General features: G+C 46.9%; 4 protein-coding genes and 3 pseudogenes across 4 annotated transcripts; 3 read left to right on the forward strand and 4 right to left on the reverse strand.

Moving 5' to 3' along the window:
* Nucleotides 1-932, reverse strand: part of LOC147981142 (uncharacterized) — a 2,843-nt pseudogene extending 1,911 nt beyond the window's left edge.
* A 3,690-nt stretch (nt 933-4,622) lies between these two features.
* On the reverse strand, nt 4,623-9,272 carry LOC125529333 (putative WD repeat-containing protein C17D11.16). Its single transcript, XM_048693750.2, has 16 exons — nt 9,065-9,272; nt 8,786-8,988; nt 8,582-8,667; nt 8,364-8,471; nt 7,907-8,033; nt 7,753-7,811; nt 7,576-7,647; nt 7,415-7,482; nt 7,230-7,326; nt 7,066-7,134; nt 6,484-6,582; nt 5,996-6,136; nt 5,876-5,905; nt 5,726-5,788; nt 5,561-5,638; nt 4,623-5,446 (listed from the first exon to the last, which is right to left on the reverse strand). Exons 1-16 carry the CDS (start codon nt 9,181-9,183, stop codon nt 5,396-5,398), a joined length of 1,470 nt encoding a protein of 489 aa, XP_048549707.2. The 5' UTR covers nt 9,184-9,272; the 3' UTR covers nt 4,623-5,395.
* A 14,347-nt stretch (nt 9,273-23,619) lies between these two features.
* LOC147981143 (uncharacterized) lies at nt 23,620-24,131 on the forward strand (annotated as a pseudogene).
* A 10,217-nt stretch (nt 24,132-34,348) lies between these two features.
* On the forward strand, nt 34,349-35,448 carry LOC147981144 (uncharacterized). The gene is made up of 3 exons (XM_087517038.1): nt 34,349-34,531; nt 34,850-35,115; nt 35,247-35,448. Exons 1-3 carry the CDS (start codon nt 34,349-34,351, stop codon nt 35,446-35,448), a joined length of 651 nt encoding a protein of 216 aa, XP_087373164.1.
* A 2,410-nt stretch (nt 35,449-37,858) lies between these two features.
* Nucleotides 37,859-40,341, reverse strand: LOC147981145 (protein FAR1-RELATED SEQUENCE 5-like; annotated as a pseudogene).
* Nucleotides 40,342-43,299: 2,958 nt separating this feature from the next.
* On the reverse strand, nt 43,300-44,575 carry LOC147981146 (uncharacterized). Its single transcript, XM_087515881.1, has 2 exons — nt 44,537-44,575; nt 43,300-43,896 (listed from the first exon to the last, which is right to left on the reverse strand). Exons 1-2 carry the CDS (start codon nt 44,573-44,575, stop codon nt 43,300-43,302), a joined length of 636 nt encoding a protein of 211 aa, XP_087372007.1.
* Nucleotides 44,576-48,142: 3,567 nt separating this feature from the next.
* Nucleotides 48,143-50,123, forward strand: LOC147981147 (transcription factor TCP20-like). The gene is made up of 2 exons (XM_087513839.1): nt 48,143-49,726; nt 49,825-50,123. The coding sequence occupies exon 1, from the start codon at nt 48,398-48,400 to the stop codon at nt 49,418-49,420; it is 1,023 nt and encodes a 340-aa protein (XP_087369965.1). The 5' UTR covers nt 48,143-48,397; the 3' UTR covers nt 49,421-49,726; nt 49,825-50,123.
* Nucleotides 50,124-70,910: the final 20,787 nt, after the last annotated feature.

The following is a 70,910-nucleotide window of genomic DNA, read 5'->3' on the forward strand; positions in this document are numbered from 1 at the left end:
AGGGTTTGTATCCATCACTATCTGAGCATAGTCTTTCAATCTAGGGTATTGCTTTTTGTGGTCTCCTAGCACAACATCAATAGCTAGGTTCTTTGCACTACATGCCATTAACTTGGGCACATCCACACCATACTTCTCCATGCAGGCAATAATCAAAGTCTGAATACCAGTTGTTAGATCAGATCTGAACGGTGACTCATACTTGTTGGCAAGCCACTTGGCACTTACCCTTGTTGTCTCTGTGCTAATAGGGCAAGTGTGCTCAATTCTTATCTTCTTAATTACAAAAGTAGTTTCACCTTTTATAACTGATGCCACCATAAAGAAGTTGCAATGTTTTTGGTTGCATTCTACAATTATCCTTTGATCTGAGTTCCTGTGATATTTGAAGTTTCTGCCTTGAGTGATGTGTAAGTTCAACAAAGCCTCTCTGAATTGATGTTGATCCTTGAAACACATCTTTAGACATAATTGCTCATGTGGTGCCTCCATTTTCTCATTGTACCATTTTCTAGGAGGCCTCTGCTTTGCCCTGCTCTTCCTTTTCTTGGCAGCACAAATGACAATGGATCAAAACCATCATCATCAACCTCCTTCAACAATCCTTTCTCTTCTTCATTAGATGAAGGTTTGAAATCGGGCTCCTCCTCTTGTACTACACTGGAATGTGACCTTGTTGTTGGCCCTCTCCTAACTGGAAGCTTCTGTTTCTTCTTCTTCTTCTCTTCATGTACAATTACAGTTTCTTCATCCTGTGAAACAACTTTGTCATCTTCATCCATTTGAAAAAGTTCCTCAACCTCTGTGTCACCCTCATAATGCAACATTTCTTCCTCCTCAGATTCTTCATCATCTGATTCTTCCTCTTCTATTTCATCATACTCTCTTTGTCTTTTTCCCTCATCCATCTCTATGTCATCAGCATCACCCATATAAAAAGGGTTTCCATCACTGTCATCTTCACCTTCACAATCATAACCACCACTGCCCTCATATCCCTCTTCTTCTTCTAGTTCCAAAACAGCTTTCAGCTTTCCTTTTACATTCTTACTCTCTTGTGTGCAAACATCAGTACCATGAGCTGCACTGCAGCTGCTACTCCGACTTTCAAAGACAAATCCTTCTTGATCAACATCATAGATGGGTGGCTCACTGAGATCATATAACACAGGCTCTTCATACACAACTGTGGACAATTCTTGCCTCCCAAACCGGTCGCAAGGAGGTGGACATGCCCTCACTAGCAAATTTATAACCTTACACTCCTGAACCTGCCTCTTTACTCTTTGCAACTCAGCATTACTCTCTACCATCTCCAATCCTTTCTCCCCTAAATCTGGATTCTCAATGTGAAACAGCAGATCATATTCACTAAATCCTTGGGTTTCCATCACTGCAATCATATTCAGATATGTTACATCTGAACTGCAGAGCTTCAGCTCAAACATTTCTGAAGCATCAAAATGGAACCTAACATCCAAAATGTCATCATACAAACTGCAAAAATGAAATAACAGACAAAAAAGGTTAACAATTTAACCATGGCTAATAAAGAATTTTAATTAACACATAGGTTAACAAGGATTTTTCAACTATTCAGTACCCAAGTTTAACATAAGCATAAAACAATTTTTTAGTTAACATTTAAGCTTTGTTTTACTATTCTCAGATATGTTAACATATAAACACTTTTTTAGTTAACATATAAACAAAGCTTTGTTTAAGTTAACATATAAACAAAGCTTTTATTTACCCTTAGCCCTAGTCAACAATTCCAATAAACACAATTACTAAGAATATGAAAGCAGAGCATAATGATAGTATACAATGTAAACAACTATCTCAATGCGACCCTAATTACAGAGTGGGTAGTTAACCATATGACAACAAACTGATGTTTTTTATTTTCAGAGAAGTAGTTAATAGAATAATGTTGCACTGCTCTAGTTAGGTAACACCTAATCATATACAGCAGTAGCAATTAGAGTGCTAAACATGGAGGCAGTAAACCCTAACCCTAATCCCCAATTTCAGTTTGCAAATATGGAAGAGTGGAGCACTTAGAGCACACCACCGATGCCATGAGTCCACTGATGGGCGGTGCTAGGGTTGGCCACCCAAATTCGCGCCATCCACAGCCTCTGCTCCATCGACAATGCCGGCTCCGAAAAATCGTCGCCGTCGCTATTGTACTCCGAGGTGGAGTAGCCGCCACTGCCGTCGACGCCTAAGCGGGGGAGGACGCCGCCACTACCACCGTCATCGCCCCGGCCCTTGCCGCCTGCCGAAGTCGCCGACGCCATCATCTCCTATGGCACAGCAGCCGCGGGGGAGAGGAGGGCGCGAGGGAGGAGTAGCCGCGGGGGAGAAAGAGGACAGCGCCTAAGCAGTTCGAGCCATGGTTGCGGCGGCGTGGTATATGGCCGCCGGCGGGGCGGGCGGGGAGGGAGGCGGCGGTGAAGGAGCGAGGAGGAGGAAGAGGGCAGAGTAGGGGTCGGGGTCTGGCTCGAACGCAATAGCCGCCGCTCAACGGTTCGACCCGGGCTCGTCCAAGTCAGCGCGTGGGCACGCGCTGACTAGCCAGCGTGGCACCTGACGGGCGGGCCCAACCGGTCAGATTCCTTGTCAATACGTATAAAACGCACTTTTAGCCTCTTTTGCAACATCTCGTCCCAAACTTGGTACTGACACGTAAAAATTATTAATCTTGGTACCAATCTGCTTCCAATGCCCCAATTATGATACTTATGTGCAATTTACTCGTAAACTAAAGGTTGACACATGCATGAATGTACTTTTAGATCAGCTGCAGGATCGTCCGGTCGTTGAAAACACCGTACCCTTTCCGAGTAAATAATCTGGAAACAAAATAGTGATGATGGAAATAATAGTTCTATTATGAGCAAGAAGCCAAGAATTAATCCTACCATAAAATATTATATGCGATTTGAGGCCATGAGACGAGGACAGGGCAGCAGCCCAATGGTTGGATACCAGTGCTATAGCCAACGACCAGAGTTCGACTCCTGTGTGGAGCCGGTATTTGGAATTCTCGCTAAGAACGCATAAACAAATGTTGATCACACCGATGTATTTTCTGTGAAAAACTGAATTTTTTTTTCTTGAAAAACCCTCCTCGTTTTCGATTCCGCCCCTGCTCCTACTCTCTCGACAAGAATTGCGAGAGAAAAGCGCTGGACTTGCGCCGGATTTTTTTTTTCTTGAAAAACCCTCCTCGTTTTCGATTCCGCCCCTGCTCCTACTCTCTCGACAAGAATTGCGAGAGAAAAGCGCTGGACTTGCGCCGAGCCTGCGCCAGAGCCGCCCACCCGTCTCGTGTGGCATCGTTACACCGATGTATTTTCTGTGAAAAACTGATTTTTTTTTTCTTGAAAAACCCTCCTCGTTTTCGATTCCGCCCCTGCTCCTACTCTCTCGACAAGAATTGCGAGAGAAAAGCGCTGGACTTGCACCGAGCCTGCGCCAGAGCCGCCCACCCGTCTCGTGTGGCATCGTTACACCGATGTATTTTTTGTGAAAAAATGAATTTTTTTCTTGAAAAACCCTCCTCGTTTCCGACTCCGCCCTGCTCCTACTCTCTCGACAAGAATTGCGAGAGAAAAGCGTTGGGCTTGCGCCGAGCCTGCGCCAGAGCCGACCACCCGTCTCGTGTGGCATCTTTACCGCAAGGGCCCCCTCCTCAACAACTTCAACTTCAGGAAGACAAAGCGAGGCTCGGCGACCCTTCGAACACGTCGGAACAGACCAACTACCAAGACCAATCAGCAAGCCAGCTCTGCCCGAAGCCGCCATCGTTGCCACACAAGAAGCCGCGCAAATCAAACACATTGCCGGATGGGCACCTGCCAAACCGCAATGGTGCGAGCGTCCAGCCTATATAGCGCGCAAAGAGGATCCGAAGTTCTTCCAAGCAACGCCCCAAAGAGGAAAGCAACGATACCGACGTTGTCGCCCGACCCGGCCGGGCCTTAGGCTTTTGACCGAAGAACTGGATCCAAGGGTCCGCAAAAAAGGGTGGACTCCACGGCGGTGCCTCCAAGGAGGCTCAGCGGTGGGGCTAGGTTTTCCCCAGAGCCGCCAGTTTTTTTTTTACTATTATGACGCTCAAAAGTGACGTGACACTCCCAATTCCTACCAGCAAGAATTGGAAGTAGAGTTATGGTCCCATTGATAACAATAGTTATATTATCCTGCCAGCAAGGAGTAAAGGAAAGACATGAACAAATGGCGCAGGTGTTGATCCAGAGGCTTTTCTCTCTTTCCCATTTCAAATGTTATGTTAATGATAAAAATAAGATCACACGCAATGCTGAATGTGCAGGCATCATAATAGCGGCAAAAGACGAGCGCCTACCTGCACATCAGCATATGCACACGCAGCTTTCCTTGGGAATTATCAATGGCACATTGGCGCACAGGCAAACACGCAAAAGGCACACAAGCCACAATGGGTCAAGTTAAACACTAGTACTCTCTCCGATTTAAAATAAGTGCCGCGGTCTTGGTTTAAATCACACATATTATTGAGATGGAGGTACGTGATACTCCCACTGTAAACTAATATAAAATCTTTTAGATACATGGATTATCACAAGTGATGGGAACCAAGCCACTTGGAGATGCTGCCGGGGCCGCTTTTCCGCTGCTGATTCGGACAGGCGTCAGCGTGCGTGCGTGCGTGCACCCGTGCAGCCATCCATCGCCCGTTGCCCGCGAAGAGAGACCACACAGTCTGTACTGCACACTATACCCTTTCCTTCTTCATTCAAAACCCCCTTTCTTTTCCGAGCTGAAACTCACAGGATATTATTGTTTTCTGGAACACCCACAAACCGCACGACGCCGACGTGACACGGAAAAGGAGAACTCCACGTACGCAGCCGTGCAGTGCAGTAGAGAAAGGGAGCACCCCGAAAAGAGACTGGATCATTTCCCAAAGTGAAGAGATCGGATTAGTTTACAGAGCAAAAGGGCATCGCGTGCATGCATGGCCACGTTGCCGCACGCAACTGTACGAACCACAGGAGGATGATATATTACAAGTGGAGTCCAGTTTTCTAACCAACAGAATGTTTTCCAGTGCTGATAATGCATGTCTGCTTTCTTTCTCCTCCTTGCATTTTCATGTTTTTTTTTCTCTCCAGCAGATAAACGTGTGGATTGGCAACGCTATGTGTTGTACTCTGTATGTCGAGGTCCAACCAGCCAACACGGGGTCTAAAATACTACTTGAGTGTGAGTTCCAGACCTGCACTACAGATCACTACAGATCCATTTTGTCACTACCCATACTACAACCGTGGTGGGCATTAGTCTCTGTGCCTCTCTGGAAGGAGTCTCTGGAGAAAACTGTAATCCATTTCGCAGCATATGTCTACTTGCCGAATCTATTAGCCACCGCTGGTTCCAACAGTGTGTTCCAGACCTGCCAAATATGGAAAGAGAGTACAGTGATTGTGTGAATGGGAAGAGTCATACATGGACATGAGCGACAAACCTTCGACAGACAGACAGAGGATATGGGCAGCATTGTGCTTACCTTCAGTTTGCCTTTCGATCCTCCGCATGCTAGCAGGAAGGGGCTGTCGTTCGAAAACGATACCGAAAATATAGCCCCCTGGAGATTAGAAAGTTGGGTGAGCAACATAGTAATCAGAGTAATCCCTTCTAAATATAAAGAAGGGTTTCACTTGAGTGTGCATACAAGGTTTGGATTCAGCGAAGCGACGCATGACGGCTGGTTGTTCGACAGATCCCAGAGCTCCACCTGCGTTCAGAGATATGTATGTGTTAGCAACCGGTTGGATTCAGTGTCGGAAGTGTTATTGGCTTCTTCGTAATGCAAAGTTCGCACCGTGTTATCAGTTGAACCTGTCGCAAGGAGCTGCAAGAGGAAACAGCACATCATCAGTAATTCGGTTTATGTGGCTGCGTCTTTTTTTTTACCACACCTGGTATAAAAGTTGTAACATACATTGGGGGTAGATGGGGTAAAGGATATTGAAGAAACAGCCTTGTCGTGTGCGTGCAGAGTAAACATGGGCTGGCCGCAATTTGAATGCGATGAAGCTGTCCGCGTATCAAATGCTTGAACCGTCCCATTTTCAAGACTAACCTGCAAGACCCAGTTGCCACATTACTATTATATTGAGTGAATCAGAATCACAAATTCATTCTGCGATTACGACTTGGCGAATAGCTGCATGGAACCGGAAATTTTGTGACATACAGTTAAGAGATGGAAATGGTTTGAACTCGCTTATAGAATCGTCGAGTCTATAGTCCATTAGTCCTGCATCCTACTCAAAACATGTTGCTTCTCATAACAAAAAGCATGGACTCTATTAATCTGGATTTCAATCATACTGTTTCCTAATGGAAACTTCACTTCAAGTTTAGCAGAAGTCAGAAATTTCCAATAAGCGGGTTTCAGCATGTGTAAAGAACAATGAAATCACTTACCACAAACGTGTGTTCATTGTGTGGATCACAAGCTAAGCTTTCGACATCTGCTTCTACGGACCATTTATGACAACTTCGTCCATCACCTCTCATGTCAGTCTGTAAAATGTTAAGAGTGTAAGTTCAGTAGATGGAAGTACAAAATATACAAAAATAATAATTGATAAGTAACAGACTCTTCAACAAGAATGTAAAGTTAACACTGAACTGCATTTCAAAATATCTGCAGTAACACAGCAGAAAACAAGAATGCCAATTTTTTTGACGCGTACAAGAATGCAAATTAACATGTCATCTTCACCGTGCAAGAGAAGAGACTAACGAGGCTGTCAAGACAAATCCCAGGAACCAAAATCAGAAGGTAATAAGAAATATGTTATATAATCAGTATGTTCATATTTGGTTATTGGTTACTCATACATTACTGTGTGGTGTCCATGGCTCAATTACACAACACAGATGAGATTAGTAATTGCTGACATGCTAGAAATCAACATGATGCTTAGAATCTGGCCAATACATCATGAGCAGCAGCAGAAATTCAAGGAATAAAAATTCACATAATGGCTTACAATCCATTACCATGGCAACTGATCTATCAAAAGATCCACTGAGAAGAACTTCAGGTGACCTCCAGGCAACTGATTGAACCTAAATGTTGGGGGAAGGGAAAATTAACTTAATATGCCACCATAACCTTTCGGACTGATATATACAGAAGTCAATAAGAAGAATGCAATCATTGCCTTGTCATCATGATGTTGCAGTGTGCGATCACATTTACTGGTATATAAATCCCAAACTTTAATAGTTTTGTCTGCACTTGCACTAGCTAGAGCGTTCCTGAAGTTCATAAGGAGTCATCAGCAGGGGTCCAATAAGTGAACAGACAACAAGGGAGGCAACCACTCAAGTTGTAACGTAAACGCACCTCACCACTGCATTCCATGCAAGTCCGAGCACAGAACTTTTGTGGCTACCCTCCTTGTATATTTTTCCCTGCACGTGACATGCCAAATGAATAATGTAGCTAGGATTTCAAGGAAAAAAATGAACGCTCACCCGCGCAACAATGAAATATTAGTAGCATACCTTCTCCCCCTTAACCTTTTCTCTGTTTTTTGAAAGTCCTCCTAGCACAATATGTGGTTTGACCTCATCAACCTGTGTAATAACATCAAAGCCCAACAACAAAACATAAATTTCTTTGAAGAAAAACAACTCATGGTCGTATGAAGTAATAGTGTCGTATGTCTCTGAGAACATTACAATATCCAAGTTCCATATTTCAATTGCAGGATCCATGGTTCCAACAGCAATGAAATTCCCTGTAGTGAGGAATAGAATAAGCCTTCATTTATTTGTTTAACAGAAACAAAGCAGCACTCTTTGCTTCTTAAAACTCAAGTGACACCAATTTTACCTTCTTTCTTGGCATCCTTAAAGTTAAAATCCATCCAAGCCGTGCAGAGTGGAAAATCTGAGAGAGGGACCTCATGATGAACATACATATTAAGATCCCCGTCCTCCAATTCTTCCACTATACTAACCTGTCATAGATAATAAAGTTTTACATGTCACATCTTACATGCATATAACCGGGCATACATACTATATGAGCTAGTAATGTCCAGCACAGAGAGGGAAATGCAGGGTTAAAATGTGAAATAAGCACATTCTGTATGCACAGTAAACAATACTCTGCTGACATCAACTAAATTTGAGAATACAAATCTATTCAGTCCAACAAGAATAATGCTCCACATAAATGTTTCCGCTTTGCCTTCTTGTTACTAGAAGACTTCCAGAATCAGAGAAAAAGAACGACAGCTACATTTTTAGCAAATGCAGAGAAAAAGAGTTGATAACTTGACACTTGCCTGAAGAGAGTTAAACTCATCCTCGTTGTGTGCACAAACAATCAGCATATCAGTAGGTTTGATAGCCATGTCTTCAATCTCCTCGTCGTCTTCATCACCATCATCATCCTAATAAAGCAGAGAAGGTGGCTCATTCACCTACAATGTAATGCTGATGCCACCACCAAGAACAAAAAAGAGCAATACATCTCCGGAACGGCAAGAGAAATCATACTCACATCGCTGTTCCTGATGAGATGAGGGTCCTCTTCGTTGTTCTCATAGTACAAATCCCCCCTCCCGCCGGCACTGAGAAGCTCAGGCTCTGACGCAAAATACGTACAGGTTGCAGTTCAAGCATCAGCCACAGTGCCACACACAAGACAAGACATGATCGAATTGGCAGCCAAGGGGGCAGGGCAACCGGCAACGGGAGCACCTACCGTCATCCTCGTCGTCGTAGTCCTCCATGTGGAGCTCCTCAAGCCCATGGGAGACACCGCCGACGGCGCCTCCCGAGCCGGTCTTCCCGAGCGCCTCGGCGGCGACCTTGGCCTGGGCGACATCCTCATTCTCCTCCTCATCAGCGCCGTCGACCTCCATCTCGCCATCGTCAGCGTCGGCTTCGGCGTCACTGCCGTCGTCCCTGTGAGCAGAATGCACGGTCATGAGGTCGCCGCGACAGGGGCGAAACAGAGCAGGGGAGGCGAGGCGAGGCTGACTCTGTGGCGAGGGCGATGCTCCTCATGGCCTCGTCGATCTCCTCCTGCGTGGGCGGGTCCGCATGGATTGGGGCGCTCCTGGCGGCGCCCCTGGGCACCCAGGACATGGACGAGATCATCTCCGGCGCGCCGGGCTTGGTGGCGCGAGCAAGCGGCGGTGGAGTGGGATGGGGACAGAGGTGAGGGACACGGGTTTGTTTCTTTTTTTTCGTCTGGGAAAAAACAAGGGTTTTGTTTCTAGTCGGCTCGGAGGCGGCAGCTGGGCTTTTATTGGACTGGGCCGAGCGGGGCGGCGTGCTATGCCGTGTGACCCAGCCCACCTGGATGGGCCTCGTTTTGTTCTTGTCTCTCTTTTGTCGAAATCACTAATTAACGAGTACTTCTTTCAAAGATCGCTCCCATCTTTTCAGGTTGCCACACGTGACACACTACATGCGCATCACTTGTCGCGACATGGGAGTTTTTCTTTTTTTCGTAACCATTTATTCAAAACATTTTATCTCTTAAATCGTGTGGCCAAATCTTGAACCGTTTTCATTATTGGATTTTTCACATCGAGATCTTTAAAACTAGATCACATGTTGACAGGTTTTGAAGATTTTCTTTTCATGAAAAAAATAGACGGAAAAACTGAACAGGGAGCACGTTTTTTTTTTCTCTTTCCGAAAGAGGCATGGTCGTACCTCTCGTGAAAGCACAACCGTGCCTCTTGCGGAAGCAAAATTATGCCTCTTGCGGAAGGAAAAAAAACATAAAATGCATTTTTTTTGTTTCCGAGAGGCACACAACCATGCCTTCCGTGAAAGCAAAATCATGCTTCTTGTGAGGACGGGGCGTCGACCCGTTGGCTGGGCAGCTGAGGTTGCTGCCAGTCCACCCGAGTTCGAGTCCCGGCACGGACGCGCGGTGCTCATGGAATTTCTCCTATAAAGAAATGCCAACGAGGGTTAGCCCTTGGGATAGTCTCATTTTTTTCTTTTGTAAAAAAACAGAAAACATGTTTTTTTCTGAGAGGCACGACCTCTCGTGAAAGCATGACCGTGCCTCTCATGAAAGCAAAACTGTAACTCTCATGAAAGAAAAAAAAACATATTTTTTCGTTTTCAAGAGGCACGGCTCTCAGCAAAATCATGTCTATGGCGGAAAAAACGAAAACACATTTTTTTTGGTTTTGGGGAGGCATGGCCGTGCCTCTCACGAAAGTAGAAAAAGACATGGTGCAAAAAAATCAAAAAGAAAAATTATTCAAAAGCTAAGGAAGACCAGTGAAAAACCAGAAAGTCAATTTTTTGAAAAAAACATTTAAAAAGCTGAAAATGTTTGCAAAAAATAAAATAAAATCGAAAGGAGCATGCACGCGTGACGGCTGCTGCTCTCAGCCCACCCTAAGTAATCGTTGACAGGCTTCAGAAGGAGCTCCCGCCAGGACGCGGAGTTTCTGCACCCGAGCTCAAATGAGCTTGGGTGAACAGTAAAATCAAAACTAAATCAAAAAAATTTAAAAAATCTAAATTTTTTTTGGGAGAAACATTGACAAAAGTTCTAAGTGCTTGCAAAAATTCGCCATGAAATCACATTTCTAGAAGGCGTGGCAAAAAAACAAAATCAGTATTCTGAAAAAGCTACTTTCAAAAGCATTTTGGAGCACTGAATTTGTTTTTTTTTTTTGCCACGCTTTACAGGAATGTGATTTCATGATGAATTTTTGCAAGCACTTAGAACTTTTGTCAATGTTTCTCCCCAAAAAAATTTGGAATTTTTTTATTTTATTTTTATTTTTTTTCGATTTTACTGTTCACCGAGCTCAAATGAGCTCGGGAGCAGAAAGGCACTTTCGCTCCCGCCAACCTGTTGCTCCCCTCTTTTGTTGGTCCTTTTCCTAGAGTTGTTCTTCTCGGCCTGAAGTGTGGTTTGGTGAGTGCACTGCCATGCCATGCCATGCCAAGATAGGATCGAGTGTTTCTAAAAAAACAGAAAAAGGAAAAGAAAGAAAGATAGGATCGAATACGTAGGACACGCCGGAACCGAACAGGAACAGCCGTGCCAATCGCGTGCTCCGAAAGATCCTCAGCGGCGCAGTGTGGCCTGTGGCTGGCGCGCGCAGGCGGCCCCGCCTCCAGGCTCCATGCATGCATGTATGCGCGGGCAACGTGGCGGCGCACCACGGGCGAGTGGAAAGAAGGATGCTGCTTCCGGGGACGGCACCCGACGCCGACGGAGAGCGATTGCCCACCGGACGGACTACTATTTCTCAACAATTTCTTCCTCGTGCAGTGCATGGTTGCCGTCGAGATCATGGGGAAACTGCCGCCGGGGATCCAACTCCAGCACCAAGTGGTGACTGCTGCCTCCACTGGCTCATGTCCCCGTAGTGGCAGCATGCGTATTATTCCTACAGTTAGAGCAACTCCAACGCTGAGACCCAAACGAATACGGATTTTGTCCGTTTTTCTTTCATATAGGTCATCTGTCCGCCTAGCGGACTTGGGACGGACACGCCATGCATCCAACGCAGAAAAGACCCAAAGCGGGCAGCCAAGCGCACAGCAGCAGCACCACCAAGCGAGCCGGACGACGGGCAGTGCCCCGGCCCAGCGCCGCCGCCGGCCCCAGGGCGCGGGCTCGCCTCCCTCCTCCTCCCTTCTTCTTCCTCACCGGATCTGGCGCAGAGGAATTGCTCCGCCATGGCCGACGTCCGTGCTCGACCGCCGCAGCAGCCCCAGCCCCGGCCTTCAAGCGCGACAGCGAGCACCGCGGCAGCCTGCGCCGGTGGCCTCAACGGCGAGCTGGGCGAGCAGGCGCGCAGCGGGCGCGGACGAGGTGGCGCGGCGAGCGGCGACGCGCGCGGGGAGCTGCGAGGCTAGCATGGCGAGCGGGGCGAGCAGCCGCGGCGAGCTGCGGGGCGAGTGGCCGCGGCGAGCTGCAGGGCGCGCGGCGGGCGGAGGCGGCCAGACGGGCCGCTCGATGCAGTGCAGGAGCTCCACGGCGACCGGAGCTCGTGACGGGGACGACGGAGACCTCGCCGGCGAGGATGACGAATCTCGCTGCAGTTTCTGGTCAAGCGGCCCGTGCTGTGTCACTGATACGTTGATCAAGGGGCGGACACGAGAGGGCAGCAGCGGACGAGAGCGGACGACGAGAGCGCTCGTTTTGTCCGCCGCGGACCCATTCGTGGCCCATTTTTGCGTTCAATTTAGGTCGGGGTGGAGGACAAACGGACAGCAGGTGGATATGGACGTCCGTTTGGGTCGCCCGTTGGGCCAGCTTTTATGTCCGGAATCCAAACGGACAAAATGGGTCGCCTCATTAGAGTTGCTCTTAACACTTTATTCATTGTTTCGTTCCTGTATGTATGTACAGTAGTGCTGTACCAACCTCAGATACAATTACGCATTCACGCGTGTACAGGGCAATTGACTCGATCGGCCTGAGACTAGTCACAGCCTACATATCTCCGGCCACCCACATGATTTGGACAGATGGAAGTGGAATCCACCCCCGGGATTTACTCCAGTTACCACGCATCTGATGGATCGATACAGAGAGAAAAATCAACCAGCGGCCAAAAGAGACTGGCAATCAGGCGTCGAGTTTTCACTTCTCCTTGTGTCACTTCGTGGGCTTGGCCGGACGCTGAAATGTGCCTATGACATGACACTAGAACCAGAAAGTCAAGAAGAAAGAAATGGGTCATCGCGGTTGAACGGTTGTGGGTTGGATGGATATGCGAGTCGTATGCTTGGACCGACCGACGAACGTTCATTGGCAGAGGCTACACGCTACTGCTTCTAAATTATTCCATTTTCCTTTTTCGGTAAATTGTTCCATTTTCTTTCTTTGCTCTTCCTGCTCTATGATAACAATTGTAGTGGTGGCTACGTTGATATACGTTGTCCATTTGGCACTCGTCGATAGATATTCTTGTTTATGCGTTTACTATCGTGCATTCATATATAAATTTCGGCTTTGCTAAAACTCATTCGAATGAGAAACTAATTGATCTCATTCACTTTTTCACCCGTCCGATCGAGCTGCGCAGTGATTTGTGCTTTGTCCTTTTTTTAGAAGAATTCGTGCTTTGTCCAGGTGGAGAGCTCCGTAGCCACGGGAGGCACGGCCCGTCCCGCTCGCGGCCTGTTTTTTTTTTTTTTGTCGCACGTTGTTTTCTCTTGTTTGTTTGATGAAGGCCACTTGCATTCCGGCCCAGCACATTTTCCATGCACAAGCCCAAGTACGACGGATATACGAAGTCCTGTCTCATCGCCCCTCTTTTTTCAGTCTGTTTGTTAGCCTCTTTAATGGTGGCGGCTGAGACACGGGAGAGCCCGCTGCGGGAGATCGGCGACGGCGTCTACTGCTGCTTGACATCGGCGGCGGCGGCATTTTGGAAGTAAGATCTGCCTGTCTTGTTCGTCCTTTTTTCTTTTTCTTTTTTGTTGTTTTGTATAGATTCATGTTCTAGGGTTAGAGCTCTTTTTTCGGTCAGATCCCACAGAAACGCTATATGATTCTGGCAGCTTCGAATCAGAGATGTGGATGGCTGTATTATGTATGTGGAATTTTTGCGTAGCAAGCATTTTTGGGAGGTTCACCCAAATAGGAGAAATGGGCGTGGAGTAGAGTAGGATTGAGTTTAGTTCAGTTTACTTCAGAGACGTAGCTTGTTTTTTGTTTTTCCTTGGATGATGATGTATGTGTAGTGTATGATTTCCAACACAGATTTTTTTTTTGTTTTGAATGTATGTACTCAGGCATTCCCAAAGGGTATAAAGTAGTTTTTTTAGTGTCATGTCACCTATGCGCCTACATTATTTTTGTCCGTGTGGTAAGCCTGAATCTAGGATTTTTTGATTATTTGATTGGGAATGCAGGGGGCGCGTACTGATATTTGATCACGTCTGTTTTTTATGTAATGTTTTCGTTAGAGATGTGATTTTTTTAGGTTGATGGGGATGCAGGGGGAATGTAGTTCTCAAAGTACCCTTTTTCAGTACACATGGTTTGTAGTTGTCGTTTTTGTGGTTTAGATGATAAATTTGGTATGCCCTATTTTTTATGTGGTTGCTTTTCTAGTGTAATTTTTCTTTGATGTAGATGCATGATTTTGCTGGTTTTTTCTCCTGTTTTTTGTTTGATTATGGTCTGAATTTCCTTAGTTAAGTATTTAGTTTGTTTTGGTCTACACTACTGTAGTGTTTTTTTAGTTGATTTTTCATTGTAATCAAGTAGAAGTTTGTCTCGGCTACTATAGATTGCAGTAGTGAATGGCCAGTGTAAATGTAATTTCTTAGGTTATTGTTTTTACAGCGATATTTCTAGAGTAGTTTCATTCGGTAGTAGTCTATCTTACACTGGTTTTTCACTGCAAATGGCCAGTGTAAACACAATTTTTTTAGGTTTTGGTTCTGCATTTTCCTTTCTCTTCAGTTGCTGCAGCTGCTGGGAGTGGGAGTGGGAGTGGTGCGTGGTGACGAGATGCATTTTCGACAGGCTTTTCTTGAATGGTTGCGGCCTGTGGTTTGTTTGGTTTACTTGGCTTGGGTGTTTTGTAAACTGAATCAACCAAGACACTAGGTTTTTCTTGTTCTCCAAAACATATATCCCCTGTTTGCTTTTTTTTAATAGATCAAAATGAGGAGCCATCTTGATTTTTTGATTGCGGTAGTTTAAACAATGAAAAAGAGAACAATGTGGTGTTACTTTTTTGATTTGTGTAGTTTTGTCAGTCTATGCTTCATTTTTTACAGTATTGTTTATCATTCCTAAATAATCCGTCATATTTTTCTTTTCTTTTTGTCGTTTTTGTTAGTGCAAACTGATTGTGGAATATTTTTTTATATGTGAGTTTATACTCTGCAGGATGTTGTGTCCAGATTGCCATTCATTCTGTCAGAATGATGATGAGCAGAGCTTTGGCATTTTCATTCGCGACGGGTCTGGAGATTATGCGGTAATCTATTCTCCTTTTGTTGGATGTTTTTTTCAATGCCTTTTCCTTTTTGATAGGATTCTTCTTTTTGCTAATTGTGTTGATTTTTTCTCCTTTTTTATGAGCAGAACATCCCATGCACCGCAAGGAACCGGTTCAACCAGATGAGTGGCCTGAAGTTTAAAGCACATGGCCGTAAGAACCATTGAAGATGGATACATTGGGCCACATTTTGTGCACTGCCTCACGCCCACGAACATCACAAGCAAGTTTCTGGTACATCTTCTCAATCTTTCTGTACCTTTTTTTGTTATTTTTCCTTTTTTGCAAATATGTTTTGCTTTTTCCCTCTTCTTTCCTAACACATTTTCACCTTTTTTTCTTTTTTGTTTGTATTTGCTGATATCACATAGAAAATCCCAAAGAAAATAGTACAACCATCGAACATGGCTTCAGAAGGGGTTGTTGAGCTTTGCTTGGGTGTAGGAGATGTCATGCAGCTTGGATATCACACAGATCGCGATGGACGGATGGTCTTCGACAAAGATTGGGGTGTTTTGTAGCCCACCTCCAGGTGAATGATGATGTCGTTTTCATCTTCAGGCATAGCAATGCATAGGGCATCAACATTAAATGCGTCGTGGTCTATTTTTTTGTTGTGTTATTTTTTGTAATTGTGTCCCAATTGCAAGTCCACCCATGACTCATAATTGTGGGGCCCACGTGCCTCTTTTTGCATCTCAACCATCGACTTGCAATTGGGAGTGTTTTTACTCGATGCTACTTGCAACTCCACCATCAACTTGCAACTGTGGGTGCCCGTATGCCACTTGCAACTCGACCATCGACTCGCAACTCGGGTTTTTTTGTAGTTTGCAATCCCCTTAGTTGCAAGTCCACCATCGAATCGCAAATGTGGGTGCCCGCATGCCACTTGCAAGTAGACCATTGACTCGCAACTCGGGTTTTTTCTGTAGTTTGCAATTGCCCTAGTTTCAAGTCCACCCATCTAATCGCAACTGTGGGTGCCCGCATGCGACTTGCAAGTAGACCATCGACTCGCAACTAGGGTTGTTTACTCGATGCCACTTCCACTCGACCATCGACTTGTGACTCGGTTTTTTTGTAGTTTTTGTAATTGCCCTAGTTGCAAGTCCACCATCAACTCGCAACTGTGGGGTGCCCGCATGCCACTTGCAACTTGGATTTTTGTAGTTTGCAATTGTCCTAGTTGCAAGTCCACCATTGACTCGAAACTGTGGTGGCCCGCATGCCACTTGCAAGTCGAACATCGACTTGCAACTAGGGTTTTTTACTCGATGTTACTTGCAACTCGACGATCGACTTGCAACTCAGTTTTTTTGTAGTTTGCAATTAATTGCCCTAGTTGCAAGTCCATCATTGGCTCGCAACTGCGGGGTGCCCGCATGACACTTGCAACTCAACCATCGACTTGCAACTCGGGTTTTTTCTCTAGTTTTTGTAATTGCCCTAGTTGCAAGTCCACCATCAACTCACAACTGTAGGGGCATGCATGCCACTTGCAAGTAGAACATCGACTCGCAACTAGGGTTGTTTACTCGATGCCACTTGCAACTCGACCATTGACTTGCAACTCGGATTTTTTTTGTAGTTTGTAATTGCCCTAGTTGCAAGTCCATCATTGGCTCGCAACTGTGGGGTGCCCGCATGCCACTTGCAACTCGGCTTTTTTTTGTAGTTTGCAATTACCCTAGTTGTAAGTCCACCATCGACTCGCAACTAGCTGGTGTTTACTCGATGCCACTTGCAAGTCGACCCTGGACTTGGAACTGGTCTGTTTTTTGTCTTCTTTTTTCACCATAATTGCTTCGGTTGCAAGTCCACCATAGACTCGCAACTGTGAGGGCCCGAATGCCCCAGTTGTAACTCGACCATCGACTAGCAACTCGGGGGAGGGGTGTTTACTTGATGCCACTTGCAACTCGACCCTTGACCTCCACCTGATCTTTTTTTGTGTTGTTTGTTGTTGTTGTTGTTTGTTTGTTGTTTTGTTGTTTGTTGTTCTTTGTTGTTCACAATTACTTCCTTTTGTAAACACAAGCAACTTTGGTTTCATCGATGAAAATACTTGCAATTGTGGGCCCGCATGCCCCAGTTGCAACTGGGGCACCAACACGCAACTGGCTGGTGTTTTACTCGAAGCCACTTGCAACTCGACCCTGGACTTGCAACTGGTATGTTGTATTTTTTGTCTCATAATTTCCCCAGTTGCAAGTCCACTATCGACTCGCAACTGCGAGGGCCCGTGTGCCCAAGTTGCAACTCCACCATCGACTCGCAACTGGCTGGTGTTTACTCGATGCCACTTGCAACTCGACCCTGGACTCGCAACTGGCTAGTGTTTGCTTGATGCCACTTGCAACTCGACCCTGGAATCACAACTGGTCTATTTTTTGTCTTTTTTTCTTTGCCATAATTGCCCCAGTTGCGAGTCCACCATCGACTCGCAATTGTGAGGGTCCGAATGCCCCAGTTGCAACTCGACCATCGACTCGCAACTTGGGGGGGAGGGGGGTTTACTCAATGCCACTTGCAACTCGACCATAGACTTTGCAACTGGTCCGTTTTTGTTGTCTTCTTTTGCCATAATTGTCCCAGTTGCAAGTCCACCATCGACTTGCAAGTGTGGGCCCGCATGCCCCAGTTGCAACTCGACCATCAGCTTGCAACTGGCTAGTGTTTTACTCGAAGCCAGTTGCAACTCGACCCTGGCCTCGCAACTGTGAGGGCCTGTATGCCCCAGTTGCAACTCAACCACCCGACTCGCAACTCGGGGGTGTTTACTTGATGCAACTTGCAACTCGACCATGGACTTGCAACTCGACCCTGGACTTGGAACTGTTCTGGTTTTTGTCTTCTTTTTCGCCATAATTGCCCCAGTTGCAAGTCCAAGGTCGAGCCGCAACTGTGGGACCGTGATGCCACTTTTGGTCTGTTTTTTGTTGTGTTATTTTTTCGTAATTGTCCCAGTTGCAAGTGCACCCATGAATCGCAATTGTGGGTCTCACATGCCTCTTTTGCATCTCAACCATCCACTTTACAACTGGGAGTGTTTTACTTGATGCCACTTGCAAGTCAAACCCTCGACTTTGCTACTGGTGTGTTTTTTGTGTCATGTTTTCTATAATTGCCCCAGTTGCAAGTCCAAAGTCGAATCGCAACTACAAGGGGCCCGCATGTCACTTGCAAGCAGACCCTCGACTCGCAACTAGGGGGTGTTTTTACAAAGAAGTTACCCTAGTTGCAAGTCTAAGGTCGAATCGCAACTGCAGGGGGGCCCGCATGTCACTTGCAAGTAGACCCTCGACTTGCAACTAGGGGGTGCTCACAATTACTTCCTTGTAAATACAAGTAACTTTGGTTTCACCGATGAAAATACTTGCAACTGGATCGTCGACTTGCAAGTCATTTTTTTAGTTTATAATTGCCCTAGTTGCAAGTCCACCATTGACTTACAACTGTGGGTGTCCGCATGCCACCTGCAACTCGACCAACGACTCGCGACTTGTCTGTTTTTGTAGTTTTGTAATTGCCCTAGTAGCAAGTCCACCATCGAGTCACAACCGTGGGCGCCCGCATGCCACTTGCAAGTAGACCATCGACCCACAACTCGACCATCGACTCACAACTCGACCATCGACTTGCAACTCGGCCTTTTTTTGCAGTCTGTAATTGCTCTAGTTACAAGCCCACCATCGACTCACAATTGGTCTGTTTTTTATATGTAGTTTTTTGTAATTGCCCTAGTTGCAAGTCCACCATCCACTCACAACTGTGGGGGCCGCATGCCACTTGCAACCCTTGACTCGCAATTGGTCTTTTTTTTTAATTTTTTTAGTTGCCCTAGTTGAGAGTCCACCATCCACTAACAACTGTTGGTGCCCGCAATGCCACTTGCAAGTAGACCCTCGACTTGTAATTATCGTTCATGCCACTTTTTTTTATTTGCCCTAAGTGCAAGTCCATCATCGACTTCACAAGTAGTGGTAGTTGTTCTTGTTTATGCCACTTGCAAATAGACCCTCGGACTTGTAACAATATGTTTTTATGTGTAGTTTGTAACTACGACTAGTTGCAAGTACACCATTTGTCTCGCAAGTTAGGGCCTGTAATTTGTAATCGCTCCATTTTTGCAAGTCGCCCATTTGACTTTGGACCATTGACTTTTTTGTAATGGGGTAATTGTCCCATTTGTAAGTCAAACATTGACTCGTAATAAAGTTGTAGTTCTTTTGTTTCATACCTCAACTTCTTTTTTCAACTCAACGGTTTTTTTAGGTTGTATAGTTTCAACCGCCACAACCCGGGCACAACTGCAACTCATCATACTCGGGCGCAACTGCAAGAGGTATGAAGGGGCCGCAACCAAGTTGGGGGAGGGTTGTCGGGGGTTCTCGACGGTTTTCATCTTAGCATCACATAGGCGGGTTTTCTATCATTTCCCTTGACGGTGGGTGCATGCAAGCACTTATCTTTTGGCCCTTTTGTGTTTTATTTCTTAGAACGCACAAATCATCTCCGATATTTCTCGCATGAAAACACATAATGTTTTTGAATATAGAGTTGATCCTAGTTTCACACTGTTGAACGCTTATAGTTGTATCTTCGTTGATCATACACAATAATTTGTTTTGATATAGTCGCCCAACAAACATTGCCCATGCAACTAACTTTTCTCTCTTATATCATTTTTGTGTACATTTGTTTCTTTTAAATTTCTTTACTATATAATTTTTTTAATTTTTTTTGCCTTGAATGTAAAATCAACTATAAATGCCTCGGCTTAATGAACACAATATATTAGGCAAAACTATTTTTAATTTGCGATTCAGGAGGAAGCTGTAATTTTTCAAAGTTTCCTCTTTTGTTAGTGACACACACATGCAATAATTTTTCAAAGTTTCCTCCTTTGTTAGTGACACACACATGTAAATCTTCATGTGATTGTTGACCGAGCATGAAAATCGTCAGCTTGTGGCTAGCCCTTTTGTCGCGACGTTGTGCAGCCCGAGTAATTGACAGAAAGGGAAGATTTAGCATGACGTCACATCCACAACATCCCACACACAAGTAGACTTGCAAGCAATTTCTTTTCCATCGCCAGGTTAGTATCCACTGCATGTAGAGAAAACACTCACGCCGGAATTACAACAAGCGTTCAGTACAAAAGAAATGTATTTTTTACCTTTTAAATATATTTTTAAGAAAAACTGGATGCAGTGGGCGCATAATATACTGGCTAATACATAGTTACAAGAAAAATAGGAAAATCGTGTGTCAATGGAATACTAATATGCTCATCCAATTCATAGATGGTTGTAGGCCTATTCTTTCTTCCAAATGGATTGATACAGATACACATACAGAAAAAAAAAAGAGAGAGACACGGACAAGGCTGGACACATAGCTCAGCCCACTAATGGCCCATATTAACGACCCAAACAACGCACCTAGAAAGAAAACCAGCGTATCGAGATAGCGGCACACGCTATCGATCACGGAGGTACAATACCAGTATTAATACATGATGATGTCATCGTGATATCATCTGAATGAGACCAAACTATATCTCATTCAGCTGAGTTCTAGGCGCCCCCTATAAATTTCCATTGAGTTTTAGCAAAGCGCGGCACCAGGGCCGAGAAGGGGTCACAGCGTCTCCGAAGAGGCCTTACCAGGAACGAAACGGAGCTGACAACAACGCGACGGGTTGTTGTGTCGGAGGCGGAGACCAGGGGAAGGCCTGAGTGGTTTAGGTGGCGTGCGAGGATGATTCCCAGCATGAAAAGCGATGGGGTTTAGAGGAAAACCCTGGTAAATGCCAAACGTCAGGTATGAGCACATAGCAACTCAGAACGTTTTTTATGACAAGTTTAGTTACGCGAGGACGACAACTTTGGCAAGCATGGCAACTTTCGCGCTTCGGTTTATTTTTTACGTAAGCTTATTGTGTGTCACTGGAATTTGTCATCCGATTACCATCGAAAAAGTTAGGGCCAGAGTGCCCCGCACCTGACATGTGTCACTTACCATTTAGGTTAGAGGAAAGGCCGGGGGCAACGGCGGCACCATGGCGACTCGGATAGAGCGGGGCGGACTAACGATCACAAGTAGTGGGAGCCGGCTATTTGGTGAACCTCTGACTGCGAATCAACTGGCAACAATGGATGAGAAATAAAAAGACTCCGGTATGTTGGATATGGATCGAACAAAATAAAACTCAGGCGATTGTTCGGTGGTCGGCACCCTTTTATTTGTCATTACAGTACAGTTTTGTTACATCTCAGTTGACTAACACTTTGTTATGTCTCGGTCAATGTTATATACAAGAGATTTTACATTGAGATTAGTGCAAAATATTCTTTTCAGTTTTTTTCCTCTTACATGTTATATTATTAACTGAGACTTGGTTAAGTGACTAAGACCTAGCCACACCACCCATATAATTACGCTCAGCCAGTTCGTTTTCCATCAAAGTTTCTCCGGTAAATGGATAGTGCAAACTCGATATTGCCGCCGCTCCACCAGCCACATGTCTGGATTGATCGAGTCGGTATCGCTGCATCTGTTCCACGCGCGGTCTGCAAGAATTGATCCATCAGTTGGACTACCACTGTACTTCCACGCGGTGCTAGATGCCATGGTCGTGTCAGGGACAGTTGGTGATGAACAGTGAGTGTTTGAGCGGCCAGGGCATGACATGTCATGCCGTCGCGAAAGGTGAAAGTCGAAGTGCTATATCTGTCGTTGAAGGAGGAGTATCTGCTGACGGCCGACCGGCTAGTCAGCGTATGGTTCGTGACCTGCCAGCTGGGGCGCGCGGCGCGGCAACCCCCGTCGTTTGCCCCCGTCGATCGCCGGCAGACTGGTCGTCCTGCGCGCGCGTCTGCATGAGGTCGATCGTGGAACAATTTGCGCGTGTCTGCCGCATCCGAGGCAGGCAGGCACCGAGCAGTTGGAGTCGGTGGAATGGAGTATCTTCACAAGTTGACAACCACCTGCTCCAGGTTCAGAGTGGAATACATGGGTGCGCACGCATCTCAAAACGGAATCATACTAACCCTATACTCTCTCTCTCTCTCTCTCTCTCTCAAGTCTTTTTATTACTATGGAAAGGTCTCAACGGATGTGCTTGGATATCTCTCCTTCCTTCCAGCATACAAGTGCTCTCTGCACATCAAAAGCCAGGAAACGATAAGACCAATCACTCTTTCTACCGTACTATACTAGCACTGGGTCTGGAAGCAGAAGCGGATAGATGCACTTGGTTTTTTAGTAGCGAAAGATCGATGCAACTTATTAGGCTGTCGGGCGAGGAATAGACAGTTCCAGGTTAGTTTTTAAGGCCCGGGTGAATGGAAGAGCGTTTATTCATAACCGAGCAGTTTGTGTTAAGCCAGCCGGACCATCGATCGTGTTTGACTGGATGCTAACCACAAGCAGAGAGCGATTCCTTCCCATGATTGCAATGCATGGCATGTGGAGACTGCAGTGATCAACTCTGGGTGGTGACTGCGTCCGCGGTGGGTGGTGCCGCCACATGTTCTTGTCTACGCAGTGGCAACCGACCTGAACTCATTCTTCTTCTTAGAGCATCTCCCCTCTCCCAACAGGCCTCCCAATGCTTTTTTTTATCGCCGGCCGATGCTAAAAAACGGTGTCACATCCTTAGAAGCACATTTTTCGCCGGTTAAGTCGGAATTTGACGCCTGCGGACCTAGGTTGAACCCGGCACGCTGGAGGGACCCCCGGGCGCCGGAGAAAACGTTTTTGGCGTGAAAGCCCGGTGGACCCGCCGAGTCTGCGACCAGCCGCGTTTCGCCTACCTCATCGCTTCGTTTTTCCACGGGGAATCAATACCAAGGTTGCCGCCGGTCAGCCTTCCATTGATTCCTCCCGAGCGGCGCAGTGGAGCGGCGACGCGCGCCACACGTACACACGTATAACCCCCCTGCCGCCGCTATAAAAGCCGCCCCTCCCTCGTCGGTGGACGCATTGTCCTTCGCCTGCAGTCCCTCTCTCGTCGTGGACACCCCCATCTCGTCTCTCTCTCCCTATCTATAGCCACCGCGTCCACAACCGCCCGATAGGACAGCGATTTCCCGACGATGGAGCGGCGGCCAACGGCTTCGGCCGCCGCCGCCTACACGAGTGGGAGGCCTACCTCCTCCACGAAGCGAACTAACCGGCGCTGCCTGACATGTGCGTGCTGGGGCGGTGCAGACTCAGCGCCGGAGGCGTCCCCATCCCACCCGACGTCGACCGCTTCCACGCCGAGATCGCACACGTTCGGGCCTCCCTGCCGGAGGAGGTGTGGGGTCGTCCGGAGTATGCCGCCAACAACCACGCGCACTGGGCAGCGTACTTCCAACGCCGCCATGAGGAGCAGCTCACCTCCACCAACAATACGCCGGTGAGGGGGTGCCACAACACTGACGGCCGGTGTCTGTGGTGGGGCGTCCCCGAGCGCACGCTCCACTTCGTCCTCGAGCACCTCGAGGACGGCAACAAGCCGCCGCTCGAGTACCCGACGGCCCCGGCCACGGTCCCCCGCCGGAGTGGCGACCCTTGGCTGCCGAGGCACATGGCGGGCGGGTCCTCTTCCTCCTGCTCCTCCTCCTCCAGTTCGTCGGCGCTCGCCAATGTCAAGGCCGAGCCCGTGGAGATGCCGCCCGGGCGTCGCACCCGCGGCGGCACCCTTGTCGTCAACGATGGTGGCCGTGGCTCCTCTGCTTCCTCCTCCCGCCTCATCAAGCCGAAGACGGAGCCGGGGCTCGTCGCTGTGAAGAACGAGTACGAGGACATGGCCGCCGCCGACGAGGCCGCCATCAAGTGGGCGTGCGAGGACTACGTCGGCTGGAGATGGAGCGTCAGCACCGCGCCCTCAAGGAGATCGCTGCTCGGCGCTGCGGCTGCGATGAGGGCGGCGTCATTGTCCTCGAGGATAACGATGATGAGGCACTGTCGCCGACCAAACCGGTCCTTCAAGGCGACCCAGGGCAGGGGTGTAGCAAGGACGGGGGCGGCGTGAAGAAGGAGGAGGACGAGGACGGTGGCGGCGACTACAGTGCCTTCGGCAAGCTCTTCGGCCTGTAGGCGTGGCCGACGGACGACGCCACAGGCGGCGGCGCAGTAGTAGTAGTCGTTGTTTTTATTTTGTTTTTAAATTATGTTTTCAATAATATGTAAAAACCAATGAAACAACTAAATTTCGACGAATATGTGTCGTGTTTGGTCGAATTTTGGCCGAGTATGGTTTTAAAAAAATGGCGTCTGGGATGATCATGGGGCGGTGGCTAGAAAATCTACGGCCCCCACGCCGAATTTATTACCGGTTCGTTCCCAAACGACGCTATTTCAAGCCCTTATGGGGCGAATGGCCGGAGATGCTCTTACACTTGTTTCTCACGGCACTCACCCGAGGATCATCTTGGAAACCGGAGGGAAAAGATAGATGAACAGGGCCGCTGGCTACGGTCTACCTCTGTGCATATATCCTACCTGACTTTGATCGATCCGCTCCCGATACTGTTAACCTGTCCTCATGCATCACAACACATCACAGCCATATGGAACAGCGTAAACGAAAGCATCACCTTCCAATGCGGTGAACGCAGGAAACAAAAAGCTTACGGAGAGGCATGCCGCATGCATGCGTTAATTTGGACACACATGAAATCCCGACGTAGCACGCATGGCATGAGTCTATTTCTTCTTCGTTTAGCACCGCCGGCCGGTCTCATGCAGCAAATTAATTAGAGGTCAAGACAGAGCGGCGATAAATTAAACGTCCAGTTCTCCTTTTTACCCTATTACGTCTTGAGTAACTAGACATGCGTTTTTTTTAACGATGAAGAATTGGACATGCGTGAGCACGCATGTCATCAGAAAGTCAAAGAAAGGAGAAAGAGAGCGAACACAAAAAATATCTGCGGAAATTGATCGGTGCAGCGGGTTGTTGCGGGTCGGATGCCAAGTTTGACGTGTCATGCTTGGAGGAGCGACGTTGATTGGGCAGTAGACTCCACGCTACATTTCTAGTATTTCTTTTTTGCAGTAGAGAACAGCTACACATTTATGCCGATGGCTACGCGGCTACACCGACGTACGTTATCCGTTTGGGAACTACGATCGACGGGCATTTCTTTCCAGATATTCTTTCTCATCAGGTTCATCCAGATCTTTTGGCGGCCCCTCGGCTACTCACAGGCCGGGAGAACTGCCCGTGTCATGCTTGCGTGCTGCCGTATATCTGTGTCCGTCGGGGCTGTGGATGAGCTCGGATTTCGCGTGTCCCTGTCACGACGCTGCTGTTCTGTTCGTCGGTGCTTGTGTTTCTCCTCCCTCCCTCCCTCTCGAAACGAAATGAACATAGAAGGTTTGCATGCCGGTTGGTACTGGCGCTAGCTGCGTCTGCGTGTTCCTGCCGTGCTGCTCCGGCTAGCTGCCCACCAACCCACCCAGTAGTCACCGCCGATCGAGATCGCTTACGGCATGCATGCATGCATGCAGTGCTTTTCTTCGTTTCCCTCTTTCTTCCCGTGGTGCTGATCGCCGTCCAACACACATTCCAAACACTGCAAACGGCCAGCGCGTCTCGTCGACAGGTTCCTCAGAGTATCTTCAACAGCTGCGGAAGGCGCGGCGCGCTAAAAAGTAGTTTGCGGCGCATCCATCGTCAAGTTTGGCGCGGCGCACAGCGCTAACTCCAGCAGCCGCACTAAAATACAGCGCGCGCGGCTCCAGCAGCGCGCTAAAAATACAGCTCCTGCAGTTCTGCGCATGTCCATATTTGTTGCATTTTGGACACAAAATAAATTCATAGCATAAATATAAAAAACGATATAAAAATATTTTACATAATTCATAGCGTAATAGATAAACAAGTTCATAGCAGGGCCGTGCCAGCAAAATATGGGGCCCTGTGCGAAACTAAAAAATGAGCCCTTATTACACTAGAAAAAAATGAACTAACGAGCAATTATAACGTATATTATATAATGTCTAACTTACCTAGTCTCGTGCCCTGTCAAGTTGAACTGCTATATTATGATCTTCAACCAAGGAGGCAAGAATCAATCTATAACAATGTAACGATCCTTGTCAAAAGTTAATTAGAATTTAGAAATTAGGAGTAGGACCGTAGGACTGTAGGAGCCGAAGTTAATCAAGAGGGCAAGCCAGTGGCAGCAGGCTACCTGTTTTGGCGAGAGGAACATGTTGATCATACGAAGTTAATTGGAAGCGGCAGGTTCGTTGCCCCGCCTATCGCCGTGTCGCCCATAGCCAATTTTGGATGCGATCAATTTTGATCTGGTCTGGATGTGCCATCTCACGTGCCTCTGAATGTGATCGATCTGCTACCATCTCAATGCGCCTACACGGTTTCCGATCAGAGGCGCCCACACGGTTGCCATATCTATGAATCAATAGCATAGTAGATCACACAATCAAAATAATTAAAAATTGGATGTACAATTTGCTGTATATAAGATGAGGGTTGAGAGATTATATTAATGGACGGGTCTACCTGGCGGCCGGGCACTAGCTAGCGTTCGCTAGCGGCCGGCCAAATAAAGTAAGTGCCCGCATACTAAAAAGACAAAATTAGTGTAATCTAAAAGTGTTAAAAATGACACTGTTAATTAACGGAAATATTAACGCCCACACGTGTGGGCGTTCACCATCCCGACCACGCGCAAGCATCTCCGTTGGCAACTATGTGTACGAATCTTGGAATAAACCGGCCGGTTTTCTGCGCCACGTAGGACGAGGCGCGTGTGCGGTGTGCGAGTCAGTTCGCCCGCACGTTGGTTGCCATCCCGCGGTCAGCGGTTGCCACTCGGAGGCGTGCGGTGGAACTGCTATGCGCCCGCATGCCACGCTCCGATCGCGGTTGACGTCAAACACGTCGCACACCTCTGCCCCCTCTCCCTCACGGTTCCATTTACTCACCCGCACCGCAGTTACTGGCACAACCCACTCGCATTTCAAACCATTGGAGGAGAAGGCGAGGGAGAAGGCGACGGCGGAGGCGGAAGAATCGACGGTGTTCGCGGCCGTCGATGGGGCTCGCCGGAACGGAGCGGCTTCGCCGGAGCACCTGCGGGTTGAAGGTAATGCTCGCTACAACTCTCGCAATCCCTTCCTGCATTTTCCCCCCTTCCCTCCCTGTTCGATTCCTCGATCGAGATTCATAGAGATTCAGGCGATTCGGCGATGCGTCGGCGTCCCGCCGGCGCCGAAGTCGTCTGCTAGCCATTTTTGGTGGCACTGGGTAGTTTCGTCGCGGCCGCGGCCGCGGCATCGTCGGTGTGGTTATGCCTGTTCGGAGGCACGCACTAGTCTTGCCTATGGATTGGGCAGGTGTCTCCCGGTTTGTTTGATGCGCATTGGTTCGAATTTGTGTTTGCAGTCAGTTCGTGGGAGAATTTTGAGGGTGAATTTGAAGTCGCGGTAGTTGCCATTGAACCCTAGATCTAGTTAGTTGGGTTTTGAAACTGTAGTATGAGGCGAACTTGATAGTTTCATTAACTATCATGATTGTGTGGCAACTAACTCCCTGAACAAATGTGATAGTTGCCACAAACGTGTTTCCCCTTGCGGCAACAAATTACTGAAATGACTGTGTTAGTTGCCACATATAAGCTTTCGCATGGGGCAACTATTTTTATTGAATGACTGTGATAGTTGCCACACACACACTCTTCCATGTGGCAACTAAATTTGCTGAATTACTGTGATAGTAGCCACAAACATGCTTTTTCATTGTGGCATCTAATTTTTCTGAATGATTTGTGATATTTACCACACTGTGATAGTTGCCAAAATCGGTAGTCAATGCAGTTTCAGGAGCCAACTGCACTGGACGGCAACTAATGTGCACATCAAGTGTGCATGTTGCCACTTGGATAGTATATTCATGTGGCGAATAGAATGTGAACACACTGTCTGTTGCCATTCTGCAGATAAGCCAGTGTGGCAAATTGGCTGCATAATGTGGCAACCAAATTTGCATATCAATTGTGTCAGATGCCATACATATGCTTTGCATGTGGCAAGTTTTTGGCTGACCACATCATGTCTGTTGCCATGCCGCAGTCAGTACAATATGGCAAATTCATTGTACTGTAGGCGCATTTTTTTTGTTTTGCCACAACGACTTTGTGATATCTGATCACACTGTGGCAATTTTTCAGGTTCTTGAATTAGATGTGGTTTCATCAATTTGTTGTAGTATGTGTTGCATTTCAGCACGGCAATTTCACCCTAGCACATTTCTGCCGCTGAACAAGTGGCATTTGATTGGTGTATTTTTAGGACAGTGTGTGAGCTGCCACATCTTAGTTTTTCTGATGTGGAGGATTCTGTGACTTTCTATCGTACTATCTTGGGCTAACATGGCAACTTCAACATTTTTTGTTTTCAAGTGCATTTACCATATGTACACTTTTTTTACTTGATAATGCAATCAACGTGCTTACTTGCCACGTTTATGTTTCCGACAATCATAGGAGGGGTGCGTGTGTGTTCATATTATTTTTTCTGCATTCACTAGTTGACATTTTCTGTTAGGTGGCAACTGCTTACCTCTTGCATTTACATTTCCACCATGACAATTTGGTCTGTTCCTATCTCAGCAGAATGGCTCGTGGCGATCATCAAAACGATGATGATGATTTCATGGATCCACCACAGCGTAATCGGGCAACTGGACGGAGAAAAGAGGGTGATGAGGTAAATGTTCACACATCCCCCCTTCCTCCTGATTTATGTTACTGGTTGACACCTCGAGCTTGCAGTCGTCTGACACGAACTAAAATTTCATGACATTGCCAAACATGGCAACAACTGATCACTTTTTGCAAAAACATGGCAACAACTGATCACTTTTTGTCTGTTTTTTGCAGAAGAAGAAACGTATTCGCAACAGAGCCTCCCAAGAACGACTGACTGCGTTGACTGACAAATTCACCGACGATCAGAAGGGGGCTGCTGCTGAGATGGGTATGCAGTCTATGATGGATGTCCGGTGCACGAACCTTGTCAACCCTGTATGCGACTTGGTTGGTGAGATCTACGACCCCGCCTCCAGGGAATTCGTGATTCCGGGACGTGGAAGACTACCGTTGAACGAGGAATCCGTGTTCTGCACTTTGGGTGTGCCTCATGGACATATGAAAGTCCCGTACGAGGTCAACAATGAGATCGAGGAAGCGCTGTTCCCCCGTTTGTTTCCTGGGTCTGAATCCATGCCGAACACGTCTGCAGTGGCAGATTCGCTGCAGGCCATGACGACGCATGGAGATTTTTTCAAGATGAAGCTACTCATGTACCTCATCTCAGCTGTTTTCGCGCCGACCACCTCTCTTCGCCCAAGCAACAAATGCTTCCCCATCTTGGTGAATGATCCATCTTTACTACTTTATTTTCCTTTGATCTTTTTGGCTCCGATGTCATGTGTAAAGCTAGTGACTGCCAGCGTTTTCCGATGTTTTTTTCCATTTGATTTCTGATGCGGCAACCTTTTTTTTGTCCTGAAATTTTGTGTGGTGTAGGCGGATCTGGGAAATGTGAAGAACATGAATTGATGTAAGTTTATTGCCGACTTCCTGCATGATGCATTCTCAAACAAGATGTACCAAAAGGGTTGTCGACTGCATTTAATGGTATTTTTTTACCAGTTCTTTCTGTGAACACTGTTTTTTAACACACTTTTATTCATGCATGGCAACCTGGTCATAACAAGATGGCAACCTGATCATATCAAGATGCAACTGCCATAATGACAATATGGCAACTGGCATAATGACAATATGGCAACTCCCATCATATTAGTATGGCAACTGTCATCATACTATGATGGCAACTGCCATCATAACAACATGGCAACTGCTATCACACTATGATGGCAATTAGCACATGTAGATGGCATATTCTTCTTTTTCTTCTATTCTTTCATGCACCTCAACTTGATTATCATGGGAACATATATTATCCTGCTTTCCTCCACACAATACCCATGATGGCAACTGATATTTATTTCTTTTTAAAATTGTTTTGCATCAGCTCATGTACGTCGACTGTCTTGACCTGTCCACCGTGGATTTCACTGGGACAGGAGGCCCGCCGCCTGCGCACAAGTTTGCTGTTTCTGCGTGGACTATCAATGCTGTCAAGGCTGTGCTTGCCGCAGACAAGGCTACTGACACCACATATGGAAAACTGCAGGTTAGTTCTGGTTTCTTTGCCCACATGGCATGCCTACAAATTGGCATGAGGCAACCGTTTGTGGGTCATAAGAGATGACTACCTTTGTTATCCATGGTTGTCTGAGTACTGTATCCATGTCTCATTCCACATGGCAACTCTTTTCATTCGTGCTTAAACTTACATTCTCTCTCTTATGTCTTAGCTTTTTTTTTCTTTTTTTGTTCTTTCCAGCTGATGGCCAAGCATGCTATAGACTACAGCATGTTTGGGGGGCCTCAAAACTTTGGAAAGTGGATGGACGTGCACTCAGCTCCGTCTTGCCCTGCCGAGGTAATCAAAAGATCTACATCTATGGTTTGCCGTGGAGTATTTTTTGATGTCGTGCAAGTGATTGCAATACGGTGGTCATTGATGCTTCTTTGTTTCGTGCACAGGCGAGGGCACCTGTTGAGCATCTAATAGGGCAGTTTGCATCTGGAATGACCGGCTTGCTCAGGAAGTTGGTTGAGGGGTGGACGTCCCTCAGTGGCTCTGACAGCGACGCGGTTGCGAGGCAGTTCACTTCATTTGTCCCAGAACGTACACACCGGCCAACCGGTGGCCGTGGCCGGTATGACTACAACAATTCCCAAGAGCCTGCTGACACACAAGATGAACTAGGTGGAGATGCTGGTCTCAGCAAGGATGACGACGATGTCATGGAGAATGTGCAAGAGGACACCGATGATGATGATCATGCTAAAGTTCATGCAGGTGGTAACAAGGGCAAGGATGCAACAGATGTCCCCCAACCAGAGAAAGTGAAGCAACACACGGCTGCGAGAGGCGAGGGGGTTTTGCCATCAAAGAGGGGGAGGGCTCCAGAGGGTGTTGGGCAGGGTTCTGCTGGCAAGAGGTCTAGGACCGACCCCGTAGCTGCCAGGAAGAGGTTCGACTTTTATTTTAGCTTTTTTCTTTGTCTATTTTCTTCGAACAGACTCATCCTTTTTTTGCACTTGTTTTTGTCAAGCGCGGCAACGAGTTTGCTGTCTGACAATTCTCACCTTTTTTTTCCTCCATCTCATACGTGCAGCGAGCCGACAGCTGGTGGACGAGCAGTTACGAAGAAACAGGCGCCAACGCCAACCCGTGTTTCTGCTCGGTTGAACAAAGGCGCCCCCATTGCCGGTGACACCCCTTCCACCAGGTCATCTCCTCGCACGACGACGACCAACACCGGGGATCCTGTCGTGTTGCCACACATGAGGAAGGCAGTCAAGAAGTAGGTTTTTTCATCCGCTTTCATTGACATAGCGCTATATTTTCTTGATTTTCCAATGCATCCGTTTAGCTTGTCACATTGTCTTCTGTCATCGCCCCCCATGTGGCAACTGCTGTTCTCCAAATGATTTTTTCCTTCCTTTTTAAGTGTATGGAAACTCCTATTGTTTTTTACATGGCAACTGGGATCTAGGCCAAATGGTAACTTTAATGTACCTAATGGCAACTGCCATCTTTACCGTTGGCTTGTGAGCTCATCCCATACCTAGGTTTGAAATTGCATTCATGGCAGATCAGACATTTTTATCATTCTTCAATTTGGCTAGCATGGCAAGTGCTGCTGGATGGCAACTGCTAATTATGACACATGGCAACTCATGTTCCCCTTACATGGCAACTACCAGCTTTTCCACTTGTTTTTCATTTTTTTAAGATTTCTACCAAGGCAAACATATTTTTGTTCGTTTTTTGATACCTTTTTCATGTGCTTTAATTTTTTTTGCAGGTGAAGAAGACTACTATGCGCGGGGCCAAGCATATCAGTAAGGACCCGCTCGAACGCCTGCATTCAAAGTTGTCAACAGGGGGCAACTCAGATGTACATGAGGCACTCAGCGACAATACTGCTGCTGCACCGTTGACCGCTCCCACCAACTCTGATGCAAGTGGCCGACCATCTCCACCGGCTGCAGATGTGCAGGCTAGAACAACAGGCATCCGTACATCGGGGAGTGACGAGCCGGTATCTGCCAGGACAACTGAAATATTGCCAACTCTTCTGGCAATGAAGGATGCTGCTGTGAGCCATGCCACCCCATCAGCAAGCGTTGAAGTGGACGCTCCCGAGACGAACCTAAGCAAGGAAGATTCCCGCTCATCTGACACTGATTCCAAGCGCGTGCGTGGTGGCACTCCTGTGTCCACGACAGAAGCGGCTGAGGCGGCAGTTCACAAGGATATGCCATCTACAGGTGAGAGTCCTGGCACAACAGCTCCAGCTCCTGTCGGTGCAGATACCGCTAAGGCGACTATTTCGCGTGTTGGTCTTCCACCTAGGCGTCGTAGCCCCTGCAAGCAACCAACAGACATACCCAACACACCGGCTGTAGCTAGGATCAGGAGAGACGAGTCTGGTTATGTTCCTGCGTCCACACTGTTCCCGCCACCTGCCAAAAGCAATGTGATGGAGAAACCGGAAGACCGGAGCACAACTGATGCAGGTGTCAAGCCGGGCACGAGTAACGCAGGTGAAAAACCGGAGCAGACTGCGCCTTTACCCGCAGTGGAAATCCCCAGCATAAATCTGCGCACTTCCAGGCTCCCAGTCAATGTCGGTGTCCACTACAGCCCAAACAAGAAGATTGTCATGAAAGCTACGGCTGATACCGTTGACAACACGCCCCGCCCTGCAAATAAGGCCGATCATTCTGTAGCAGCCGATTCAGATATGTTTGTCGATCTTTCACCCTTGGATTCTGCCCCGCAAGTCGTTCGTGGTCCGGCCAGTAGGAATGAGAGGCACCCAATGGCCTTTACCCCACCGAGCTTCAGCCTTGGCATCAGTCAAGATCAACCGGTGGTGCAAGATCCTATGCCAGTTGCCTTTGCTTTCCCAGGAGGCATGCCCGCAATGATGGCGCAACCAATGGTCGAGGGCAGGAAGGCTGTCAAGTTCGCAGAGCCGATTGTGCAAGGTACACTTGTTATGTCCTTATGATTTTTCTTGTATACATCTTTGTAGTTTGACTTTTGTCCCAATCATATATTTTGGGGGTTCTCACTTGTGATGGCAACTGACATGTGATGACATGGCAACTGGATTTGATGCACCATGTCACCTACATTTTTTTGCTGCCATGCTGCATTTGACATTTGGGCAACCACGTGGCAACTGAAGTTGATTCAACATGGCAACTGTAGTTGCTGTCACATGGCAAATATAGTGCATTACACATGGCAACTGGATTTGCCACACCATGTCGCCTGCATTTTTTGTTTCCATGCTGCATTTTTCATACGGCAATCACATGGCAAATGGAGTTGACACAACATGGCAAATGTAGTTGTTGTGACATGGCAACTACAGTCCAACTAGATGGCAACTACAGTGCAACTACATGGCAATTGTAGTTGCTACGACATGGCCACTGTAGTTGGACAACACATGGCAACTGCCCCACTTTTTCTATCTACATCTCACATCATGCACCCTATCTTCTCACAATCCATCTGTTTTTGATTTTCTAGGTATCCTAACCCACCTTTTTTTATCATTGCAGCCACCCCTGAGGAGATTTCACCGTCACTTGATGAAGCTTACCGCATGATTGAGGAGGCAGCATTGCAGAGTAGGTCCTCACGAGGGCAAGGGCAATCAAGTTCCAACGTGTCTGCAGATACGATATCTGAGGATACCATTAGGAGTGCCACTCCTGGTTCTGTGAGGCAGCAGAGGGTAGTTCACTCACCTCCCGCGGAAGACTACGAGCCCGAATTAAGGGCCACTAAGGAACAGACCCAGCTGTACGATGTCGTCAAGCGGTTTGGAAATGCGAGGGCCAGCAGCAAGCACATGAAGGAGTTGAAAGTGTAAATGACCACACCCCATAATCTCTCATTTTGCTTTGCTCCTTTTTTACCATTCATCTTCTTCGTACTTTCTATACACGATCCACTTACGTTTTAGTTGTTTCATATATTTTTTTACTTAGTAGGCATGATTATTCCATGTCATATCGTTTTCATACAGCTTATGTTTGGACAGAACCAAAGTCATTCAATGTGGAGCGACGTACGTCGAGCTGGGTGATCTTGCCGAGTCCGTGAGGCCAAACGGTAAAATGTCGACGAATGTAGTTGCATGCGGGATCGACTACATCAACAATCACACCGATGTGTGTGCCGACAAGATAATCATGCATTACAGTGTGACCTACAAAATATGGGATGGTGACTTCCACCACAAAATCATGAGGAAGAATTTTGCTCAACACGGTGAATTCAAGCTCACACTGAAGAAATATGTGAGTACTCCTTCCCTGTCTGCAATGTTTTTTCACATGGTGTGGTTTTTTGCCATCATCTGCACTTGTGTTTATGTGGCAGATGTTTTCATGTGGCAACAGCTGTCGTGCACACTGAATTCTTGATTTTTGCATCCTGTGCAAACTATGTGGCAACTTGATAGTAAAATACACGGCACATTTTGTTCATACATGGACGGCAACTTTCTTTCAACTACCCCCACCCATAACCAAACATTCTACGTGATTCTAATTTTTTTGTCCCTCTGTTGTTCTTTATGTGAACTCTGCTTCTCATTTCTTCACTTTTAAATGCAGGTCATGTTCCCCATGTTCCAGGAGCTTGCACCACATGACCCACACGACAAGTGTGGTCACCACTATGCGATCTGTCTTGACCTGAAGAACCAACGTTTTGAGGTGCTTGATTCAATCCGTTCGGAAGCTGATGCAGACCTTACTACGCATGCCGAATTCTTCATTAACAACCTCAAAGAGACATGGAACCGTCACTACGAACATTCAAAGGTCCAGATCAGGCATTTCCCGACTGAGTATGTGGCGACTGCAAAGCAAGGGAACACGTAATTTCTTCCTTCCTTCATGTGCCATTTACATCAATCCAACCCCTCTTTTGTTGTCACATCTGAATTGAAGTCTATCTTTGTTACGACTGTCCTTTTTGCGTGTTCACCTAACTCTTTTCCTCGTGCAGGACGGACTATGGCTTTCACGCGCTGGAATACTTTGCAAAGTGGGAAGGCAGAATTGTCCCCCCTATCACAGCTGCAACGGTCGTTGAGCTCCGGAAAATCTACACATGGAACTGGTTGACGAATGAAGATTTCAACAAGCGGTCCGGAGCACGCGAGTTCGTGGAGGAAGCTATCAAGAAAGTCATCAAGAAGTACAAGTGATCACGTGGCGTTACACACCGAACGCATACCTTACATTCTGTTGCCGAGGAATGTAAGGTACTATCTCTTTGTTTCTCGTTGAAAACTATGTTTGTGTGCTATGTTATGACTGCAACCCCGCGTAGCCTAACTATGTATTGGTGGTGTGTGAGCGACATTTGAATAGTTTATGTAATATATGTGTGGACGTGAACCTATTTTAGCGTTACAGCAGATATGTTTTTATGTTTATCATTATTACAATGGTTTCATCGTTTCTAGCACCGATTTGCTATTTCGAATGTGTCTGCGATGTTTTAAAAAAGATGGCAAATGTAGTTCATCAGACATGGGTAGTGAAAGTCATCGTCGTTTTTTCATTTTGGCTGTTTTGCTTCTTCTTTTTCATCGCTAACTGCACCGGCTAGCATGGGTAGGTTGATCATGTAGCCACAACCTTTGCTGCGGTTTATGCACGTTACGATTTTTCCAACTTGTTTCCCATACATTTGCACACAACACACTATGTGTCTCTAAACCGCGTCGTACTATCATGGAAATATATGCCATGCAGAGCCATTACAAATACCATGGCATATTTTCAGTACAGCTAACATGGCAGATACAGTACAAACAACATGGCAGATCCAGCATCATTAACATGGCAGATACAGTACAACTAACATGGCAGATCCAGTAGAACTAAAATGGCAGATCCAGTACAACTAGCATGGCATATTTAGTATAAAATAGTATGTCATATTTAGTATAAAATAGCATGGCATATTTAGTATAAAATAGCATGGCAGACCAACTACATATAACATGGCAGATTAACAACACATAACATGGCACATTAAGTACTCATAACATGGCAACTGCATTTATCCATTCAATGAATTTTCCTTCTACTTCTGATGCCCCTCAAGAGTCATTCTCCCAATTTTAAAAAAATTCTCATCATCTAGGGTACAAACACAAAATGTCCACAAGGACCATGTCACATCGCCCCAATTTTTGCTCATGGATTGCCCGCCCCTTTCTTCGTTTTCTTGTGTTTTGCTTGGATCTCCAATCCCGACTTGTACCTTATCTCTCTTGGATGACCCTTTGTGATAGAACGGGGTGGGTTCCTGACCTGGGTCTGTGTGCTTGCTGTTCCAGATCCTATCTCCGAGTTTTCAGATGATGGCCTCGTGGATGAAGGCACACTTGATGTGCGGGGGAACCGGTGTAAGGCTTCCTCAGCTTTCCTCTTCTTGATCTCATCAAGCTCTCTTTTCAGTGCCTTCCTATGTTTTTCTGCGACTCTCGCTGTCTCATCACTCTTGCACGCTTCATCAATTAGCCCAACATAGTTCTTTGTCAGCACAACGTGCCTCACGGCTTCCATGGTTGACTCAAGTCCCTCGTCATGCACAGCCAGAACTGCGTGTGTTGTCTGCGGCGCCAACGCGTCGTCAGCGTCCCAAGTCCATCGCCGCCTTATGAAATGGCGAGGCATCCGTGTCATAGCGTTCATGTCCATTACTTTTAGTATGTGACAACACACAATGCCATTCCGTTCGAACTTGCAGCATTGGCAGTAGTACTCGCCTTCGCCTATCGAGGCTTTGACGAAGTAGTTCCTTCCTTTGTCCGGGTCTTCAAGTTCTGAATCTGACATGCCCAAAATAGAACACACCTTGAACGTATGTTCGTCCACCTGGAAAGCCGTGAACATGCTGGCACGCTTTATTTCTTCCTGGAATCTGCAAGTTTTGTGTGTTTTCTGTTAAACTATCGTGCGCTCTTTTCTTGTACCACCTTATGTTTTCATGGAAATAGAAATACATTTTGTTTGAAGATGGCAAACATAGTTCATTGAACATGGCAAATATAGTACGTTGAACATGGCAAATGCAGTACACTAGACATGGCAAATGCAGTACACTAGACATGGCAACTGTAGTACACTAGACATGGCAACTGTAGTATATTTTCAACTGGACATCGTCATTTTTCCACACCAACATTCCCCAATGGAAGCACATTGCATAAAACATGGCATCTACAGTTGAGTAAACATGTCAATTGCATTTCAACAAACATGGCAGATGCATTTTATTAAACATGGCAACTGCATTTCGGCATATGTGTCGCCAATACAACATTTTTTCCAGTTGACATTGGCATTTGCATGCCAACATGCCCCAATGGAAGCACAGTGCATTAAACATGGCAACTGAACTTCATTCAACAAGGAAAATGCACCCGAGCAAGCATGGCAAAACAGAATTTTCATTGAACATGGCATCATGCAGCTGAGTAAGCATGACAAACAGTATTTCATTAAACATGGCAACTGCACATCATGGCAACTGCATTGCACTCTATAAGGCACCTACTGACTTGGTGCTTTTTCTGCAAATAAGACTGTAACGCAATTGACTTACTTGTTAAAGATCTTGTTGGTGTATATCGTGCTCATTTGCCTCTCTATCGGTAAATACGTTAGCAATTTTGGCTGCTTTAGTGCCGTGGTCGCTTCTTGCTGTAGCTCAGATCCCGGAATTTTTTGTTGCAAAGCTGTGTACTGCTTGTCAAACTGTAGCAATGAGTTGCCAGGGCTGACGTACCGCTTCAAAACAGCATTGAACCCCTCACTGCGCTGCGTAGTCTGCAGAAAGGGGAAGAAGCACTGCATAAAGTAGGCCGGCACCCAGTACATTCGCTTCTCCCACAGGCTAACAAGAGTCTCGTTGTCTTGGACTTGATGTGTTTCAGTCATGGCCATCCAGCTCCTTTCAAACTCCTCCACTATCAAGCTGTGGTCCACGCACAGCTCGAATGCCTTGTGCAGCTCTGGACGGTCAGCAAAGAACGGTCCTAGCGTCTCCTCAGCCTTCTTTATAATGTGCCACCTGCAGTGCCTGTGCACTGCCAACGGAAAGACCTCCTCTATGCCTGCACGCATGCTGAAATCTTGGTCTGTTATTATGTTCATCGGAGCAAGTCCATCCATGCACTCCAAGAAGGTCTTGAACAGCCAAACGTACCCATCCGTTCTTTGTTCCGGACGAGCCCGCAGCCGAACTGCAACGATTGATTGTGGTTATTTATTCCTATGAACGGAGTGCATGGCATCTTGTACATATTGGTGAGGTACGTCGCGTTGAATGAAATGCAATCTCGGAAATGTTTGTAGGCTCTCCTTGCAGCACCATCCACCCAATACATGTTCCTGACACGGTCCTCATCGTCCAACCTTATCCTGTGTAAGAAATCTGGATCTTCCTTCGCTTTTTCATCGAAGTAGGCCATTGTGGCCTCTATGTCTGCCAACTTGCTCTCTCTATGGTACTTGGCCTGTAGGTTTGTGACGTCAGCTGGTATGTACGGCATGCTACTCAGAGTCCCCTTTTTGCTGTGGATGAGAGATAGTATCTGTACCATTCTTGATGGACCGACGTTACAATCATGTAGCAGCTTTACGAATTGCCTTTCGACGGGGGTGAACCCTCTGTGGGTGGTCAGAAATTTTACCAGGTCGAACTTCTTTATGAGTTGGTGGTTGTGCTCATCAAAATATTCATTGACCATCCACCGTGCTCCATCTACGTTTAGCTTACACCGGACAGGGCACTCAGTCTTGAGAATGATACCTCTCTTTTGTTCCGGAACGACAGGCGCAACACCTTTCCCCTTCTTGTTCCTTCGTGCCTTGTGGCACCTCATCTCACCTCTGCTGTACTCGTTAGTTTTCTTAATTTTCCTATGGTACTCGGTGTTGACCGCAAATCCATGGAACTTTGCATATGTCTGGTAGTATTCCTTTGCTTGTTCGAACGATTCAAATCTCTGCCCAATGTATGGTGGTTGAGGTACCACGATCTCTGATTGCCCACCATCTTCATCCCCTTATGTGTCATCGTGAGTTTCATCATTCACTTCAGTATCGGCGGCAGTTCCATCTACTTGAGTGTTGCCAGTGCTTGTGTTCAAAGGGGTGCTTGTCGGCATTGCTGGAATGATTGCCATTCCCGATTCTGACTCGAAATTGTTTGCGGCATGATTGTCTGCTGGCTGGTGGAACGCGTCTTCCGTGCGCTCAGAGCTCCCCGCCGTAGATGTCCCCGCGGCGCTGTTTAGTGTAGTTGTAGGCCCTGTAATAGAAAAAACAGGTACGAGAGTAAGATTTTTGTTTGGATAACATGTGTATCGCAACGGATCACACCATCTTTGAGTGATTTGGCATGACATCATTTCAAACAGCAAGCCGTGAGTCTGCGCGTGGACATGTATGGCAGCTGTAGCTGTCCAGTCATGGCGGCTACTGTTCAACAAACATGGCAACTATTTGTTTTGCCTACAAATAACTACAAATAACAAATGTAGCGCTGTTTTTTGTGGTTCAGTTTTTTTCCTTACCTTGTTGTGCTGCATTTGACCATCTTGTGTGGTCTATGACACCATAATGATGTGCTCCACCTGCAATTTGTGAAGCTTGCCACGAGACGTTTGCCGGGTTACCACCAGCGTAATAACATGTAAGCATAGTAGTGGTTGGTCAATTCATGGCAAATGCAGTTTTGTGCTAGCACGGCAACTGCAGTTTTACTGGCATGGCAACTGTAGTTGCATCGGTATGGCAACCGCAGTTGTTCCTTCATGGCAACTGCAGTTGCCATGGCATGGCAAATGTAGTTGCACTGGTATGGCAACTGCAGTTGTTCCTCCATGGCAACTACAGGTGTCCAGGGATGGCAACAACAGTTGTCCAGGGATGAGAAGTGTAGTTTTTAATTCATGGCAACTGTAGATGTCCAGTCATGGCAATTGTAGTTGTCAACTATGCTCCTTCTGCTAATTGAGCATTCGCAACTTCACTTTTTTTATGGACTCACCTGTGTATGACGTCGATGGCAGGCACATGGGTGCTGTCTGATGCCACGTGCTGCATGAAGGCTCTGCATTTTCACCCGTGATAACTCGCGAGTCCTTTTGCCAGTTTTTTTGCATGTTCATTTTTCATGTGCACAACAGTATGTGCTCTTTTTTCGCTTTGCATTACCTTGATTAGCCATTCTAGCTAGTTGAAGTTGGTTGCCCGTACATTTGTCAGTGTTAGCGCCTTGTGACTGAACTTGCCACGGGGGCCCCCTATGAGTGTTTTGGTCATAAGAACCTGTGAGAAAATGACAGTGTATGACATAAGTAGAATGTCATTTTCATCGTTGCGAAGATGGCAACTGTTCTCTTCTTTTGTTATCACGCATCATACCTACGCCTGCATACTGTTCTAGTAGTGGCAGCAACGGCCCTGCAGAGATGAGTTGACTGTACTCTGATGCATTCCAAGGGGGCGTTTCTGGCCTTTGAGAACCCCAAGCATCAGTGCCATCTTCGTGATTCATTCTTTCCGTGTCTCGCTTCTTTCCGATGTGTTCTCAATCACTGGATGAACAAGAAGGCATCAACAATCCACAAGAATTGTATTCTTCTGCTGCTTGCACATAGAAGATAGGGATGGCAAGCAACAGGTCAAAATAGGTGGCAGCTACTGACAACGAAAGGTGGCAACTGTCGTTATACACAAGTGGCAATTAATTTTTCCCACCCCCTTCATTCCAAAAATTTTCCTTCCTGCCCTTTTTTAGGGATTCCTACTCATCCATTTCATACCCAACTACTTGCGTCAATTAAACTATGAACTTAAGTTAGTGTCAAACATAGTACATGGTAGATCTGGTGTATTCTGCCTGGCAATTGCGAATATACACTGAACATTGCAGTGTTCTACCCCTATAGCATGGACCCAGTACAAGATCGGGAGATTTTCAGCCTTAAGGATGAGAAGGATGAGATCGGGAGATTTCACCTGGTTTTAGATGATCGTCTCTGGAGGGCTGGGTTGGAGTGGGGGGCTGGGGGTGGGGAGGGTTGGGGTGTGGTTTGCGGTGGGAGCGCCCTACGGATCTGCCCTGGTTGCCATGGCAACCAGAGATGGCCGGCGACGAAGGTCGGGGTTCGAGAGGTGGGGGACGATGGCGGCAGACGAGAGAGGGGATGGATCGAAGGCCGGGAACGGCTGGGTCGTGCGGGCAGCGGGTCGTCTGGCCCGGACGGGGCAGTGCGGGCGGGGTTGCCACACACCGGACGTGCGGGCCGTGCTTTTGTGCGCGCGGACGTGGTCGTGCGGGCCGGTTCCCGTCCATGCCACACGAGGCGTGCGGGCGGGTTCCCGTCCATGCCACACGTGTGGCAGTTATTCGAACCCTTAATTAATTATCCTGTGTGGTCTCTTCTCACGTGATGGATGCCTGCATGCCACTGCATTGATTTTCCTCATGTTCACCCCTTCTGCATCAATTTTTGGTTTTCAAAATTATAAAAGACATATCCTCTAAACCGCGCGTCGAAATCCAGATCCGTTTTCACTGTTGAAACCCTCGCGACGTGCTCTTCAAAAGTAGATCCCCCATGGGCATGTTTCGGCGAACTAGTCTTCCTGCCAACTAAACATCAATGTATGTGCAACTAGACTACATTGTCGCGCCAACTGAGCATATGTGTGTGCCAAAATAGTCCTCCCAACTAAATATCAATGTGTGTGCAACTAGACTACATTACCGCGCCAACTGAGTATATGTGTGTGTGCCAAATAGTCATGCCAACTAAACATCAATGTCTGTGCAACTAGACTACATTGCCGTGTCAACTGAGCATATGTGTGTGTCAATAGTCCTGCCAATTAAACATCAATATGTGTGCAACTAAACTATATTGCCGCGCCAACTAAGCATATGTGTGTGTAAATAGTCCTGTCAACTAAATATCAATGTGTGAACTAGACTACATTATCGCACCAACTGAGCATATGTGTGTGCCAATAGTCCTGCCAACTAAACATCAAAATTGTCATGGTTGCTAGAATGCAATCTCATAGAAAGTTGAATTATGCAATCCAAAAATTGGTTTTGCAAAAAGTTGCACGATGTAGTACTAAAGTTGCACAATACAGTACTAAAGTTGCACCATATAGCACCAAAGTTGGCATCAAAAAAATTTCGTCGAAACATACTCATGCGGGATCTAGTTTCAAAGATCTCATCGCAAGAGTTCCAGCAATGAAAACGGATTTGAATTCCGACGCGCGGTTTGAAAGATATGACTTTTTAAAATTTAAAACTCTGAAATGAATATGCGTGGATCTGTTCTGTTCGGAATGGAGTAATTAGTATGAACGCATTTAATACTAACAACCACATGCACTAGAAGATAAAAAATTAACAACCACATATATGCAAGACGCGGCCGATCAATTCAACCAAATAGTGCGTATGCACTTTTTAGATTTTAGGTATATTAATAAACAATACTCACTAGTGCTAAACCTTGACTAGTTGGCTTGACCATCGAAGAATTGGAGTGCAGTATGAAGAATTTCCGAACACAGAGCTGGTGTCGCGTAGTTTAATAGGACTAAATCTAATCAGGACTAGTGAGGCAAGAAGTAGCACCGGCGGCAGCCTCCAATAACGCGTTAATCACGCTGGGGGCTAATCATGCTGGGGGCTAACCTATTCTTCTTTTAGGGTAACGTCCTGGCTAGTATAGTTAACGCATCGAGCGGCCTGTGAGGCTGGGATGTTCTCGACTGAGCGGCCAGAGGACCAGCGGCCCAGCGCCATGCACGGCCCAGCGCACAGGAATATACACATATGCTTATAAATTTTTTTGGAGCCTCTAAAGTTGATGGGCCCTGTGCGGGCTGCACACTCTGCACCACTATGGGCCCGGCCCTGCTTCATAGCATAGATAGATAAAACTGAACTACGGTGCAACTAGATAAAACTACGGTACAACTAGATAAAAAACTACGGTGCATAACTACTCCGAGTCCTCATCATCATCCTCATCCTCGGAGGTGTTGTCCGAAGTATCGATCCATATATCCTCCCAATGTTCGTCGTCTGACGTGAAGATCGACCTCCCACCTATTTCAACGATATCGCACTGCGATATCGCCAAAGTCTTCAGCCGACGCCGGTCCGCTCGCTTCGCGCGGCACCTTGCCGTCCTCTTTGCCCAGTAGGCGCGCTCGTTGGCGACGTCCTCCGGGTGGCGCCGGCGCCACTCCGCCATGGCTTGCTCGTCCTCCTCGGCGACGAGGAGGCGGCGCTGCAGCCGAATGTGGTCCGCACGGTCCTGCTCCATGATCAGACGAGGCGGAGGGGCGACGGCCTGCGCCTCTTCGCGCGTGTGGACGTCCCGGAAGTTCATCTGCGACGGAGGCCTTTCTAGGCGCCATGCCGACGCGTCGTACGCGCGGGCAGTCTCGTGCGCAGTCCGGAACGTGCTGAGGCCGAGCCGGACGTCGCCGGACCGAATCTCGGCGGAGTACCAGCCGTTGGGGCGCGCGGACGCCGCGGTAGCCTGAATATCCCCGGCGGCACGGCGACATGGTGGCGCGGGGGTGGCAGGGCGCTGGAAACGGCGAGACAGAGGTGGAAGCGGCGAAGTGGCGAGGGGATGGGCGCGTGACAGTGTGGTGGAGCGTGTGGCAAGCGCCGCATTTTATAGGCGCGCGCCAAATCTACCGCGCGAGCTGCCGCTATTTTCCGCGCGCGCGGTAGCTTCCCGCCTCCGCTGAAACGCGTGAAAACTTGCCGCGCGTGCTAAAAAACTAATTACCACGTGCGCGTCTTTTGGCGTGACTGTTGGAAATGCTCTAAAGAAGCAACTGCACCCGTGGAGCATCAGCAGGAGTATTCATTTCAATCGAGTGACGTGCCGTGCGCCGACTGGCTTCCACGTGCTCCAATTTGTCCCCATCGGTCGGGTCATTTTGATCGACTGCCGTGCCGTCTCGCCGAGTGAATATCTTGTCTGTAAGGGGCTGTTTGGTTCTAGGACTAGCATTGCCACACTTGCCTAAGATTAGTTAATCAAAATGAGAGCCACAAGTTGGCAAACCTAAGGGAATCTTGTCATACTTTTTGTGTGTATGTTATGTGGGGCTCAAATGTGACTTGCCTAAGGTGTGGCTTGAACCAAACACTTATCTAAGTTGGTCAAACTTGCCTGACCTTAAATGTAACAATCTTTAGCAAAGTTAGTCACAAACCAAACAGCTCCTTACAGACAAGATATTCAGTCTCCCCATCCTGCAGGTTCATTTTTCTTCCTCTCTTCTCTGACTTTTACTAGAAAAAGAAAAAGATGCGTCCCTGTACTGGTGTCTGGTCAAGTCTCATTCAAACGTCGTCGTCCTTCAATCAACGAGGAGACTCGCCCTGTGTTCAGCGTCAACGAAACCATGTCCAGCATTTTATTGTCCATTTAATCAACCAAACCAGTATGCATTGCTGGCTAGTGTGCAGAGTACGTGCTGCATGCCCTACAAAAGCGAAGAACTGGTCTAAAGAAAGCTCAGAACTGAAAATTTCGGTACGCTGGTTATATCAAGTTCAAGTGGAGTTCATCGCAAAAAAAAAAGTTCAAGTGGAGTATCTTTTTTTTGATAAAAAGTCCAAGTGGAGTTAATAGATGCCAATTAGGCTGTCGGGCGAGGAATGACCACGGGGTTCGTTGGTTGGTTGGTTAAGGCCCGGTTCGCTGGGCCATCAAGTTTGACCGGAGCCTGGCCCACTCGCACTGCCGCATTCACGAGCTTATCCATTCCCGTCCTCCATCCCATCATCACGAAAATAAAGAAAGAAAAATCTGGAGAGGCCACACTGCCGGCGCCCATTGGTGGAGACCCGGCAGCGAAAGGAACGGACAGGGACGCCCAGGAATCTCTAGATGCACCACCACTGCTACACCCACATAGCACCTAGTAGTACTCGTGCACAAGTTGCATCAAACATTCCCCAAAAAAGGAAAACAGTTGCATGGCAATTTTACATTTTAAATATAGAAACTTTACATGGAGTTACATTCGGATTCGTTTGGAATTTGCAGTATGAATCTCTACTATTACATGAGAGTTGATGGTCGTACGCCCGATGTAGAGACCCCTGCCCCGGGGGGGGGGGGGGGGGGGGGGGGGGCGGGCTGCAATGACTGAATCCAATGAAATCAAATCTTTTGCAACTCCTGCAACGATAGATATGCAATAACACGGTCAAATGAAATCAAATCAAACCATTATAGCTGTATGTCAGACATGAGCAATCAGATCTTTTACATTAACTCAATCAAATCAAATCATTTTGTATATTAGAATATGGTGGGTCACGATTATGTTGAACCTATAGAATATGTATGCCTCCATCACAACGCACAGACAATTAGCCAGCGCCACCTGTGTCTCAAAATGTGTATCAAAAAACGTGCTGTACTTTGAGGCAGGGGGGTACAAAATAAATAGTCATGTTGTATTTCTCTCGAAGCAATCCATAACTTTTTTTTCCCTGTGAGCAATCCAAAACTTTTTTTTCCCTGTGAGCAATCCAAAATAAATAGGCTGCAATGCAGATATAACCAGCTACTACGTGTCAGGGTCGTGATAGGCTGCAGTATTCCAGATATAGCATAGTAGCTGCTCCAAGTGTACAGGTCCAAGTGGATGTAACAAAATGCGTGGATGCAGTTGTTGTCTGACAGCTTTCCTCCCCCTTTCCACCATTCCTCCATTTTACCCCGCCTGCCTCAGTCAGTCTCAGTCGCCTCACTCAGTTGAGTTGTAGTACCTCCACCAACCACTGCTTGAACTCCAAAAGAGGGCAGTAAAAACTAGAGTTAATATCATCAGGAGTCACAAAACTTGCGCTCAATGTTCAGTTTGGTATTAAAACTTTAAAAATATGAATTTGTGGTCATCTAACTTGCGTTCTCGTGCAAATACGGTCACTTCGCTCGTATTTAGAAATATCCCGCGCTGACTGGAACCGCTCGGTGCTATGTGCTCGTTTATTCTTTTGCAGAAGCATCCCTCATTTTATATTTAATTAAACAGAAGCCCTTTAATAATATGTGTGGATCCCACTTGTCAGGACTAATAGTGGGACAATAAAAAAAGGGGCTGGGGTGATTCAAACCCTCAACCTCGTATACAATAAGCGTGCTAGCCAGTGACCACCAATTATATGTTTTTTTATCGTATCCACCAACTATATGTTCGTGCACATATATATTGGCTACAGTTTTGTTACACTATTTTTTTCCCGGGTTCTGAAAAATCTGAGCTTTTTACGCCAAAGAAATTCTAATGAAAAAAACCGCATCAAAATATATAATGCTTAACCCACAACGTACAAAACTTAGCGGCCGGAAAAAAATTCCAAGTTTCATAATACCTCGGAAATTCCACTTTTTTGGCCTAAAATGTCAAAACAAATTTTGAATTCAAATATTTTTAATGTCTAATTATTTAGTTTATCAAGAAAATTAAATAAGTTATCAAATATTTGGCCTAGGAAAAAAACAAAAATACAAGTAATTGTCGTGGCTAAAATACAAAGTTTAGGGTAGCGTTCATGTTAGAGTCTCTACATCCAACGAGGCGCTAGATGGAGTTGAAGAAAAAGAAAATATTAGGTAGCCTGTGAGAGAAAGTCGGGGCGCCCGGGGACTATTTTTGCATCGACGCCAGCCAGAATCCTGGATCCGAACTACTGGACGCCCGATACTATATGGCCGATGTTCAAACGATGATCAATCTAATGAGTGTGCTCCACTTTGCTATACAGATGGATGATTGGATTTGCACATCGTGCAAAGATCGGGTGTATAGGAGCACTTATCCTGGATTCAGATGGGAATAGCACCTAACTACCTGGAATTTAACCTTGGCGCTCATCCTTAGCGCCCCCGTTGTAGATGCCCTAACAGGTACTTGGTGTCGTGGTTAACTCCTGCGCTTTCGCATTTGAGGTATATAGATCAATTTTGTAGCTCCCCTTTTTCTGCAAAATTATCCATGCGCTCAGGTTACGAACTCCTGGTTGACACACTGATAGATGGGCCCTATGTGGATTAGCCTAACATGTTGTTCATATCCTACTGATTAGTGGCCTCACCCTTAAATTACCCACTAGACATATGAGCCTTTCTACGTAATTGACCAACACAAACTTGACAGCCTATTCTGTGTAATTAAATAATGTTTAGTTGTGCATGTTCATCGTCAACCGGGGCTGGTGAGATGGATGCATGTCTTAGTGTTTTACTAATAGGTCCTGGCGAACCTCATCTGGCACATCTTTTTTTCATTATACTTGAGGCCTTCTGCGTGTAATTAAATAAATTGCAAAGGGTTTCTAAAAAAACCAGCATGCTAGGGTCAGCCAATGCCTTGTGCACTCCGGGACATTGACAGGTGGGCCTTCGCCGGGCTGGCTCGCAAAAAGAAAAAGCAGGCTATATGGCTGGATATGAGAGGAATCGCCGTATTTGCACAAGAACGCAAGTTGAATGATCATAAATTTATATTTTTAAAATTTTAGCATCAAACTGAACATCAAGCACAATTTTGTGACTACCGATAATATTACCTCTAAAAACTACTCCACCAAAGCACTTCATCACTCAAGTTACCAGCCTAGATCCTAACCCTAACCCTAACCCCGGACAAGATTAGCAGCTCCAAACACACCAAAGCTGAAAAAGGCCCAAAAAGCCAGGAAATGACAGCGGGGGAGGGGCAGGAAAAGACATTGCAGGGGAGGAAGAAAGTCCGGTAAATCCAGAAAGTGGGCGTGGTATCTATCTATCTATCTTTCCCTAGATTTTCTTATTATTCCCCCCCTATCTCCCTCTCTCCTCGGCGTCTTCTTCTCTTCCCTCCCCGTCGCCGTCTGCGGTCCATTATTGGTCTCCTCCTCCTCGTTCTTGCCTGGTTTTTGGGGAAGGGGAGGGAGGCGGGGGGCGCGATTTGGCTGGAGGAAGACGAAGGAGGAGAGGAGGAAAGCTGTTGATTTTGGGGGACGGACGGGCGGACGGACGGCAGGTTGGTGTGGTTGTTTTGCGTGTGGGCGTGGAGATGGACCCCAAGTTCCCCCCTCCCCCACCGCTAAACAAAGCGGAGCCCACCTCCGCGGCGACGGCCACCACCACCTCCTCCACCTCCACCCCGCCCGCCCAGCAGCAGCACCAGCAGCTGGATCGCGAGCAGTACCGCCACCCGCCGCAGCAGCAGGAGCAGCAGCCGCCGCAGCACCAGCAGCACCTGCAAATCCAGGTGCATCAGCAGCAGGAGGATGGGGGCGGCGGAGGAGGCGGGGGGAAGGAGCAGCAGCAGCAGCAGGTGGTGGTGGCGGCGGCGGCGGCGGGGGACAGGAGGGTGCAGGCGCTGGGGCCGAAGCGGAGCTCCAACAAGGACCGCCACACCAAGGTGGACGGCCGGGGGCGCCGGATCCGGATGCCGGCGCTCTGCGCGGCGCGGATCTTCCAGCTCACGCGCGAGCTCGGCCACAAGTCGGACGGCGAGACCGTGCAGTGGCTGCTGCAGCAGGCCGAGCCGGCCATCGTCGCCGCCACCGGCACGGGCACCATCCCGGCGTCCGCGCTCTCCTCCGTCGCGCCCTCGCTCCCCTCGCCCACCTCCGCGCTCGCCGGCCGCCCGCACCACCACCACCACATGTGGGGCCCGCCGCCGGCCTCCGCGGGCTTCTCGCAGGCCGGCTTCATGAACTCCTCCGGCGCCGACGGCGGGGGCATCGGCGGCCTCATGCAGCGGATTGGCCTCCCCGCCGGGATCGAGCTGCCGGGCGGCGGCGCGGGGGGCATGGGCGGCCACATCGGGTTCGCGCCCATGTTCGCCGGCCACGCCGCCGCCGCCATACCGGGGCTGGAGCTCGGCCTGTCGCAGGAGGGCCACATCGGGGTGCTCAGCCAGTTCTACCATCAGGTCGGCGGCGCCGCCGGGGCCAGCGGGCAGCTGCAGCATCCGCACCCCCACCAGCATCACCACCACGAACAGCACCACCACCACCAGCAGCAGCAGCAGGAGGACGGGGAGGACGAGCGCGAGGACGGCGACTCCGAGGAGGAGTCGGGGCAGTAGCAGGCTGCTGTCCACTTGTTATCACCACATCTGTTTCTGTTAATTTCTGCAGAAGGAGAAACCAAGGAAGGAGAGAAAACTGTATGCACGCAGCTATGGCGACGCTTTGATTACCTTTAGGTTGTTGTTGTTCGTTCTTGGGGTTGTGATGAGTTTTTATGTCGATTTTTTTCACTTGTGGTGTCCAAAACTCAAAAGAGGCTTCTTGCTCTGGGCTTTTAGTGGAATGGATCAGGGATTCAGGGTCATCCTCAGCTCCTACTCCTGCTGCTCTTTTGATCATCGCCAGAATTCCCTCCGGTTCAGGTAAAAAACTCGATCATTTTCTGCATTCCGTTTGTCGGATTATTTGAGCAGGGAGCTTGATTGACTGATGAGCCTTTTGTTTTGTGTCCTTATTGCAGGTGTACAATAGTTGAGAGCTGGATGATTTCGATCGTCCTTCCTTGAGTGAGTGCCTTATTTGTTGTTATTGCAAGGTGTGTAGATATTCAGGTAATTTTGCAGCTAGGGAGGTGTTCTTTTATAGGAGCAGTGATCTGCTCTTGAGCGATCAAGATGATGGCTGGCAATTTTATCCTCCCTTCACGGGCAATTTCTGCAACGAAAATATGATACAATAATAAACATTTCTAGATCCCTGATTCTGTATGCTTATCTTCTTAGACAATCATTTTATATAGCATTATCCTTGTTTGCTTCATTTGTGTTGGACCAATGATTCTTTTAATTATTTTTCTCGTCAGCATAACAGTTGCACTACTTTCTCTTGCTTCTAATGTACTCCCTCCAATCCATAATAAGTGCCGTGGTTTTAGTTCAAATTGAACTAAAACCACGACACTTATTATGGATCGGAGGGAGTAGTAATCTAGTATATTTGCTAGCTAGGTGGAACTGTCTATAAATAGGGTAAGGCAGTAGAATGTTCAGCAGATGTAGTCGGGATGGTGAAATGTTTTTAGCATTTAGATGTGCATGAATACTAAATTTATTGCACAGAATTGTACAAAATGCCATGTCTTCGTTTGATTCAGAGGCAAAGCTGAAAATCTTTCAACTTGGTCCATCATAGAATCTGGTACGGTGGTAGCTGTGAAAAGTGTCTAGAAATATTTCTGTTTAAATGTCAAAAATACCATTGGTTCACCATAGGGCAGGCAAGCATGTCAGACATTTGGGCTGTTCCACAATGATAAGGTGGATACACACACAATAGCATGGATTAACATTAACTCTGATTTGATAAACCTTTCACAAGGTGTTTTGCAAGCAAATGGCTAAAACTATAGCTAGGTTGATTATACCTTCTTTGCTCTCCTTTAATCCGGAGTCTGGAAAAGTTTCAAACACCCGGTGCCCACCGTCTGTGATTAGCTTATATACCCTTGTCGTCTATTTTTCTTGTCATGGTGAAGATCACTAGCCACTATTATCAGCAGAAGTTGTGGTGAACTGGTTTTGTAGATGGGTAATATGGGGAAGCTGCATTCCATTTCTATGAGCTTTAGGAACTTTATTTGCCAGCTCATCCAACACTAACAACATTTGTGCCCTTTTTCCTGGTGGGGCAGTAGAATGCACTCATCTAGCCGAACAATAAAAACACGCCACCGTGTCAAGAGAGAATTATAATAAGAACCACTTTACCAGTTGGAGAGCAGCATGTTCATTGTGGTCATCAAGAGATAACAAAAGAAAAAGAAAAGAGAAAAAAGGGTGTCTCTTTCTGTGTGGGCAGCATGATCATGCTGGCAAGTGCCTATTTCTTAACAGTTCAGTGCTTGTTTATCATGGCCTGGACCGCTGCCTGCCTGCTCCCCAATGGAAGCCAGTCATGGCTCTGGTTGGGGTTGAAACTAGTTCAGTTTTGATGCTGCCTTGGTTTCTTTTGTGTTTGTTTCATTGTTTGCATGGATCCATCCATCAATTCATGTTTTACCTCTTCAGTCTGCATGGAGTGACTTGAGTCCATTCATGTTTTTGCTTATTATAAGTGCATCCATGAGATCTTCCATAAATGTGAGACAGAGCATCTGATGATCTGAGCGTGCGTTCATGTTTGGCATGGCATCTGTTGGATCTTGCCTAGTTGCCATGAACCAGACTGCGTGAGGTGCTCTGATGTCGTCAGGTCACATGGTGTGGGCTGCCAATGGTGGTAGGGTGGCAGCAAACATCAGCAGCGTCGCATCGCCCTACTCTGAACTGAAATGTGCCTTCGCATCCTCCAAGAAACAGATTTCTGTTGCTCGTCTGATAAGGTGGGGGGTTATTTCTGGTGACCTCATGCATGCTTCCCATCTGCTACTACTACCCTATCCCAGTCACATTTATTCTGTGTGTCTCGAGAGAGGAATAGACGTCTGCCGTTCCGTTGCGGTTTATGCCAGATTTGGATTCTGAACAGGTTTTGGAGGGGTATGATGTGTTCTTCCGTTATGCAATGCACGTGTGCTTGCGCCTCCATTTTCCCACTTTCTGTTTGATTTGTACTGCCTCTGTCTGGAATTACCTGTCGCTCAAACAGATGTCTCGTCCGTGACGAGTAATTCCGGACGGAGGGAGTATTTGTTTACAGGCACGCGAGTCACGCCGCTCTTAAACAACGCCAGCAACAAGCGCCATGATTGCTCGCACCACTCACCTTTGCTGCTGAGATTATGGGATGATTATCAGTTAGTGTGGACAGTGTCATGCAAAAGCTCCTCTAGCTTTGTTTAGCAAGCAGTCTCTTTTGACGCTTTTGCTGTGATCCAAGTCAGCACTGTGATAGTACTTCTCTGAAGAAGACAAGTGTGATTCATGCTCGCCGGAATTTGGTTCTTTACCCGAATTTGAGCCTGGTAGTACATTTGAAAAAGCATGTTCACTTGGGTGTACAAGTGGTCGCCATCAGTCCATGATGGGGCAGCATGCTGGATTCATATATATTCTCCTACGATTCAAAGGCGTGGAAAAGTTACGTCGAACCGAATATCCCACCGAACTGATAGGATTTGGCGCAGCCTTGTGATGCTCAGAGAACTCCAGAGGAACAACTATAGTTTCGTTTTAACGCTTGTGCTAAATCTCAGTCGCATTTGATAAGTCTGTGTGTTGTCGTTAATTGTCTGCCCGTGTGTAGCCTGGCTAGGGCTGTTTCTCCTGTTATTAGATATTTGGAATAAAGTTAATGAATTGAGAACAGGGCAGTAGCCCAACGGTTCGGGTCGCAGTGTTGCACCCGGCAACCAGAGATCGACTCGTGGTATTCTCGCTAAGGAACCATCTGAACTAATAAAGTCGTAAGCCCAGACAAGGATTCCTTTTTTCTTTCCAGAAACATCGCAATTTCTCCTCGCGGCCCTCGGACAAGGCCCGGCCAAATTCTCGGAGCAGTACTCCCGCCGCTCCAGCACCTTTCCTCACCGCCGTCATCCACTAATCAAGGTCACCTCAATCTTTTAGAGTAATTTTGATCCAAAAATGTCCGTACGTGTCTGTTTAGATCGAAATGAAAACGATACGCAAACAAACGAGCGTCTGTATTTTGTATTTTGTTCACGCACGACTCATTTCAAGCCCAAGTCTGGAATGAGTTTATGTCGATGCGTGCCTTTGTCACCCTGGCACGTATTGTATCCGTTTACCCGTTTAGTTCGAAACGGGTACAATATGTGCCCAACGCAAACGAACGAGTGTCCGTATTTTGTCTGCGCACGACCCATTTTAGGCCCAAATTCTCGGAGCAGTACTCCCGCCGCTCCAGCACCTTTCCTCACCGCCGTCATCCACTAATCAAGGTCACCTCAATCTTTTAGAGTAATTTTGATCCAAAAATGTCCGTACGTGTCTGTTTAGATCGAAATGAAAACGATACGCAAACAAACGAGCGTCTGTATTTTGTATTTTGTTCACGCACGACTCATTTCAAGCCCAAGTCTGGAATGAGTTTATGTCGATGCGTGCCTTTGTCACCCTGGCACGTATTGTATCCGTTTACCCGTTTAGTTCGAAACGGGTACAATATGTGCCCAACGCAAACGAACGAGTGTCCGTATTTTGTCTGCGCACGACCCATTTTAGGCCCAAATTTGGGATGAGTTTGCGTCGACGCGTGCCCTTGTCACCCTGTCAGTTGGTGGCACATCCACCCTCATTTTCCACCCTTTTTCAAAAAACCTTCCCGCCCGCTCGCCATGGACGGCGCGCTGAACCCGACATCATGGTCGGCATCGCCTCCACCATCGACAAGCCCCGCACCCACAAAAAGGCGACGGCGCCCAAGAAGGTGCGGACGGACGCACATCGGTCCGTTTAGTCAGCCAAGAGGGCTGACCGGAGGCAGGTGCAGACCGACAGGCTGGAAGCCGCTGCCGCCAACAGGAGGCCACCATCGCGAAGAACAAAGTCCTCGTCATTGTGGCTACGCAACAAGCCCTCCTCTACCTAGGGTTCAACGATGGCCCCGGTCAGCACGGGCTCGTCGCTGCCGCCATGGTCGCGACCAACATGGGCTTGTCGGCAGTCCGTTCGACACGACAAGAGTCGCCGCGCACGTCCACCACGCCACAGACGAGGGCTTCCATCCCCAACCGTAGGCCTCCCGTTTCTCTACCTCTCCCGTAGACCGATCGCCGGAGTCAAGCATGGACGCGGGGGCCGCGCCCGCACCCATGGCCATCAGCCTCAACGCCACATCGGTGGCCGGCGGGTCGTCCACCCGGGGCCAAAGGAAACGACCGCATGAGATCCCCACCGGCATGCGTCCCAACGCCTGCAACCTGTTCTGCACAATGCCGGCAATGGCACATGATGATAGGGCCAATCATTTCATCATGGAGAACATTTTCGAGGCGGCGCCGGTGGTGCGGCCTTCGATCCCGACGAGACCCAAAGCCAAGATTGTCGTGACACCTTCACGTCAGGCCACGATGGCACGGCCGGCCCCTTCATGCAAGGCTATGGTGGTACTACCGACCCCTTCACGCAAGGCCAAGATGGCATGGGCAACACGTTCCCGCAAGGCCACGAGTTCCCAGACGACTACGACCTAGAAGAAGAAGACGAAGTGGACATCGAGGAGGAGCCTTTGTTTGCCGGCAAGCTCACCACCCAAGCCAATGCAAACAAGAAGCACCAAAGCATTCGGACGAAGGAATACACAAAGAATAATGACAAACTCCTTTGTGAATGTTGGAGAGAGATTTGACAAGATCCCAAGATCGTCGCCGAGCAAAAGGGATCCACCTTTTGGTTGAGAGTTCATTGCTAGTTCCATGAACGCAAGAAGTTCGTGACGTACAAGATGGAGAGCAAGCGTGGTTGGGTGTCTCTCTCGAAGCATTGGAGGGTCATACAACAAGAGTGCAACAAGTTTTGTGCCACCCTTGAGAGCATGGAGGGCCGTCCCGTGAGAGGCCTCAGCATCAAAGACATGGTATACATTCCTCTATCTTCATTCCCGTTTCTATTTGTTCCGTGCTTGCACGTCCAATGCACATATGAATATGCATTTGTGGCTTCATTTGTAGGCATTCCAAGCTTTGGAAGCATTCAAGGCCCAACATAGGAACAAGCCATTCACCCTCACTCATTGTTGTATGATCATAAAATGCGACGAGAAATTCAAGGAACAATATGCCGCCCTCAAGAACAATGGAGGGCCGATAGCCGTTAAGGACCATGGTGAGGGAGAAGCCATGGCCACGGGGAAAGAGCAACTCGAAGAAAGAGCAAATGAAGACCTACAAGGAGATACAAATGAGGAAACTCAAGATGGAGGCAGAGATGCAAGCGAAGAAGCTCGAGATGGAGGCGGAAATGCATGCGAAGAAGCTTGAGATGGACCGGGCGTGCAAGTGAAGAAGCTCGAGGTCGAGGCTACCAAAGGCAAAACCAAAGCAAAAGAAGTGGCGCTCGCTTGCATGATGAAGGGAGTGAATTACAAAAACAACCACATTTTAAGTTCACATCCGAATTTGCCACCACATTCCTTAGGCGCCCCAAAAATCTACCAGTTTCCTTGCTAATTTTTTTAATAAACACTAATAATCGATTTGGATGATTTAATCCAATCTCTGACAGAAAGGACCCGCCTGTAAGCGCTGACATGGCACCAAAAGTCAAATAAAACATGTTGACTGTTAAATTAGACAGAGGGCTCACTGGTCAGGAACCCCTCCCCCATGATCCCACGAGCTCCACATCTGGAGCCGCCCGTGTGTCCTCGACCAGATGGCCGGCGCCGCCCAGCGACCTCTCCTCATGTGCTCCGCCCCTCACGTCTTCTCCCTCCTGGCGTCGGCGAGATCCACCGCCCCACGTCCCATCACGCACAACCACATACCGGATCCCGTGATGCAACCCCTCCCCTGCCCCGACGATATGTCTCCTCCTCTCCGGCGTGCGACGAGCCTGTCCCCAGCTCCGATCTCTTCGCGTGCGGCGGCGTTGCGGTTCCTGACCGAGGCTTGGGTGCCCGCCGAGGAGCAACCTTGCGTGCTGCGGCCGCTGAGCTCTTGGGCCGGGGCGCCGTGACCAGGGAAGCCCTCCTGTGGCTGCCCTTCTCCCCCGAGGCCACCGGCGTGGCTGTCGGAGTTGCTTTTCGAGCCCCTCTATCAACGCCTATCTTCCCTCCGACGATGATTGTGCTCACAGGCACAACAACCTCCCTACAAGGGCTCCATTGTAATCTAATTTTGTTTCTAGGGTGATTTTTGCAATTTTGCAGGGACCCTTTTGTTAGTTCAGCTGATGACTCGTGGACCCTTTCTAGGGTGTTGACTGTTTTATGCCATGTCACTGCTTATAGGCGGGCCCTTTATGTCAGAAATAGGATTAAATCACCCCAAATCGATCATTAGTGTTTATTGAGAATATTAGCAAGGGAACTGGTTGATTTTTGGGGCGCCCAAGGAATATGGTGGCAAATTCGGATGTGAACTTGAAATGTGGTGGTTTTTTGTAATTCACTCTGATGAAGGAGGTGAAGATCATGACAATGGACTTGAGCACGATGTCCCCTGGGAAGAGGTCTTGGTTCGGGAGATGCAGAGGGAGATGCTCAAACTTGATAATTGATCTATGACGGAGATCATCGTCTTTTTTGTATGCTGGCAAATATGCCATGACCATGACCAAGGTGTATGGCGTGGTTTTTTGTGTGTTGGCAAGTGTGGCGGCTGATGGCAAATACGCCAGCATGAACTGCCTGATTTGAATTGTGAACAAGCCGTGGAGGGGTCGGCCTGATAGTAGTATTATCGTTCTTTGTAATCTACTAGGGTTTTACGCTGACTGGCACGCACACTTGTTTTGTACTCCGAGTACTAGCGAGCTGTGCAATGCAAGTGTAGTTGTAAACGCTGGCACGCGAGTCACGCCGCTATTGAAAATACCAGTAACAAGCACCATGATTGCTCGCACCACTCACATTCGTTGTGAGGTTATAAGATCAGTGTGTGGCAGTGTCATGCAAAAGTTCATCTAGGAGTATTAGATTAAAACCAATTGCATATGCTTATCGCTCATGAAAAGCGGCACAGGTGGGTAGTTGGAGGCAACAACATCTGTTCCTCCATGGGCGGCAGTTTTATTCCCTGCGGCGGGCGACATCACGTTCACATGGACGCTCGCGTTGTGTCCGTCCACTCTTTTCCGAGGCCGCTCCGCTTTGTTTAGCAGTCACTCACACTTTTGACGCTTTTGCTGTGATCCAAGTCAGCGTTGTGATGTTTCTCTCAAGAAGACAAGTGTGATGCTCGCCGGTATTTGGTTCTTCACCGGAACTTGAGCCTGGTGGTAGTACATTTCAAAAAGGCATGTTCACTTGGGTGTACAAGTGTCGTACATTTCAAAAAGGCGTGGAGAAGTACGTCGAGCCGGATGTCTCACCGAGAACTGATAGGATTTTGTGATGGTCAGGAAACTCCAGAGGAACAACTATAGTTTCATTTGACGCTTGTGCTAAATCTCAGCCCAATTTGATAAGCCTGTATGCTTGTCGTTAATATGCTTGCTCGTGAAGTCGTGAGTAGCCTGGCTAGGGCTATTTCTACTATTATTAGATACGTAGACATAAGTGTAATATACGTCGATTGAAGGTCATCAACCGAGAACGGGGTTGTAGACCAATGGTTTGGGTCGTAGTGGTGCACCGAACAACCAACATATGGTTTTTGGTAAGTCCGGAAAATGATTCCTTCATTTTGGAGAAAAAACCCGGCATTACCTTTAGGCGAATCAATCTGCTTTTTTTTTTTACTGTTTTCTTGGTTTTTTTTTCTGTTTCCATTGCTTTTTTAAAATGATTTTCTTCCTTCCTTACTCGGTTTTCACCAGTTTTGTTGTTTTTCCTTTGTTCTCCTCCAATTTTTCTTTGGTTTTCTTTTTTCCTTCTTCATTTTTTGTTTTTCCTTTATTTTTTCTTATGTTTGTTTTCGTTTTCACTCTACATTTTTGTACATGTAAAAAACATTTTTTGTATACACGTTCAACATTGTTCGAACACTATTTCAACGTTATTTGAAAAACTTGTTCAACATTTTCATAGTTATTTTTTTTCAAAAAATCAAATACTTGATCAACATTTTTCATATACTCGTTCAAAAAAATTAATACCTATTCAACAATTTTCAAATACGTGTTCAACATTTTCAAATACTTGTTCAATATTTTTCAAATTCTTGCTATGTGCTTGAAAAGATTGCAGGAAATCAAAGCCAGGGAAATTAGACCGGCTTTCAGAGCAGCCCGAAGCAGTTGAACAACGGACAGTATCACGTCTTCACAACCAGCACTTGCAAGCGCGACCGCAAACATCAGAAACGAGCCGTCAACGTGGTTGAGCCGCCTGTTCCCAAAAATATCTGAACTGGTCTGAGCAACCGGTCGTTTGGAGTCGTGATGATCACCCCCTCAAGTCTAGAATCTGGGTTGTCTTGCCTTGCTGGTAGCGCCTCAAGTCGGTGGTTGTAAACTCACTAATGTGCTTATGGATGGTGACAGTAGTATCAACATCCTCTATTATGACACTTTTTATAAGTTCAGAAAATGATTCCTTCATTTTGGAGAAAAAAACCGCAATTACCTTTAGCCAAATCAATCTGCTTTTTTTACTGTTTTCTTGTTTTTTTTCTGTTTCCATTGCTTTTTAAAATGGGTTTCTTCCTTCCTTACTCGGTTTTCACCAGTTTTGTTGTTTTTTCCTTTGTTCTCCTCCATTTTTTCTTTGGTTTTCTTTTCTTCCTTCATTTTTTGTTTTTCCTTTTTTTCCTTATCTTTTTTTCGTTTTCACTCTACATTTTCGTACATGTAAAAAACATTTTTTGTATACACGTTCAACATTGTTCGAATGCTATTTCAACGTTATTTGAAAAACTTGTTCAACATTTTCATAGTTATTTTTTTTCAAAAAATCAAATACTTGATCAACATTTTTAATACTTGTTCAACATTTTTCATATACTCATTCAAAAAAATTAATACCTATTCAACAATTTTCAAATACTTATTCAACATTTTCAAATACTTGTTCAATATTTTTCAAATTCTTGCTATGTGCCTGAAAAGTCGGCAGGAAATCAAAGCCAGGGAAATTAGACCGGCTTTCAGAGCAGCCCGAAGCAGTTGAACAGCGGACAGTATCACGTCTTCACAACCAACACTTGCAATCGCGACCGCAAACATCAGAAACGAGCCGTCAACGTGGTTGAGCCGCATGTTCCCAAATATCTGAACTGGTCTGAGCAACCCGTCGTTTGGAGTCGTGATGATCATCCTCCTCAAGTCTAGAATCCTGGTTGTCTTGCCTTGCTGGTAGCGCCTCAAGTCGGTGGTTGTAAACTCACTAATGTGCTTATGGATGGTGGCAGTAGTATCAACATCCTCTATTATGACACTTTTAAGCGGATGAATCTGCCCGAAAAACAGCTCCAGCCATCTTCCAGAGTGTTTAATGGGATCGTTCCTGGAAAGTCTGCTTACCCTATTGGCAAGATTAAGCTAGAAGTTGCGTTTGGTACTAAGTTCAATTACAGATCAGAGTTCCTGACGTTTGAGGTGGTTAAGATCAAAAGTCCATATCATGCCCTGTTCGGACGACCGGCTTATGCTCATTTTATGGCATGACCTTGTTATGTTTATCTAAAACTCAAGATGCCTGGACCATGTGGTACCATCACAGTCAATGGTGACAGGAAAATTATGCTCAAATGCGAGGAAGGAGATACATCTTATGCCGAATCTGCCTATGCGACCGAGGAGTTGAAATTTTATCAAGACAATGTTGATCCGGCAGATATGACATCTATGAAAAAGCCCACTACCGAGTCAGATCCCCTGCTCAAATTCAAGTCAGCTAATGATACTAAGCAAGTTGATTTCACCCCTGGTGATTCGTCTAAGCAATTCACCATCAGGGTCAATATGGATCCCAAATAGGAAAGCGCGCTCATTGAGTTCATCCATGAGAATCAGGACATCTTTGCATGGAAACCTTCTGACATGCTTGTAGTACCGAGAGAACTCGCCGAGCACTACCTCAATGTGGATCCTAAGATGAAACCTGTCCGACAATACCTCCTCATTTTAATGAGGAGAGACGCAAGGCCATTGGTGAAGAAGTGGCCTAGATCCTAGCAGTCGGGTTCATAGTTGAAAATTTTCAACCTGAGTGGTTGGCTAACCCAGTCCTTGTTCTGAAGAAAAATGATACTTGGCGGATGTGTGTTGTCACCCCTCGCCGATTACCCCCGCCTATATCTACATGTATGACCCACCATCGAGAGTGCCTAGAGACCAGCAACAGAAGTCGTGGGGAAAATGTCGGTGAAGTAGTACATAGCGCCCCAGATATCCATGTCTTTTCCAATATCCTTAGATCCATCATCGGGGATACCTCATGCGAACAAGACAATGCCTTCAAAAGGGAGAACAATGCGATGTCGTCGTCTGGTCCGAAGGACCTGACCTAGGGTTTACCCCAGTGGTTGAAGAGGGGCATAGATAAATGCCATGGCAATGCCTCTAAGAAGGGGACGACACTCGTGAGTGTCGCCGCTACCAGCATTGGCAAGATGAGTAGGGATTTCTCCTTGACTTGAGTCCAAGCAATCTCATAGCCATCGGAACAAGATCCAGAGACAAGAAAATCAAGTCATTAGTTAGAACCGCCACCACAAGAAGGGGAGTTGAACTGGCCCCACTGATGATGACATGTACCTAGGGTAGGATCATAGGCCTGTCCTAGACACCCTACCCAAGGACATTGCCCTAGAGTCAAGAACATTCAAAGGACAACAGAAGATACCGACTGAAATCACCTTGGAGTGCAATCCACTCGACCGGATATCTCACTCGGATATCCAAATTCCACTCGACTAAGATATAGTCACTCGACCGTACGAAGAATCACTCGGAGTACAGAAGATCTAAAGCCACCTCTAAGTAGCAACGGTTAGGCATTCACCCTGTAGTCTTAAAGGTCATTTATAGTCCTTTATAGCTAGCTTTACCAGTAATGCCCTGTCTTAAAGTACATTGAACCCTGTGTAATTGAGGGCTGGAGGGGTCCGGCGCACTCTATATAAACCACCCCCTCCTCTGGCACAAGGGTTCACACCCCCTGTAACTTTCACGCATAATCCAGTCGACCAAGCCTCCGGGCACCGAGATGTAGGGCTATTACTTCCTCTGAGAAGGGCCTGAACTCGTAAATCTTGTGTGCACAACCTCGCCGTAGTTAGGACCTTGCCTCCTCCTACGTACCCCCTATTCTTACTGCCAGACTTGCTCCCACGATAGTTGGCGCCCACCGTGGGGCCAACATCTTAGCGACTTCCGGTGAGGTTGCAATTTTTCCGATCTTCATCGACATGGTTTCCGGCGGTGGTTTGGCTTTGGGCCACAAGATCCGTCTCGGCGCACTCATTTTCGTTGCCGATGACTCCGCTTGGCTCCAAGAGGCCCCCCTCGACGTCGAGGCACTTCCCATCCGCGGGGCGGCGCACTTCCGAGCGAGTGCCTGCGGCAGCCGTCGACCCAGTATCAGTCGGCTCCCGCGACATCCACTCTCCCTGTTGTATGCCGCCGCAAGCGATTCGGTCGGTCGCGGCTTCAACGGTGGGTGAGGCATGCGGTGGCTCGACAGACAACCACCCCTCAAGTCGCGGCAATCGAGCCCGACGAATCTCTCTACGGACAATTCGACTGGTTCCGCGAAGATTCTTTCCGAGTGCGGAAGCAGCGATCTTGCGGCAGAAGTCCTCATGGTCGACACGCCGCGCAGCCCACCTGGGTTCTGTCACGGTGGCGGTGGCGATGGCGGCGGCGGCCCATCACACGATCATGACGAATATCATCCTAAAGCCCTCACTTCGGAACAAAGGGACGAGCTACATTGTCGCAACATGGAGGCGCTCCACACCCCCATCATTGGGGAGACTTCCGAGGCTCGGGCCTTGGAGGCTGCGCGCCTGGCCACCTTGGCTGAGCGCGCACGCCTAGAGAATCTCCAGCATTTACTCGACGAGCGTGCCCATCGGCAGATCCCCGAATCCAGTCAACGTCATCGACAATTGTTTCCACTTGAACCTCAGGTATATCGCACGCCAATCCAGAATCTTGCAGATGCAACTCGTATAGCAGAGTCGATTCAGCCATCCCGTTCAGAGGCTGGTAGAGGTTTGCTGCAGATCCGTGCTCTGCTCCGAGCGGCGGGGGAACAAAACTCAGATGTTTCTCAGTCGCGCAACAGGATCCATAGCAGATCTATGGTTGCGGACACAGTTTAGTCGGCTCACAGTCCAAGATCGCCTCCGCGGCGTGAAGATCGTGGACACCGCTAGGATCAGTACTTGGATCAGGGGCACGGACAGTATGATCATCGATATGGCCGTGATGACCACCGTCGAGTGCCTACGCCCCCTCCGAGAGGCGGATCATACGCACCCCGGCGGTATGATGACAGGCGCCCGTATGATGATGAGTGGAGATCCCCAGTCAACCCAAGAGAGCCTGGATTTGATGCAAGATCACTCCTTGTACAAGGTCTGGTCGACAGGGGCCGGGCACACAGAGAAGGACAAGACAGACACCGTCCGAGTGGAAGCAGAGTACATGTTTCTGGACCTGAATGTTTTAGCAAAGCCATCCAAGCAGCTGAGACCCCCCCAACTTCAGGTTGGCGACGGGTGTGAGTAAGTTCACCGGTGAGTCGAAGCCCGACACTAGGGTAGAAGATTACTGAGTGGCAGTGCAGATTGGTGGAGGCAACGACGACGTAGACATGAAGCACCTCCCCCTGATGCTCGAGGGTTCAGCAAGAGCTTGGTTGAATCAGTTGGCCCCTGGAAGTATTTTCAGTTGGGAAGAATTGGCCCGAGTGTTTATCAAAACATTCGAGGGAACCTACAAGCGACCTGTTGGAATGATTGAATTGCGGCACTGCATTCAGAAACAAAATGAGACTTTGAGAGACTTTATCTAGAGATGGACCACTCTTCATCACACTGTAGAAAATGTGTCAGAACACCAAGCAGTTTGCGCCTTCAAAGAGAGCGTCTGATACAGAGAGCTCAACCTGAGATTCGGTCGGTCAGGAGACATGTCCCTGGCTCGAATGATGGAAATATCCACTCGGTACGCTAATGGCGAAGAGTAAGACCGAATCCGCAATGGCAAGAACAAACCAGTCGCCCAAGACACAGAGGAGGAAATTCCGGTCGAAAGCAAAAATGCAAGGTTGAACCTGCAGGTCATGCTGAGGCTGTAGCTTTGAATCAAGGGAAGTTCAAGGGAAAGCCTAAAGGGCCATGGACCCCCCCAAAAGTGAAAGATCAAGCAGGAAATGATGTTCTTGATTTGTCTTGCCACATACACACCAAAACAGATGCAGAGGGTAACTTGATTCTTCCCAAGCATACCACTCGACAATGTCGACTCCTAATTCAGAGTTTCCAAGAAGGTCATCCCACTGAGAAAGAAAAATAATTTGATAAGGACGAGGATAAGGAGGAAGATGATGCTTACCCCAATGTCAATGCTACTTTGGTGATTTTTGCTGACATCGAGAGCAAAAGTCGACTGAAAGTTATCAATAGAGAAGTGAACATGGTTGCTCCAACAACTACGACGTATTTGAAATGGTCAAAAACTCCCATTACATTCGACCAGTCCGATCACCCAGCGCATGTTGCTACCCCTGGTGGTCGACCTAGTCGTTGGGGGCACCCGACTGACCAAGGTTCTGATGGATGGCGGTAGTGGTTTGAACATTCTGTATGCTGAGACCCCCCGAGGGATGGGCATTCCAATGTCCAAGCTCAGTGAGAGTAACATGCGGTTTCACGGAGTCATCCCAGGAAAGAAAGCAGATTCACTCGGTCAGATCACTCTTGACGTGGTTTTCGGTGATTCAAAGAATTACCGCAAGGAAAAGTTGACGTTTGTGGTGGTGGATTTCCATAGTGCCTACCATGCTATTCTAGGCAGGCCCGCATATGCTCGTTTCATGGCTCGACCGTGTTACGTATACCTCAAGTTGAAGATGCCTGGTCCTAGAGACGTGATCACAGTCACAGGGAATCGGCAAAGAGCAGAAGAGTGCCTCTAGAAAGGCTCAAATATTGCCGATGAATAGATGGCAACAATTGAGATGGAATAATATATAAAAAATGCAGATCCGAGTGATTTGTTGCGAGCCAAGAAGCCTGCTTCAGAGGCCGCATTTCAGTCGGTCGGTGAAACAAAGCTTGTTCATATTCACCCTACTGATCCCAATGCTGCTCCGACCCACATCTCAACAAGACTCGATAGCAAATAGGAAGAAGCGCTCATCCAGTTCCTCCATGAGAACGAGGACATCTTTGCATGGAAGCCATCTGACATGCCGGGTGTACCCAGGGGACTGGCTGAGCACCGTTTGCCGTCGACCCAAAAGTAAAACATGTCAAAGAACATCTCTGTCAGTCCGCCGTGGAGAAGAAAAAGGCAATTGGCGAAGATTTGGATCGGCTTCTGGCAGCTAAGTTCATCTGCGAGATATAGCACTGCGAGTGGCTCGCCAATGTTGTCATGGTCCCCAAGAAAGATGATTCACTTCGTATGTGTATCGATTTCAAGCACATCAATCGGGCCTGACCGAAAGATCATTTCCCTCTCCCTCGCATCGACCAAATTGCCGACTCAACTGTGGGATGCGAGCGTTTGTCCTTTTTGGATGCATATTCTAGGTACCATCAGATCCGACTGTATGGACCCAATGAAATAAAAATAGCCTTCATCACCCCGTTTGGGTGCTTTTGCTATGTTACCATGCCCTTTGGTCTTAAGAATGCTGGCGCCATGTTCATGCGCATGATTCTTTTTTTGCAGGGGTCATGCACATGATTCAGAAGTGCCTGCTCACTCAAATCAGTTGGAACGTGGAAGCGTACATGGATGATATAGTGGTCAAGTCACGTAAAGGTTCCGACCTACTGACCGACCTTGCGGAAACATTCGTCAACTTAATAAGATATGATATCAAGCTCAATCCGTCAAAAGTGCACATTCGGATTCCCAGGCGGAAAATTACTCGGTTTTCTCGTTTCCGAACAAGGAATCAACACAAACCCAGAAAAGATTGGAGCAATTCTACGAATGAAACGCCCTGTGTGTGTGCATGATGTTCAGAAGCTTACTAGTTGTTTGGCTGCACTGAGCCAATTCATCTCGCGTCTCGGTGAAAAGGCATTGCCTCTTTACCGACTGATGAAGAAATCTGACAAGTTCGAGTGGACTCCTGAAGCCAAAGCAGTGTTAGTAGAGCTCAAAGCCCTACTTCCCACCCAGCCTGTGCTTGCTGCCCCAGTCAGCAAAGAGCCTCTTGAAGGAAATATGCCCTAGAGGCAATAATAAAGTTGTTATTTATATTTCCTTATATCATGATAAATGTTTATTATTCATGCTATAATTGTATTAACCAGAAACTTAGTACATGTGTGAATACATAGACAAACCGAGTGTCACTAGTTTGCCTCTACTTGACTAGCTCGTTGAATCAATGATGGTTATGTTTCCTAACCATAGACAAGAGTTGTCATTTGATTAACGGGATCACATCATTAGAGAATGATGTGATTGACTTGACCCATCCGTTACCTTAGCACGATGATCGTTTAGTTTGTTGCTATTGCTTTCTTCATGACTTATACATGTTCCTATGACTATGAGATTATGCAACTCCCGAGTACCGGAGGAACACTTTGTGTGCTACCAAACGTCACAACATAACTGGGTGATTATAAAGGTGCTCTACAGGTGTCTCCGATGGTGCTTGTTGAGTTGGCATAGATCAAGATTAGGATTTGTCACTCCGATTGTCGGAGAGGTATCTCTGGGCCCTCTCGGTAATGCACATCACTATAAGCCTTGCAAGTATTGTGAATAATGAGTTAGTTACGGGATGATGCATTACAGAATGAGTAAAGAGACTTTCCGGTAACGAGATTGAACTAGGTATGAGGATACCGACGATCGAATCTCGGGCAAGTAACATACCGATGACAAAGGGAACAACGTATGTTGTTATGCGGTTTGACCGATAAAGATCTTCGTAGAATATGTAGGAGCCAATACGAGCATCCAGGTTCCGATATTGTTATTGACCGGAGACGAGTCTCGGTCATGTCTACATAGTTCTCGAACCCATAGGGTCCGCATGCTTAACGTTCAGTGACGATCGGTATTATGAGTTTATGTGTTTTGATGTACCGAAGGTGGTTCGGAGTCCTGGATATGATCACGGACATGACAAGGAGTCTCGAAATGGTCGAGACATAAAGATCGATATATTGGATGACTATGTAATGGGCCTATTGGGCCTTAGTGGAGAAGAGGAGGGGTGGCCACAGCAGGCCGCGCGCCCCCACTCCCTCTAGTCCGAATTGGACAAGGAGGGGGGAGGCGCCCCCTTTCCTTCCCCCTCTCTCCTCCTTCCCTCTCTCCTACTCCTACTCTTGGAAGGGTTGGAGTCCTACTCCCGGTGGGAGTCCTTGGGGTGCGCCTAGGAGGGCCGGCCTCTCCCCCTCCTCCACTCCTTTTATATACAGAGGAGGGGGCATCCCATAGATACACAAGTTGATCAGTTGATCTTTTAGCTGTGTGCGGTGCCCCCCTCCACCATAATCCACCTCGGTCATATCGTAGGAGTGCTTAGGCAAAGCCCTGCGTCGGTAGCATCATCATCACCGTCATCACACCGTCGTGCTGGCGGAATTCTCCCTCGAAGCTCTACTAGATCGGAGTTCGTGGGACGTCACCGAGCTGAACGTGTGCTGAACTCGGAGGTGCCGTACGTTCGGTACTTGGATCGGTCAGATTGTGAAGACGTACGACTACATGAACCGCGTTCTCATAATGCTTCCGCTTACAGTCTAAGAGGGTATATGGACGACACTCTCCCCTCTCGTTGCTATGCATCACCATGATCTTGCGTGTGCGGTTTTTTGTTGTTGAAATTACTACATAGAATACTCGGGTTAAACTTGACGAGCCTAGCATATGCAGATATCACTAGTAGAAAAAGGGTCTAATGTGAAACTCATTAGTCCTGGTTTGTAATTGAACCGGCACTAATGTGACCATTAGTACCGGTTCCAACGGCTAGGCGGGCGGCGCTCATTAGTACCGGTTCGTGGCGAACCTTTAGTACCAGTTCGTGCCACGAACCAGTACTAAAGAGGTTGTGGCCTTTAGTACGGGTTGGTGGCTCCAACCAGTACTAAAGGGGGGGGGGTCTTTAGTACCGGTTGGAGCCACCAGCCAGTACTAAAGGTGGTGGCTGATACGTCTCCAACGTATCTATAATTTTTGATTGCTCCATGCTATATTTTCTACTGTTTTGGACTATATTGGGCTTTATTTTCCACTTTTATATTATTTTTGGGACTAACCTATTAACCGGAGGCCCAGCCTAGAATTGTTGTTTTTTGCCTATTTCAGTGTTTCGAAGAAACGGAATATCAAACGGAGTCCAAATGGAATGAAACCTTCGGGAACGTGATTTTCTCACCGAACGTGATCCAGGAGACTTGGACCCTATGCCAAGGCATCAGAGAGGCGGTCACGAGGGTGGGGGGCGCGCCCCCCTAGGGCGCGCCCCCTGCCTCGTGGTCCCCTCGATGCTCCACCGACGTACTTCTTCCTCCTATATATACATACGTACCCCCAAACGATTAGAGACGGAGCCAAAAACCTAATTCCACCGCCGCAACTTTCTGTATCCACGAGATCCCATCTTGGGGCCTATTCCGGAGCTCCGCCGGAGAGGGCCGTCATCACGGAGGGCTTCTACATCATCATAGCCTCTCCGATGAAGTGTGAGTAGTTTACCTCAGACCTTCGGGTCCATAGTTAGTAGCTAGATGGCTTCTTCTCTAGTTTTGGATCTCAATACAAAGTTCTCCCCCTCTCTTGTGGAGATCTATTCGATGTAATCTTCTTTTTGCGGTGTGTTTGTTGAGACCGATGAATTGTGGGTTTATGATCAAGTCTATCTATGAATAATATTTGAATCTTCTCTGAATTGTTTTATGTATGATTGGTTATCTTTGCAAGTCTCTTCGAATTATTCGTTTGGTTTGGCCAACTAGATTGGTAGTTCTTGCCATGGGAGAAGTGCTTAGCTTTGGGTTCGATCTTGCGGTGTCCTTTCCCAGTGACAGAAGGGGCAGCAAGGCACGTATTGCATCGTTGCCATCGAGGATAACAAGATGGGGTTTATTTCATATTGCATGAATTTATCTCTCTACATCATGTCATCTTGCTTAAGGCGTTACTCTGTTTTTAACTTAATACTCTAGATGCATGCTGGATAGCGGTCGATGAGTGGAGTAATAGTAGTAGATGCAGAATCGTTTTGGTCTACTTGTCACGGATGTGATGCCTATATACATGATCATGCCTAGATATTCTCATAACTATGATAAATTCTGTCAATTGCTCAACAATAATTTGTTCACCCACCGTAGAATACTTATGCTCTTGAGAGAAGCCACTAGTGAAACCTATGGCCCCCGGGTCTATTCTCATCATATCAATCTCCATCACTTTAATCTTGCTTTGCTTTTTACCTTGCCTTTAATTTTTACTTTGCATCTTTATACCAAAAATACCAAGAATATTATATCTATCAGATCTCACTCTCGTAAGTGACCGTGAAGGGATTGACAACCCCTAATCGCGTTGGTTGCGAGTAGCTATTGTTTTGTGCAGGTACGAGGGACTTGAGCGTGGCCTCCTACTGGATTGATACCTTGGTTCTCAAAAACTGAGGGAAATACTTACGCTACTTTGCTGCATCATCCCTTCCTCTTCGGGGGAAACCAACTCAAGCTCAAGACGTAGCAAGAAGGATTTCTGGCGCCATTGCCGGGGAGTCTACGCAAAAAGTCAACATACCAAGTACCCATCACAATCCCTATCTCTCGCATTACATTATTTGCCATTTGCCTCTCGTTTTCCTCTCCCCCACTTCACCCTTGCCATTTTATTCGCCCTCTCTCTCTATCCTCCCTCTCTATTTGCCTCTTTTGCCCGCTTTCCTTTTTGTTTGCTCGTGTGTTAGATTGCTTGTTTGTCGCGATGGCTCAAGATAACACTAAATTATGTGACTTCACCAATACCAATAATAATGATTTCCTTAGCACTCCGATTGCTCCTCTTGCCAATACTGAATCTTGTGAAATTAACACTGCTTTGTTGAATCTTGTTATGAAAGATCAATTCGCCGGCCTTCCTAGTGAAGATGCCGCTACTTATCTGAATAGCTTCGTTGATTTATGTGATATGCAAAAGAAAAAAGATGTCGATAATGATGTCGTTAAATTGAAGCTATTTCCTTTTTCGCTTAGAGATCGTGCTAAAGCTTGGTTTTCTTCTTTGCCTAAAAATAGTATTGATTCTTGGAACAAGTGCAAAGATGCTTTTATCTCTAAGTATTTCCCTCCCGCTAAGATCATCTCTCTTAGAAATGATATTATGAACTTTAATCAACTTGATCATGAACATGTTGCACAAGCTTGGGAGAGAATGAAATTAATGATACGTAATTGCCCTACTCATGGTTTGAATTTGTGGATGATTATACAAAAAAATTATGCCGGATTGAATTTTGCTTCTAGAAATCTTTTAGATTCGGTCGCGGGAGGCACTTTTATGGAAATCACTTTAGGAGATGCTACTAAACTCCTAGATAATATTATGGTTAATTATTCTCAATGGCATACTGAAAGATCTTCTAATAAAAAAGTACATGCGATAGAAGAAATCAATGTTTTGAGTGGAAAGATGGATGAACTTATGAAATTATTTGCTACTAAGAGTGTTTCTTCTGATCCTAATGATATGCCTTTGTCTACTTTGATTGAGAATAACAATGAATCTATGGATGTGAATTTTGTTGGTAGGAATAATTTTGGTAACAACGCTTATAGAGGGAATTTTAATCCTAGGCCATATCCTAGTAATCCTTCTAATAATTATGGGAATTCCTGCAACAACTCTTATGGAAATTATAATAAGATGCCCTCTAAATTTGAGAATAGTGTTAAAGAGTTTATGAATTCACAAAAGAATTTTGATGCTTTGCTTGAAGAGAAATTGCTTAAAGTTGATGATTTAGCTAGGAACGTTGATAGAATTTCTCTTGAGATTGATTCTTTAAAGATTAGATCTATTCCTCCTAAGCATGATATCAATGAGTCTCTCAAAGCCATGAGAATTTCCATTGATGAGTGCAAGGAAAGAACCGCTAGGATGCGTGCTTCCAAAGATGCCTTTATTAAAGCGTGTTCTTCCAATTCCTATGAAAATCAAGATGAAGATATAAAAGTTATTGATGTGTCACCTATTAAATCTTTTTTTTGCAATATGAATCTTGGTGAAACTGAATATGATCTTCCTTTACCTAGAAGACGTTCTAAAAATTCGGAGTATTTAGATCTTTATGATGAAATTGATGAAAGTGGGATTGAAAGAAATAAAAATCTAGATGTTGCTAAACCCACTATATTGGATTTTAAGGAATTTAATTATGAAAGTTGTTCTTTAATTGATTGTATTTCCTTGTTGCAATGCGTGCTAAATTCTCCACATGCTTATAGTCAACATAAAGCCTTCACCGAACATATTGTTTGATGCTTTGATGCAATCTTATGAAGAAAAACTTGAGTTGAAAGTTTCTATCCCTAGAAAACTCTATGATGAGTGGGAACCAACTATTAAAATTAAAATGAAAGATCATGAGTTTTATGCTTTGTGTGATTTGGGTGCTAGTGTCTCTACTATTCCCAAGACTTTGTGTGATTTACTAGATTTCCATAATTTTGATGATTGCTCTCGAAACTTGCATCTTGCGGATTCCACTATTAATAAACCTATGGGAAGGATTAATGATGTTCTTATTGTTGCAAATAGAAATTATGTGCCCGTAGATTTCATTGTTCTTGATATAGATTCCAATCCT

This window comes from Triticum urartu, chromosome 3A, assembly GCF_056163025.1.
Source record: "Triticum urartu cultivar PI428250 chromosome 3A, HENAU_Tu73, whole genome shotgun sequence".
In the NCBI taxonomy this organism is placed as follows: Eukaryota; Viridiplantae; Streptophyta; class Magnoliopsida; order Poales; family Poaceae; genus Triticum; species Triticum urartu.

Excerpts from the sequence above, each read along its gene's own strand:
- LOC147981147 (XM_087513839.1), top strand. The coding sequence starts at position 48,398 with ATGGACCCCAAGTTCCCCCCTCCCCCACCGCTAAACAAAGCGGAGCCC.
- LOC147981146 (XM_087515881.1), bottom strand. The coding sequence starts at position 44,575 with ATGGGGAGACTGAATATCTTGTCTGTAAGGAGCTGTTTG. Across the intron at positions 43,897-44,536 it reads TGTCTGTAAGGAGCTGTTTG|CGCCCTGCCACCCCCGCGCC; the intron begins GTTTGTGACTAA and ends CGCCGTTTCCAG.
- LOC125529333 (XM_048693750.2), bottom strand. The coding sequence starts at position 9,183 with ATGATCTCGTCCATGTCCTGGGTGCCCAGGGGCGCCGCCAGGAGCGCC. Across the intron at positions 8,668-8,785 it reads CTACGACGACGAGGATGACG|AGCCTGAGCTTCTCAGTGCC; the intron begins GTAGGTGCTCCC and ends ATTTTGCGTCAG. Across the intron at positions 5,447-5,560 it reads GATCGAAAGGCAAACTGAAG|GTCTGGAACACACTGTTGGA; the intron begins GTAAGCACAATG and ends CATATTTGGCAG.
- LOC147981144 (XM_087517038.1), top strand. The coding sequence starts at position 34,349 with ATGTCGACGAATGTAGTTGCATGCGGGATCGACTACATCAACAATCAC. Across the intron at positions 34,532-34,849 it reads AGCTCACACTGAAGAAATAT|GTCATGTTCCCCATGTTCCA; the intron begins GTGAGTACTCCT and ends TTTTAAATGCAG. Across the intron at positions 35,116-35,246 it reads ACTGCAAAGCAAGGGAACAC|GACGGACTATGGCTTTCACG; the intron begins GTAATTTCTTCC and ends TTCCTCGTGCAG.